At 40.1% G+C, this 69,720-nt stretch overlaps 4 non-coding genes across 4 annotated transcripts; 1 reads left to right on the top strand and 3 right to left on the bottom strand.

The window, feature by feature from the left end:
- The first annotated feature begins 790 nt into the window (after positions 1-790).
- On the top strand, positions 791-896 carry LOC120266221. Its single transcript, XR_005538063.1, has one exon. It is a non-coding gene; the product is annotated as a small nucleolar RNA R71 (small nucleolar RNA).
- Positions 897-7,939: 7,043 nt separating this feature from the next.
- On the bottom strand, positions 7,940-8,045 carry LOC120266212. The gene has a single exon (XR_005538054.1). It is a non-coding gene; the product is annotated as a small nucleolar RNA R71 (small nucleolar RNA).
- A 19,544-nt stretch (positions 8,046-27,589) lies between these two features.
- LOC120266023 lies at positions 27,590-27,696 on the bottom strand. Its single transcript, XR_005537867.1, has one exon. It is a non-coding gene; the product is annotated as a small nucleolar RNA R71 (small nucleolar RNA).
- A 10,032-nt stretch (positions 27,697-37,728) lies between these two features.
- Positions 37,729-37,835, bottom strand: LOC120266133. Its single transcript, XR_005537976.1, has one exon. It is a non-coding gene; the product is annotated as a small nucleolar RNA R71 (small nucleolar RNA).
- Positions 37,836-69,720: the final 31,885 nt, after the last annotated feature.

The raw sequence follows: 69,720 nt of genomic DNA, 5'->3' as shown, positions 1-69,720 counted from the left end.
TCTGCCTTTTTCATGCTTCAATCTGGTTGGATAAGGGATTGGAGGTTTATGCTTGGATGATTTTGTTGGTCCTTGTTGTTGGAACTTGTCATTTCTTCCCTGATTTTTGTCTTCACTGTTTTCTTCAACTATCTTGGGGTCTTCCCCGGAGGCTACCCCACTTTTCTTGACACTTGGGTCAACCTCGACCCTTGTCTCCACTTTCCTCCCGCTTCTAAGAGCAATGGCCTTTAAGTGCTCCCTTGGATTGTCTTCCGTGTTGCTTGGAAGACAACCTAGAGGACGTTTAGAGTGTGCCTTCGCGAGTTCCCCCACTCGATGCTCAAGAGATTTCACAGAAGCTTGGAGGTTTCTCAAAACAGAACCTATCTCACTAAACTGTTCGGCGTGTTGAGTGAGTTGAGCATTCACCTTGCCATATTGTGCATCCATGCTACTAGTTAGACTATTGAACCTGTCATTGGTACTGAGCATGAACTTGGCAAGGACCTCTTCTGTAGAAAACTTCCTCTCAAAGGTTGGTTGTTGAAATTGAGATCCTTGAGATGGTGTACCTCTTTGTTGTTGTTGGCCTTAGTTCCATGAAAAATTTGTGTGGTTCTTCCACCATGGATTGTATGTTGAGCTATACGGGTTCCCTTGATTTCGTTGCCCTCCAATGGACTCAAGTAATTTCTCGGCCTCATCGGGATACTTGTTGCTAAGGGAACCACCCGCTGCGGCATCAATGAGTTGGCGAGTAGCATAATTCAGCCCATTGTAAATGATTTGTACTTGCATCCATGAGGCAAAACCATGGTGGGGCACCTTCTAAGGAGATCCTTGAATCTCTCATAGGCTTCAAACAATGTTTCGGACTACCCTTGTTTAAAGGCTGAAATTTCTTGCCTCAACTTCGCCGCTTTGCTTGGCGGAAAGTATCTCCCAAAGGAACTTCTCAACCATATCCTTCCATGTTTTAATAGACCCTGGAGACAATGATGTAAGCCAACGATAAGCTCCGTCTCTCAAACTGAATGGAAATAGTCTCAAACGGATCGCATCGTCGGACACCCCATTAATCTTGAATGTAGAGCAAATTTGGAGGAACCGAGAAAGGTGGTTATGTGCATCTTCATTTGCTAGACCATTGAATTGAACCGAGTTCTAGACCATGCCGATTGTACTAGCTTTAATTTCAAAGTTGTTGGATGCCACGGTCGGTGCTTGAACACTAAACTCATCTCCCGTGAATTGGGGTTTTTCATATTCTGATAGAGTGCATCGCTCTTCGGCCATGATTGAAGACTCTCTATCCTCAATTTCAATGTTCTGCATACCCGATCCTTCACCAACCTCTCTCAATCTCTGATGCAAAGTTCTTTCAATTTCACTATCTGGTGTAACAATGTCGATGGATTTAACGTGTCATGCACAATACCTTGCAAAACCGAGAAAGATGATAGAAAGTTAAGATTAAAGGAAAAGAAAAATAACAATAAAAAAATTGAGTAAAGAATGAAATGGCTAGAGTAATAATCTAAAAGTTTCATAGAATTCCTTAAAGTCCCCGGCAACGGCGCCAAAAACTTGATTGCTTCCCCGCAAGTGTACGGGATCGCCAAGTAATACCTCGTGTGAAGACACGAGAATCGTATTCCACGGGGCTAAGGATCTCCTATTACTCCTTCTTGAGCTATTATCTAGCCTAAGATCTCAAGCGATGGATTTTACTCTCCTAAATGTAATTAAAGCTAAAACGATATTTGCCAACAAATTAGAGAGAACAAGGTATGACCAAGAAAGAGAATCAATGAAATGCAAAAGCCTATGGATGTGGATCCCCTTGAGGGGTTGTCATGCAACATGGATGATGATCTAAAGATGCAAGGGTAAAATGGACCATGAGATTCCAAGATTAGAACAACCCCAATTTCTCGGCGATTACGAACATAGATAGGAATTTCTCCCAAATCCATATCCCTACGATTGCCTTAAGTACGAGGAAATCTCACTTAGGAGTAAACCTAATCTTCTTCGAATTAAACCTACATAGAGGGCTACCAAACACCCGATTTCTCAGCGTGATGATACAAGTATCCTCTTCTAATCTATTCATGATCTAATACATGCGAGCAAGTCACATCTACATGCATCACTCATAAAAGAGCTACGGATTTCTCCTTAGTGTAGCACTTAGCATGAAAACAATGGATTAAATCTCAAAATTACCCAAACATGGAATTAACAAGTTATCATCCAACATACATGATAAAACCCCCCAAGGTTCACCAACACCCAGTTGCCTTGGGGGTCTAGTGTATCATCATCCCACAACAAGCAATACAAACAAGCAAAACATGAAACAAAAGCATAAATGACACTCCCTAGATGAAATGGTGGAGGAGGAGGTGAATATGCCGAATGACGCTTTCCCCGCCAAAGGAATGCCCAATGATGCTTCCTCTAGCCGCGGGTCTCCTTCCTTCAAATAGTGGTGGATCTCCCCTTGAATGAAGTTGCCTTCTTGCCTTGAGAGTCTTAGACCTTGGGCTTGGATGATCTTCTAGCTTTCTTGCCCTTCTTCTCCTCCCCAAGGTCGCCACAAGCCTCTCAAGTATCTCCCAAAATATGCCCAGCAAAAAGTCTAGCCAAAAGTCCTTTTTCAGCCCTAAAAGTTAGTATATATACCCCCTGGGTCATAAGGGGGTCATATAGCACTCAAAAACCCTAGATTCGCGTTCCATACGGGGTGCATACGGCCTCCATACGGCCCCGCATACTGGGTAGTATGGAAATCTGGGCAGACATTCTGAATCATTCCGCTGCTACAGTGCATACGGCCCCCATACTGGGTAGTTTGGGGGTAGTATGAAATTCCAGTTTTCTTCTCTTTTCGCCCAAATGATATCTTCTTGTTCTCCATGGCTTCCTTATGCCCTACAAAGCAAATAGTAGATGATTAAGCATAAAACGGGCATCAAACCTCACAAAATACATGCAAAGTGAATACGACATATATATGAAAACATCTACATTTAGACACTCATCATCCCTTGTTGCCTCGCATGGCATTGAGGGAAATTTGGTGAGCTTTCCTAGTTTTAATGGTGGTCGGACGAGACATGTATTGCTCGTCACACCTTTTGTCGGGTAATACCTCACGACGAACACAAGATGAACCGGGGAAGTTTCGTTTTCACCCTCCTCTATTATTTGCATTGCTTCTTCTTGCATATTTTTCATGATTAGTGTACATTGAGGGCAGTGTACAACACTAAGTATGGGGATGGTTGTATTTCATGTATTAGTACCATTTGTTACATGCTAGTATTACCTATGATGGCTTTGTTCATTGTTGAAAGATTATTTTAGCTTGGATTAATGATTGATGTGAGTTACTCGTTACTATGCTTTATTTAATCTTGTTTTACCCCTAGTATTGTCATGTGCACTGAATTTTTTGTTGATGCCCTGGGAATAGCTAATGTGACTACTCTAACTCTCTTGTATGCTTAACACACTACTTTGAGTACTTCGCCTTAGAACACTAAGTTCTATCCTTCAATGGACTCTTAAGAACTTCTAAGTCTTGTTGAGCTAATCCTAGTTTTGGGTCATGCAGAGTACTCTGAAGATGTGATCTAGGGTGATAAAAAAAATGAAAATGAATGAAATGAATGAAAAAAAAGAAAAGAAAAAAAATGAGTCTATGTCAGTATTCCTTTGCTACTGAAGCATAAATGCGTCTATGTAGACTGTAATCGAGTAGTTGGGTGGCTCTTGTGCCTAACAAGCATGTGCACCATCCAGAAAGATTTCAAAATGATGTTGGTGCAGTCTATGTTTGTCGGACTAGAAAAAAAAGGAAAATGAATGATGAAATGAAAATAAAAACCCTAGTGATCTTTTTGAGTACCTACCAAAGGTTTTGAGATGAAAGTGGATTTAGTTTCGAGCTATAGAATTAGAAGGATCTTACTCGGCTGTTGAAGTAGCACTTATTGAATTGCTTGTTGTGGGATGATGACACACTAGACCCCCAAGGCCACTGGGTGTTGGTGAACCTTGCGGGGTTTTATCTGTATTTTAGATGATGACTTGTTAATTCCATGCTTGGGTAATTTTGAGATTTAATCCATTGTTTTCATGCTAAGTGCTACACTAAGGAGAAATCCGTAGCTCTTTTATGAGTGATGCATGTAGATGTGACTTGCTCGCATATATTAGATCATGATTGGATTAGAAGGGGATACTTGTATCATCAAGCTGAGTAATCGGTTGTTTGGTAGCCCTCCGTGTAGGTTTAAGCTGAAGAAGAGTAGGCTTAATCCTAAGTGAGATTACCTCATACTTAATGCAATCCTAAGAATGTGGATTTGGAAGAAATTCCTATCTATGTTCGTATAGGATTAGGCTTCAATCACCGAGAAATTGGGATTGTTCTAATCTTGGAATCATCATGGTCCATTTTACCCTTGCATCTTTTATTGATCATCCATGTTTCATGATAACCCCTCAAGGGGATCCGCATCCATAGGCCTTTGCATTACATTGAGTTTCTTGCTTGCTTATTGCTTGTTCTCTCTAATTTGTTGATAATCTTGTTTTAGTTTTAATTTCATCTAGTAGAGTAAATTCCCTCACTTGAGATCTTGGGCTAGATAATAGCTCGAGAAGGAGTAATAGGAGATCTTTAGCCCCGTGGAATATAATCTTCGTGTCTTCACACGAGGTATTACTTGGCGATCCCGTACACTTGCAGGGAAGCAATCATGAAGATTACATGATGTATTTAATTCCATGTTTTGAAACTTGTGAGTATGGATTTAAAGTGAATGTTAAAATTAGTATTTCATTGACTGTACAAAAATCAGCTTGTGTTTAATTCGAACTAATAACCACTAATGTGTACTTACTGTTTTGTTTCTTTTGTCAAAGAATTAGCTTGTAATATAATTCCATGGTTATTGTTTAGTTTCTTATCTATCAGAGTAAGTGTTTTTTTTTTTTTTAATTTTCCCAAGTTTGTAAATGTTTAACTATTTGTCCTCATGTTGATAATCAATTACTGCAGGAAACCCAATAAAATGCTTGTCTTGCATATAGATTGCATTCATATAAATTGTATGTCATGTAATAAACCTAATTTATGCATAACTTCCATTTTCACAATGAACATTGTTGAGTACTTCACAATACAGATGTATTATGGTTTAGATGATGTTGAGAATTGGTATCACATGAAAATTGGAGGATATGTAGACTTTTGTGATGATGACTTTTGATTAGTGTCCACAAGCGCACGGGTCGTTAAGTAATACCCTCGCGCAAGCACGAGGGGGTCGTATTCCCTAGGGTCCCAAGAGCTACTACTACTCCCCCTAGACGGCACTGTCCAGTCTAACAAATATTGGTTTAAAACAAAATAAAAAAACTATAGCGAGTGATAACTATAAACAAACTGGACTAAGGCACACCACATGAATAGAATAAAGAAGCAATTAACAATGAAAGTACGAAGCTTGGGCAAGGGTCCTCTTAGGACCACTAAAGCTAGAATTATGCTTGAATTACACAGGCAATGGTGGTTTTGGGCCAAGAGATATCCCAAAATAGATTACCCTAATGGTCACGGCGATAACCCCTAATCTGGTACGAGTATTGGCTCAGAATCTCTTCCAGCCAAATCCTCCTACGATTACAATACACACGGGAAAATCTCTAATTAGGGTCAATACTCAATTTAGGTCCAACCCTAATGGATGGAGGGGTATGAAATACCCAATGGTCACAACGTATTCATCCATGTGATAAGTGTCAAAATGTAGGTGTTTTCATATATATATATCGTATTCACTTTGCATGTATTTTGTGAGGTTTGATGCCCGTTTTGCGCTTAATCATCTACTATTTGCTTTGTAGGGCATAAGGAAGCCATGGAGAACAAGAAGATATCATTTAGGCGAAAAGACAAAAAAAACAAAAATTTCATACCACCCCCCATACTACCCAGTATGGGGGCCGTATGCACTGTAGCACGCGGAATGATTTGGAGTTGTCTACCCAGATTTCCATACTACCCAGTATACGGGGCCGTATGAACAAACGCGAATCTAGGGTTTTTGAGTGCTATACGACCCCCATACGACCCTTATATGGCCCGTATGTTGTGGGGGTATAAATACTGACCTTTAGGGCAGAACAAAGGGCTTTTTGCTGGGCTTATTTTGGGAGACCATTTGAGAGGCTTTAGGGGGACCTTGGGAAGGAAAAGATGGGCAAGGAAGCTAGGAGATCATTCATGGCCAAGGTCCAAGACACTTAAGACAACAAGACAAACATCATTCAAGGGGAGATCTACCACGATTTGAAGAAAGGAGATCCGGGGCTAAAGGAAGCGTCATTCTGCATTCCTTTGGCGGGAGAAGCGTCATTTGGCATATATTCTACCTCTTCCTCCACCATTTCATCTAGGGAGTGTCACTTATGCTTTTCTTTTGTGTTTCACTTTATTGAATTGCTTGTTGTGGGATGATGACACACTAGACCCCCAAGGCCACTGGGTGTTGGTGAACCTTGCGGGGTTTTATCTGTATTTTAGATGATGACTTGTTAATTCCATGCTTGGGTAATTTTGAGATTTAATCCATTGTTTTCATGCTAAGTGCTACACTAAGGAGAAATCCGTAGCTTTTTTATGAGTGATGCATGTAGATGTGACTTGCTCGCATATATTAGATCCTGATTGGATTAGAAGGGGATACTTGTATCATCAAGCTGAGTAATCGGTTGTTTGGTAGCCCTCCATGTAGGGTTAAGCTGAAGAAGAGTAGGCTTAATCCTAAGTGAGATTAGCTCATACTTAATGCAATCCTAAGAATGTGGATTTGGAAGAAATTCCTATCTATGTTCGTATAGGATTAGGCTTCAATCACCGAGAAATTGGGGTTGTTCTAATCTTGGAATCTCATGGTCCATTTTACCCTTGCATCTTTTATTGATCATCCATGTTTCATGATAACCCCTCAAGGGGATCCGCATCCATAGGCCTTTGCATTAATTTGAGTTTCTTGCTTGCTTATTGCTTGTTCTCTCTAATTTGTTGATAATCTTGTTTTAGTTTTAATTGCACCTGGTAGAGTAAATTCCCTCACTTGAGATCTTGGGCTAGATAATAGCTCGAGAAGGAGTAATAGGAGATCCTTAGCCACATGGATTACGATCCTCATGTCTGCACACGAGGTATTACTTGGCGATCCCGTACAATTGCGGCGAAGAAATCAAGTTTTTGGGGTTGTTGCCGGGGAGCTTTTAGGAATTCTAGGAAACCTTTAGATTATTACTCTAGCCATTCAATTCTTTTCTCATTTGTAATTTTTATTTTTCTTTTCCTTTGATCTTAACTTTCTATCATCTTTCTTGGTTTTGCAAGGTACTGTGCATGACACGTTCTAATCCGTCGACCTTGATTACGCTGGATAGTGAGATTGAAAGAATTTTACATCGGAGATTGAGAGAAGTTGGTGAAGGGTTGGGTACACAGAACATTGAAATTGAGGATAGAGAGTCTTCAATCATGGCCGAAGAGCGGCGCACTCCATCCGAGTATGAAAGACCCCAATTCACGGGTGATGAGTTTAGTGTTCAAGCATAATCTTTGGCATCCAACAACTTTGAAATTAAAGCAAGTACAATCGGCATGGTCTAGAACTTTGTTCAATTCAATGGTCTTGCAAATGGAGATGCACATGACCACCTTTCCCGGTTCCTCCAAATTTGCTCTACATTCAAGATTAATAGGGTGTCGGACAATGCTATCCATTTGAGACTATTTCCATTCAGTTTGAGAGACGGAGCTTATCATTGTCTTACATCATTGTCTCCGGGGTCTATAAAAACATGGAAGGATATGGTTGAGAAATTCCTTGAGAGCTATTTTCCGCCAAGCAAAGCGGCAAAGTTGAGGCAAGAAATTTTAGCCTTTAAACAAACGGAGTCCGAAACATTGTTTGAAGCCTATGAGAGATTCAAGGATCTCCTTAGAAGTGCCCCCATCATGGTTTTGCCTCATGGATGCGAGTACAAATCATTTACAATGGGCTGAATTATGCTACTCGCCAACTCATTGATGCCACAGCTGGTGGTTCCCTTAGCAACAAGTATCCCGATGAGGCCGAGCAATTACTTAAGTCTATGGCAAGCAATGAATCACATTGGGACTTAAGAGGATCTACACAAAAGACTGTCGGGCTCTATGAAGTTAGTAGCAATAATGCCTTGGCCATAAAGGTTGATGTGTTGATGCGAAAGCTTGATCTTCTTATGGGCTGTAGTTCGAGGTCGAAATCAGTGATGAATTGTAGTACTTGTGGTCGTGGGTATGATGCAGCCCAATGTCCAATTGCTAGCTCATCCGTTGCATCCATTGAAAATGTTGACTACATTGGAGGGCAACGAAATCAAGGGAACCCATATAGCTCAACTTACAAACCGGGGTGGAAGAACCACCCTAATTTTGCATGGAATCAAGGCCAACAACAAAGAGGTGCACCACCTCATGGATCTCAATTTCAACAACCAGTCTTTGAGAAGAAGTTTTCTAATGAAGAGGTCCTTGCCAAGATCATGGCCAGTATAAATGACATGTTCAATAGCCTAACTAGTAGCATGGATGCACAATTTGGTAAGGTGAATGCTCAGCTCACTCAGCACACCGAACAGTTTAGTGAGATAGGTTTCTGTTTTGAGAAACCTCCAAGCTTCTATAAAATCTCTTGAGCATCGAGTAGGGGAACTTACGAAGGCACATTCTGAACGCCCTCTAGGTTGTCTTCTGAGCAACACGTAAGACAATCTGAGGGAGCACTTAAAGGTCATTGCTCTTAGAAGCAAAAGGCAGGTGGAGACAAGGGTTGAAGTGGGCCCAAGTGTCAAGAAAAGTGGGGTAGCCTCCGGGGAAGACCCCAAGCTAGTTGAAGAAAATAGTGAAGCAAAAAATAGGGTAGAAATGACAAGCCCCAACAACAAGGACCGTTAAAATCATCCGAGTACAAGCCTCCAATCCCTTATCCAACCAGATTGAAGCATGACAAGGAGGATGTTCACTTCAGAAAATTCATCAACATCTTCAAATAACTCCACTTGAACATCCCGATAGTTGAAGCATTGACTCAAATCCCGAAATATGCCAAGTTTTTAAAAGAGCTCCTCACGAACAAGAGAAAGTTGGAGGAAGAAGACACGGTTGCACTTACGGGGAATTATTCGGCTACTTTAGAAAAGAAACTCCCACAAAAGTTAAAAGATCTGGGAAGCTTCATTATCCCGTTTATGCTTGAAGATGGAGTCCAAGAAAATGCTCTAGTGGATTCGGGGGCTAGCATAAACGTCATGCCCTACACCATGTATTTGAAACTTGGCTTGGATGAGTTACATCCCACGAGGATGACCTTATAATTGGCGGATCGATCAACAAGAAAACCTCGCGGGATTGTTGAAGATGTGATTGTCCGAGTGGACAAATTTGTTTTTCTTGTGGATTTTGTCATCATGGACATAGATGAGGATGTGGAGATACCACTGATTCTTGGCCGACCATTCCTCAGCACCTCAAGTGCCTTAATTGATTTGAAAGGAGGGAAACTAACCTTATGAGTTGGAGAAGAGGAAGTGGTGTACACTATACAGGCTGCTATGAAACATTCTTTAGATCATGATGACACACTTTACTTTATTGATGAAACTGATAGGTTGATTTCTGATTGTGTGCAGGAGGTGCTCTCTATAAACCCTTTGGATGAGTACTTGGGAGAGTTGGAGAATGAAGAACAAGAAAAAACTCACTACCATCCTCAAATTCACAACTTGAAGGAACCAAAAGATAGGCTATTCTGTACTAATGCTAAGTAAAAAAGAAAAAAAAGAATCATTTGTGAAGAAAATGTGGAGGAAGATTCATGGGAGAAAAAAAGAAAGGTACGAAGCTTCATCACCCCTCTCTACTCATGAACAATTCGAGGTCTTCTCAATGTTAACACTGAATTTGCTAGGAAGAAACAACACTACAAGGGAAACCAGGGGTGGCCTCAAACTCTTTGATCCCCCATGAGGTAAGGAATGAGGCACGTCAGGCTCGTGACGTTAAACAAGCACTTCTTGGGAGGCAACCTAAGCATTCGGGGGTGTTTTCTATCATTTTTCGTAGTTTTAGATCATAGTTCATTTCACTTTTCATATTTCTTAAACTTGCATGTGTTTGAATAAGTTCATGCTCACACACTTGCCATATTGTTCTCATCGTCTTAATTGTGGTGTCTTTGTGTAACTTCTTGAGAAACTCATGTTTAGGTGTTAACTCATGTGCTAGATCGTCGTTTGATTCATTTTATTCGCTTTTGGAGAAGTCTTTGACCTTGCCATACCATTTTTACATCATTTAAAGCAGGTTTTCGAAGTTTCGGGTGAGTTTTTAAGGTGCTATGACCATACGAGGGCGTATGAGGGTCGTCTGAGATGAACACAGAGCAAACCAGAGGCTCTGTGCCATCTCAGACAGGTCCTGGACGGCCCCCCATACAGGGCCGTCTGAGACAGCCTGATCTCTCGGCCGAGAGAGGCCAAACGGCCCAGACAGCCCCCATACAGGGTCGTATGGGTGCCGTCTAGGGTGAACCGGCCTCTCTCTCCCCCCTCTTATACCTCTCTCTTTTCTCTCTCTCTTCCATTCTCTCTTCTCTCTCATTTTCCACCAAATTTCTCTCTTCTTTCTCCATCATTTCTTGGCCAAATCTTCTCATTTTTTCTCCTAAAACTTCCCGTAATCCATTGGAGACGTCAATCTAGTGATTTTCTCCGAGTTTAAAGCTTGTTTTCTCAAGATTTTGTCGATATGCTTTTTCAATGCCCTAGTTTTATCTTTTTCATTTCTTGGGCATTCTTGGAGATTTTGGGTGGGATTTCTTTAGCATTTTGCTTGGTTTGGATGTTGTGAATGTCATGGATGAATTTTCATTCAAATTTATGTAAAAAGTTTTGATTCTATGAATATAGGGGAAACTCTTGCCACGTGAATAGTGACTATACGGCCCCCCCCAATACGGCCGTATGACCTCAAAAATTCAATTTTTCATTTGTATCATCTATCTTTTGCATTTTATTTTGGTTTATCTTGTATCCCTATGAGCATGAACAAGGCTTGTCGTCATTGTAGGGATGCCTAACACTAAGAGACTCGCCTCCAAACGCCCAAGAACCACCGGACCCTCATCTACACCCGATGAACCCGTCTTCAAGTTGTCCCATCATCGAGAGAGATATGATAGGTTGAAGACAAAACCATTTGGAACATTGTGCTACCTTGATTGGGGCTTGTGGAGAACCTCGGGATAGCAAATCAAGTAAAGGAATGGTTATCACATAATTGTTGGGACAAGCTTTTTGCCATAAACGAGCCAACATTTCGCCAATTAACCTTGGACGTTTTGAGTACATTCAAGGCACAACAAGATGGACACTCCGTCTGGGATAGGAAGTGTATCACCATCCGCTTTCAAGCTTTTGGGAAAAAGTGTACTATGCACCACTTGGACTTTGCTAAGTACTTGGGGATCTATGATGATGAGTTTATCAATTCCATGCCCGGTACACGTCTTATGCTTGATTTCCCAAGTGAGGTGGATAGGAGCAACTATTGGGCAACCTTGGCAGGTGATGATCAGACCCGCAAGGCCTCGCGCATGATTGACCCTGCACACAAATTCATTCATGCTTTGATTGCTCGTTCTATATGGGGTCGGACCGATAGCAAGGGGGTTGTCACTCAAGCCAATATTTACACGATGTATGGCATTCTTGAGACACGCCCTACTTACCTTGGCCACCTTGTCGCCGATGCATTTCTTCACCATGGCTTGTATACATGATTTGAGCTATATTTATTGGGCCCTATGTGACTAGATTGATCCGTGGCATGGGTTTATTTGAGCAGACACGAGATATGACCATTGTAGGAGGTAAAACACCCCTCGGGCAGGCCCACATACGGGCGATAGGCATGGTGGTGAGCGTGCGTGCGAGTGGCAAATCAACACATCACCAGGCCACTGGTTAGTCCAGTCAGCGATAGATATAGAACACAGAGTCAGAGCCTGAGGGTCCCCATCCCCGGCACTACATCATTACCTGACTTCGACATGAGATTGAGGGGGATTGAGGGATAAGTTCAGGCTGTGCGACAGGAGCAGCGTGAGATTCGTGGCCAGCTTCACCAGATCATTAAGGGACAGCGCCAACTCAAGGCAGATTTTCACAGTTTCATCACCTCGTACTATTGCTCATCCTCGCACCCTATGACCGCTTCTTCTGCCTCCATGCCACCACCACCGGCACTAGATTGTGATGAGTAGTGGCTTGTTTGAGCATGGGACACCTATCATTTACTTTAGTTTGTTTTGTTTTGTATTTTTGTGTTTTGAATGAGTTTGCATGGTTCTTACCCTACCGACTTGTGATTGTCGAACTCTATGTTATTTTTCATCTCTGTGTTTTGTTGACTACTCTCTAGTTTCTCCCGTGTGTTTGTATTCTTAAATTTTTGTGGAATGCTGATATCCCCTTGTTGCCTCGCAGGGCATTGAGGGAATTTGGTGAGCTTTCATAGTTTTAATGGAGGTCGGACGAGACATGTATTGCTCACCACACCTTTTGTCGAGTTATACCTCATGACAAACACAAGATGAACCGGGAAAGTTTCATTTTCACCCTCCTCTATTATTTGCATTGCTTCTTCTTGCATGTTTTTCATGATTAGTGTACATTGAGGGCAATGTACAACACTAAGTGTGGGGATTGGTGTATTTCATGTATTAGACCATTTGTTACATGCTAGTGTTACCTATGATGGCTTTGTTCATTGTTGAAAGATTTATTTTAGCTTGGATTAATGATTGATGTGCGTTACTTGTTGCTATGCTTTATTTAATCTTGTTTTACCCCTAGTATTGTCATGTGCACTGAATTTTTTGTTGATGCCCTGGGAATAGCTAATGTGACTACTCTAACTCTCTTGTATGCTTAAACACACTACTTTGAGTACTTGGCCTTATAACACTAAGTTCTATCCTTCAATGGACTCTTAAGAACTTCTAAGTCTTGTTGAGCTAATCCTAGTTTTGTGTCATGTAGAGTGCTCTGAAGATGTGATCTAGGGTGAAAAAAAATGAAATGAATGAAAAAGAAAAAAAAAGAAAAAAAAAAAAAAATGAGTCTATGTCAGTATTCCTCTGCTATTGAAGCATGAATGCATCTATGTAGACTGTAATCGAGTAGTTGAGTGGCTCTTGTGCCTAACCAGCATGTGCACCCTCCAGAAATATTTCAAAATGATGTTGGTGCAGTCTATGTTAGTCAAACTCGAAAAAAAGAAATGAATGATGAAATGAAAATAAAAAAAAACTCTAGTGATCTTTTTCAGTACCTACCAAAGGTTTTGAGATGAAAGTGGATTTAGTTTCGAGCTATAGAATTAGAAGGATCTTACTTGGCTATTGAAGTAACACTTAATAGTTTAAGACTTTGTATTCTTTGTAAGTGGAGTGATTAGCATCTGGAGCTGTACTGATTGAGGTCCTTAGGCTAGACCAGATCATGGCAAATGAGATATAAGATTCACTTACACAACACAGAAGGGGTGAGACGGGATATTTTTATTATGCTTATTGACTATAACTCAACATCTATGTATCATTGTCCATTGCTTTTGGAGTCTTATATTTGCTTGATGCCAGAGGTAATGCATTTAGCCACTTTTCAGTCTCTTTGTTTTTCATGAATTAATTGCTTGGGGACAAGCAACGCTTAAGTGTGGGGATATTTGATAAGTGTCTAAATGTAGGTGTTTTTGTATATATATCGTATTCACTTTGCATGTATTTTGTGAAGTTTGATGCCCGTTTTGTGCTTAATCGTCTACTATTTGCTTTGTAGGGCATAAGGAAGCCATGGAGAACAAGAAGATATCATTTAGGCGAAAAGATAAGAAAACAGGAATTTCATACCATTCCCATACTACCCAGTATGGGGGCCGTATGCACTGTAGCAGCGGAATGATTTGGAGTTGTCTGCCCAGATTTCCATACTACCCAGTATACGGGGTTGTATGCACCCTGTATGAAACGTGAATCTAGGATTTTTGAGTGCTATCCGACCCCCATACGACCCTTATACGCCCCGTATATCATGGGGTGTATAAATACTGACTTTTAGGGCAGAACAAAGGGTGTTTTGTTGGGCTTATTTTGGGAGACCATTTGAGAGGCTTTAGGGGGACCTTGGGAAGGAGAAGATGGGCAAGGAAGCTAGGAGATCATTCATGGCCAAGGTCCAAGACACTTAAGACAAGAAGGCAACATCATTCAAGGGGAGATCTACCACGATTTGAAGAAAGGAGATCCGGGGCTAGAGGAAGCGTCATTCTGCATTCCTTTGGTGGGAGAAGCGTCATTTGGCATATATTCTACCTCCTCCTCCACCATTTCATCTAGGGAGTGTCACTTATGCTTTTCTTTTGTGTTTCACTTTAATGAATTGCTTGTTGTGGGATGATGACACACTAGACCCCCCAAGGCCACTGGGTGTTGGTGAACCTTTGGGGATTTTATCATGTATTTTAGATGATGACTTGTTAATTCCATGCTTGGGTAATTTTGAGATTTAATCCATTGTTTTCATGCTAAGTGCTACACTAAGGAGAAATCCGTAGCTCTTTTATGAGTGATGCATGTAGATGTGACTGGCTCTCATGTATTAGATCATGAATGGATTAGAAGGGGATACTTGTATCATCACACCGAGAAATCGGGTGTTTGGTAGCCCTCCATGTAGGTTTAAGTCGAAGAAGAGTAGGCTTACTCCTAAGTGAGATTTCCTCGTACTTAATGCAATCGTAGGAATGTGGATTTGGAAGAAATTCCTATCTATAGTCATATGGGATTAGGGTTTAATCGCCGAGAAATTGGGGTTGTTCTAATCTTGGAATCTCATGGTCCATTTTACCCTTGCATCTTTTATTCATCATCCATGTTTCATGATGACCCCTCAAGGGTATCCGCATCCATAGGCCTTTGCATTAAATTGAGTTTCTTGCTTGCTTATTACTTGTTCTCTCTAATTTGTTGATAATCTTGTTTTAGTTTTAATTGCACTTGGTAGAGTAAATTCCCTCACTTGAGATTTTAGGCTAGATAACTCGAGAAGGAGTAATAGGAGATCCTTAGCCCCGTGAAATACGATCCTCGTGTCTTCACACGAGGTATTACTTGGCGATCCCGTACACTTGCGGGGAAGCAATCACCACGTATCCCTTCTAAGCCATGAGTGTCTAGTACAAGGGTGATGGTCACGCTACAAAGTACAACCTAGAAGTTGAAATACAGAGTTCTCATACAAATCAACACATCAAAGATCACAAGACTTAGACCACAAACCATACAAATACTATAAATGTAAATCAACCATCCATACAACCAAGTTCATCCCAAGGTTCACCTGGTGACTGGTGGCCTTGGAAGTCTAGTTCATCATCAACAAAGGAGAAAGTATAGGAAACAAGAAAAACAAGACAAAGCTCATAACACTTCCCCTAAGATGAAGACTAGAAGGTGGTGATGAGAACTTGTTGGATCCATGTCGGGAAGCTCCTATCCCCTCTTCTCCTCTTGATCTTGCTCCATAGATTCGTCTCTCCAGCCCCTTGAAACCCTAGAAAATGATGGTAGAAAATGGTGGCCAAAGATCCTTCAAAAGATGCCCTAACCCCCTTTAAAAAAAACTCTCAGGACGTCATGTGGCCATCCACGTGGGCAGCATACGAGCTGTGAAGATTCTAGAAAATGCCGAGAATCGCGTAAGTTGCTACAGTGACTGCTATAGCACTGCATGTGAGAGTCTTCACGGCCATATGGTTGCCCATATGAAATCCCAGACTTAGCGCTTTCTTCAATTCTTCATGCTACATTGTTTCTACATACTAAGGCTCTAAAACGGTGTTTTTCATGCAAATTTCTTCTCAAATCCTATTATCGAGCTCTCCTAGGCTTCAATTGCACCTGTAACATGAAAGGAACCAATTTAGGCTGAAAACAGGCATCAATTCATACAAAAAAATACGCAAATCATACACACAAGTACATAACATTTATCAACTTTAAATCAAGATTAGAACTTATATAGATGGCTAAGGAGATGAAAATACATGTGGAAGGCTGCAGTTTTTGGTGGAGGATAACAAGGAATATAAGGGTAAGTATGCTAGAAATGAAAAATGATTTACATGTGACTATAATGGAAAGAAGTGTGGGCACCAGTAGGAGTATAAATGTCTATGTGAAGGTGACTAATTTTGATGGTCCTTGCTGTGGGGTTGGCAGTGAAGGTTATGTACATGAGATTGTTAATGAAGCTATAGAGGAAGATATACAACAAGCACTAGAATAGGAAGATGTTGCCATAGGAGATGAAGAAGATGAAGTAGATGAAGTAGAGGAGGGTATATTAGAAGCATTAGAACAGCCATGACAAAATGTAGGAGTCCATGTAGATGAAAGAGAAGAACATGTTGGCATAGGAGATGAAGGAGATGAAGGTGATGAAGTAGATGAAGGGGAAGAGCCTGAAGTTGCCATAGGGGATGAGGAAAAGAATAGTGAACATTGCAGTGATGATTTAAGTGGCATCCATGACTCTGAGTATAGCTTCCATAGTGAAGAGGAAGAGGCTAAAGTTGTTATGAATGAAAATGAAATACCTAGGACAAACGAGGTGAGGTGGAAGAAATTAGTAGAAAGATAGATGATGAGGATGATGTCCACTCTGAATATGCTGAATCAGATGAGTTACAATCATGTTCATCCATAGATAATGATGAAATTGATCATTCAGACCTAGATACAGTGAATTCAAAGAAGACATAGACAAGTAGCGGGGTCTTCTTTTTAATATCTAATTGCTTACTGATCAACTTTTTTGTTTCATTATTTTTTTATTTGCTTATGTATTTCTATAGGAAATTAGAATGCTTGATGGGGATGAGCACACACAAATGTGTAGCTTATATAACTACAGATTAGAGTTGCTTAGAGCACATCCTAGCTCAACAGTGAAGTTCAGATGCAACGAGGGTGTGTTCGAGGCCATGTATGTGTGCTTATCCCCACTTAGGGAAGGATTCCTAGCAGGATGTAGGCAGGTTCTATCTGTTGATGGCTGCTTTCTAAGGGCACATTATGGGGGCAATTGCTTACAGTAGTTGCCATAGATGTAAATGACTGCATCTATCCAACGGCATGGGCAATGGTCAACAAGGTCATTTACCAGAATTGGCTGTGGTTTTTGGAGCTATTGGCTGAATACCTAGAAATATCTAACTCTCACCATTGGGCTTTCATGAGTGATCCACAGAAAGTAAGTAAAAACACCAGTATTTCATTTATTGCAATGTATGTATGCATGTATTTACCTTCTATTCTAAACCTTAATTCATTCCTATCTAGCTTCATGTCTCTATTATATTCAACATACATAAAGTTTAGTATATATGAATTTAGTTAGTGAATGACATGTGTGTTATGTTGCTAATGATTTTTCCCCAATTGATCTGAAGGTAAATACAAAATGCAAATGCAAATGAAGAATTGCTCATAAATGGTAAATCTAAATAATAAAAAAAAACTATCCTTATAAGGCCTACAAAATGCAAATGAAGAATTGTTCCCATATAGTGAACATAGGTTCTATGTGAGGCATTTTCATACTAATTTCAGTAAAAAAAAAACTTTAGAGGCAAAGCACTTAAAGATCAGTTGTGGTCTTGTGCTTGGTCCAGTTACATGCTTGCCATTAACCTAGCTATGGACACTCTCAAAAATATGTCAGCAAATGCACATAGGTTTATGAAAAACATTGATCATGTTCATTGGAGTAGGTCACACTTTAAGTCAAAATTTAAGTGTGACATGTTACTTAACAATCTATGTAAGTACTTTAATAGCACAATTCTTGTGGCCAGAACCAAGGGCATAGTTAGCATGAATGAAATGATAAGAACACAACTCATAACTCAAATCCAAAAGAGAAGAGATGCAATGAAAAAATGCACAACTGAACACTTCCCTAAGATTCTCAAAAAGTTGGAAAAATCTAAACAACTTAGCTCGTCATGTAAGACGCAAGGTGATAAATCTTGCACTTGTAGGAGATGGCAACTAACAGGTGTCCCATGTCCTCATGTAATATCATCTCTATATTATAATAAAAAGAAACCCGAGGATTACTTAGATGACTGTTATAGGGTTAGTACATTCCTAGCAACTTATGAACACATCCTACACCCAAACCAAAGCTCCAACTGTTAGCCCAAGAGTCCACAAGGTCCCATGATACTACCTGAGCCAGCAAACAGAAACAGGGGCAGGAAACCAATTCTCAGGAGAAATGATCCAACTGAACTGGACACTAGCTTCAGAAAGGGAAAAGTTAATAGAAAACAAATAACAATCAAATACAGCATCTATAGAGTTTTACGCCATAAAGGAGATTCCATGGAGTTCATGTGAGTAATGGTTTTTATTATACTAACAATTTTGATTGAATCTTACTTTTTGTTAATTTACCTAACTATGTATTGTTTATGTGGCCAGAACAAGAGTCACGTTTCAATGAATTAATTATGATTTTTTTTTATAATTTGGTAGCGAGTTAGCATCGAACAGGACCCCATGGAGAACATTGATCCTCAAGTCCTATATGACAACTTCATTGAGGTATGCACATGATTTAATCCATAACTAGTATTACAACTTGTCATGGTCTAATTCATTGTTAATGACAAGGCTTATCAAATGAGAAACAACAGTGCAACTATGGTTTCAAATTGTAGGCCAAGTGCTTTTGAGGAACCACTTTCATAGGTAATTTTGTAAGATTGCAATGTGATTATGTTAACATGATGTATGTGGTGGCAAGTAATTTACATTTACCTTCTATATTTAAAGGTAATTGACATATCTGATAAGTGCTTGTGTGATATGAATGCGAAGCATTCTTTCCTTATGTTGAGCATTACTTTTCTCGGGTTTTTACACTAATATTTGTGTTTTTATGTGACTATCGTGCAGGTAGGGTTAGGCCGAGTATGAAGGAAAGAAACCAATGTGGATCATAATGCACCGATTTTGGAGAAAATCTTGCTAAGGTTCAAACGCGAAAACATAGGTCATGTGTGAGATGCTAGAGTGTGTGCCAACCTCCTCTTATTTGAGTTAGCACAACCATTTGGATGGGAACAAGGGCAGTCACACTCAAGCACTCCGACTAATGCACATAAAACAAGATTTCCATCAACTTATCCGTCATTGAAGAAGCAAAGTGATCCACAGCATAAATGTGTGCCCGTTTACGTTACCTCGATGAAAAGTGGATTCGGGAGTATTTTTGGCAGAGACTGTAGCAGGGTACTGTAGAAAATCACTATAGCAAAAAATTGCAGCAATCACTGTTCACAGGAGGCCGAAAATGACAGTTTCAGAGAAGCCGCATGGGCATGTGGAAATTACCCACGCCCGTGTGGAAATTCCACATGGGCGTGTGAAAAATCCATAGGACCATGTGGATGCCCGATTCCAGCCCTATTTAAAGCTGATTTCAGCCCCGATTTCAGCATTCTTTTCTCCATCTTTTCCCCAACTTGATAGAGGGTTTCGGCTAGGGTTTTGAGAGGTATTGGCTAGGGTTTTGGCTCCGACATCATCATTCCTTTGGAAGAAGGTTGGTAGGAGAGCTTCCATCGAGGCGTATCCTATACCGAACAAGGGAATCCTTGGACGACGAGTAGAGGACTTCCCACAAGACCATCGACACGACTATCGAGGGGGTTTCTCTATGGATTCATTGCTTTTACATTCTATTTCTTTGATTGTACTTAGCTCCATGGAGAGCTAAACCCCTAGTGGGTACTTGGGTATTTGTGAGCCCTAGGATGTATTTGTTTCATTGAATCTCTTTATTATGCTTTCAATTAATTGATGTTTGTTGTGAGTTTTAATCTTGAAATGCTTGATTGTATGAACATTTTCCCCTATAGTGACACTAGGGTTGAGTGCTCTTGCTGGTAACCTTGTGAGTGAGTGACACACCACGAGCGTTAGACAAAGCTAGGTTGGAGAGGGTTGAGAGGGTGAGTCGAGAGGTATAGGAGCGTCCCCTTTCTCCTCCGACGTGATAGATTATATCTCCGTTCCTCGAGTTCTTTGCGGCCATAATAGAGTGAATGGTCTAAAGGATGACCCTCCGCTGGGGCTTATTTGCGCGTGCAACGGAGTGAAGCGTTGAGGCGATCTTAGTATCTAGGGCTTAATCATGGTTAGGGACCTTCCACCTGGACCAAAGGGTTAGGTCTATAATTCGAAAGAGATTTATCACTTGGAATCCCTAGAGCTCATTGCAACTCTATTCGAGTGTGAGGTTTAGAGGTTATCTAATCTCTCCTCCGGGACATGTATAGAGTTAGGCATAGTGGACCTTAGATTTCGGACTATGTATTTAAGGATTTCCACGACTCACCATTACATTGATTAGGAAGCATAATAGAGGGTTCTTGCACTTGAACGATTGTCCTAGGTGGAGCATTATCCGAGTACCCCATCTTTATCGATTGCCTTACCTCCTCCTTTACTCGTGCTCTCTTACTTGTTGCTTTTACTTTTGAGAATTGAATTATTGTCACACTTATCACTACTGATCTTTCACATAGCTAAGAAGTGGATTAAGTTTTTTTATTCCCTACTCCCTGTGGATTCGATACCTGCTCATCCGGGATTATTACTTCGACAAACCCGTGCACTTGCGGGATATACGCAAGGGGACCTTGTCAATACCTGTCAACGTCCATGTGAGAGTACCACCTATAACATCAATGCCAAAGGTATTTTACTAAAATTATTTTCATTGAGTTGTTGATGAAGCTATTTTTTTTTGTTGTGCCATGGCATATTGAAGTCTCTTTATGTGCTTGTTCACAATTTACCAAGCCCTTCTTCTCAAAGACATAATCCTCAAGCAGATGGAAATTTATTAGCTCCAGAAAATTCAAAAGTATGTGACAATCTCTTCGTAAAATAATGCAGCTCTGAAAATTTAAAATTTCTACCTTTCTTTTTAACACAACCCAGGGTTACACACCTATTTACAACCTCTCAAACCCACCAACCTTAGACCAGAATCCAACCAAAGATGGAACTAGGGCAACTTCATTAGTATCACAGATATGTATTAATTCAATTAAAAAAATTTATAACCCTAACTACGTAATGTTGTTTAGTAGATAACTAACTACCTAATGCTTCTTTGAATATTGTAGATCAATAGCAAAAGTTATCAACTTAGCTCGACACCTTCAACTCCAACTGCAACAAGAGGAGCTGCAAGGCAATATTTATCCAAATCTCAAGCAAGTAAGTAGTTCCCAGCAAGACCTCCTGTGATTCGAGGAGTAGTGCTGCAGAAAAATTCTAAAGATAGCAGCGAAGTGGGTGGTGGGGAGAAGAGAAGGAAGGTGTGGCTACCACCAGGTCCTAGAGGAAGTAGTGGATCTATAAAACCATAAAAAAACATCACCAAAGGAAGTGATGCTTCAAATTTTGTGTTTTTTCCAAACTTTTTTAATGCTGCATGGGACCAGTGGAACCTTGTCCAATTTGTTTTGTTTAAAGTTTATCTGGTTTTAAATGTGAAATACTGGACCATGTAATGAAAGTAACCTCTAGGTCTGCAGCAAACAAATTTATGTGTGGCCAATCTGTGATATGCACACTAATGTATTACTTTTGTACTTATGTGAAAATGAAAACTATTAAATATTAAGATGCTTTCTTGATTTGTTCATTCACTATTCCATTATTTAGTATGTTGTGGAAATCAATTGCAGATTTTCATTCAATAACTGAGCAGCTCATTATAACGACTTATTCAATAGAAAATAGAATCTTAATAAAAAAAAATTAACCATACGTCTCATAGCTTTAATCTTCACTGTGATATAGAACAAAAAAAAATAACACTTCAATAAGAAAAGGTCCATTATCATTCAAGTTTTCTCTTATGGATTCAAACTGCTACCCAAAAAAAAAAATCGGCCAAAAGCAAAAGAAAAATAAAAAAATGTTGCATCCGAGTGCGAAGCATGCTCTCTAATATCTTCAGTGAAGGTTGCCCTTACCCTTGGCCCCATAACCATTAGCCAAAAAAATCCTACGCCACCAGATGATCTTCTTTCCTCCAGCTACTTTGGTCGAATGATGTTGTCGATGATGCTGGGCAGTCATTCTCCTCTCTCTCACACGCTCGATCAGGTGGAACTCCGAGGTTGCAGTGCCCTTGTCGTTTCCTTCTTCCACCCTTCCGTGCTCACTTCCCCGCCAGTGAAGGAAGATTTCACCAATGAAGCAGGGGTTTTCGGTAAAGAATCCCTAATCTCATATGCTAAGAATCAGGAAGGTGTGGGGTCTCTCAACGGAAAGGGAAAGGTGCGGTTGAGGTTGTTTATTAGATGGTTACATGGCTAATTTAAGTCTGATATGTTTCTATGGTGACGTGTCGAAGCCAACCTGGACTAAATAATTCAAATTAAATGAACGATGTGTAATTTCGGTGGCCCGCTCAGTAATTTTTTATCCGATTCTTATGGGTGACCTCCTAGTGAAAGAAAATCCGTATAGAGTGATTGAAAAAAAAACAAATTGAAATTCAGTGAGTAAAGTGAAAAATGGTCATAACACAGTGACATCCTAAAATTTTTACTTGGCTTTAATCATTAGCCTTTTGATGCCCAACCATGGGGCTAAAAGAGATCTCATGAACTTATGGAATATAAAACTATATTTTTTTATTTATTTATACATCAACAAACTATAGCCTTCAACCATTATTGTTAGATAAAGTCAACTCTCAACCTCTTATTTATAGGAAAATAAGTTATCAATCTCTTTATTGCAGAGGTGATGATTTTCAAAATTTAATCTATAGTATTTAAATTGAAAATCAACCAAATATATGAATGTTAGATATTATATATGACTTTTCTTTTCTTTCCTTTTTTTCCTAAGCTTCTAAATAGCATCTTTTTATTAACCATTAAACATGGATGATGACATTACATTGACAATTGTTCAAAAGAGCCCACAACACAATACAAAGTTAAAATTGGAATCCTTCATGATCAGCTAACTTCATCAACCACTTAGTAAGGTCCATGCCTTGATGATAAAGAAAAAGAGCATGAACCATTCTACCTTCAGTAGCCAACTTGTCAGAAATACAATTCTAATCTCTAATAAATAATTAAGATCAGTTCAGATCTATCAGTTTATAGGATCTATCAGTTCAGATCTATCTTGGTTCACTCTCCAGCTATTATCACATTTGCAGTGTTTACACTCTTCGGGATTCAACACAATATGTTCAATGGAGTCAATCTTGAAGTTCCATTGATAGGCATACTAAATCCCAATAAGCATACACTACGAGCATAAATTAGCTAATTTCAGTTGATTTAGTTACCATATGGTTATCACCCAAATAAACTTGGTGTACTCTTTACCATTCTCTTTTTTTTAGCGTTTAATAAGATATTCCTAATTATAATAATCCATCACTTTTTTATTAAAATTAATAAACCATGACTACAATAAAATAATCTAACCTAAAGAACAAATAAAGTTCAGGATATGTTTTAGAGAGAGAACATAACGAAAGAAGAATGAAACAAATATGACTTATTTTTATTGTGACAAAAGCTACAAGGGCGGAAATATGACCATACTAAGCAAAATGAGAGGGCACAAATAAAATGAAAAATAGAACATGACCAAATTAACACCAAGAAATTATAAGTACCAATATAAAATAAAAAAGCAGAAACCAATAATAGATAATTGAATTTGCACAGAAGTGAAGAAGGTGGAAAGTGGGCTTAAAACGGTATGTTGAGGGCGGTCAACCCTTCATGTGGCATTATTGTTTAAAGTTACTATCTATATTTATCATAAATGAGCTGAAATTAATTTTTTTCTTAAATGAATGGACACAAGGGCAGCAAAATTAGTATACATAATTTTTATAACTGATACTGAAATCAGAAGAGTAATAAAAAAAGGGTGAATTTTCACATTCTCAATATCATTCCATAGGTAACAATGGCTTTGATTCTCTAGGCTATGAGATTCTGTTGATTGCTAATGATAGCTGACGGCAACTGAGGATCCATCTATAATGAAATAAATTTTCTACTTGTTGCCAACAAATAACCACCAACAACTCCGAATCCTTCTTAGAAAGTTCCTCCATGAAAAACAAACCAATTGATTATTTCTCCTACGGAACTTTGTCTTGAACATGTTAACTCTTTACCCAGTGAAGATTTGCATATTCATAGCATAAACTATGTGACAAGCATATTATAAATTCCAGCTAATACAAGTCCAAACCTTTGAAGGAAAAAACTCAAAATTCTTGTGCAAAACAATACATTAATCAACTGGGCATCACTCTCTTGAGAATAAACTTTGGTCCCTACATAGAAGAATTAGCTAATATCAAAACCTCCTCCACTTGCTAAATCCATAACCGAATCACATGAACTATTTGAATTAATACATTACCACTAGGTGTAGTGTAGTACCTGATAAAATGACTGAAAGAAGGTTTGGAGAATGAGATCAATTCAAGGAAGCTGAATAAATGAGAACTAGAACTAGCAAGAGTACACCTCGAGAGTTAGGTACATTGAAAGACATGAGATCACTAGGAAAGATGCATCTTTTCCTCTGTTTTCCTATGCCAAGAGATGATAACAAAAACAAGTAGGAAGCAAAATGGGCATACACGGATAAAACAAAGGCACACATCAAGCTTGAAAGGACAAATTGAACTATATTTTAATAATTAAGAATACCTTGCAATTTTGATTGTGATCTTGAGGCAATAATAATAAAGAACATATTCACACTTGCTCACTGAACCAATTAACTTTCGGTAGTGAAACTCTTTTCATTAATTTTGATTCTAAATTTCAAGGACCTTTTTGGTAGTGTTCGGGTGCATGATCTTATAACCATGCGTCTTGATAAGTACTTGTGTACTAGTAATACGAAATATTCTTTTCTTACATTGAGCATTACTTTTCTCATATTTTATCGCTTATACATGTATATTTATGCTCTTTTGTGCATGTAGGGTTGTGGAGACAATTATTGAGGAAAGAAACCAAAGTAGATCATGGATGTACCTTATTGATGAAATCTTGGAGTGAACAAACATGAATACACAAGTTGTGCTTGAAGACATGTGAGTGTGTGCCAACCTCCATTGTGCTCGAGTGAACATGCAAACTGGAGGGGCACAAAGGCAGTCACACTCATGTGTTCTGCCTTGTGCATTACTAGCAAGACCTTTATCAATGTGACATTTATTGAAGACGCAACGCGATCTACCGCATGGATGTGTGCCCGTTCATGTGGCCTCGATGAAAAGTGTGGATTCGGGAGTATTTTGGCGGAATACTTTAGTAGTTTGTTGTATCAAATTACTACAGCAAAATTACTATAGCATTTACTGTTCATAAACCATAGCAAATCGATTTTCTGGAGTTTCATACGGGTGTGTGGATGCCTGATTCCAGCCCTATTTAAGTCACGATTTCAGTCAGTTTGGAGGTGCATGCGGCTAGGTTTTGGAGAGGCTTTGGCAAGGTTTTTGGAGTGGTTATACGGCCTTCAACACTGTGTTCTTTCAAAAGATAGTTATTTTGAGAGCATTTGTTGGCATCGATTTGGCGAGGTGTGCCCTATGCTTGACAAGCGAACCCTTGGAGAAAACGAGGCTACTCCATAAGAACATCGATAGGGACTACAAGGGGGTTTTACTTATGAATTGCATGTTTTTACATTCAATTTCATTATTGATTGTATCTTACTCCATGGAGAGCTAAACCCCTAGTGGGTGCTCGGACTTATAAACCCTGGGATGATTTTGTTTCATTGACCTTTTATTATGTTTTCTCTAATTGATGTTCTAATTGAGTTCTAATCTTGGTAATCCTTGTGGATGGGTGACGCACCATGATGGTTAGACAAAGTTAGATTGGAGAGGATTGAAAGGATGAGTCGAGAGGTAGCGGAACGTCCTCTTTTCTTTCCGGTGTGATTTATCCTACCTCCGTGTTCCAAGAGTTCTTTGCGATCACAATAGAGTGAAGTGCTAAGAGAGGAACTCCGCTATATCTTAGCTACGCAAGCGACTGAGTGAAGCGTTGCAGTAATCCTTAGTGTTGGGGCTTAATCGAGACTAGGGGTCTTTCGCCTGGACCAAAGGGTTAGATCTAGATTAGGGAATAGGGTTTATCACTTGTAGTCCCTAGAGCTTTAAGAAGCCTTTCACAGTGTGAGGTGTTGAGATTGAGCGATTTCTCCACCAGGGCATAGTGTAGGGCTAGTCAAAGTTGACCTTAGGTTTGGGACTGTGTGTTTAAGGATTTTCATGATTTATTAGACATCAGTTGGAAGATATCATGACTGGTCTTGCACTTGTAGCAATAGTTCTAGGGTGAACAATATCCGGGTGCCCCACTTTCTATCGATTGCCTTTCTTCTCATTTTAGCAATAGTCTCTCTTTCTTGTTTTCTTTATTTCTTTTCTTTTCACATTGATATTATTCGCACCACTATTGATTCATCTTCACCATAGTTATATAGCAATTTTTGTGTTTCTGATCACTATTGCCTGTGGATACGACTACCCACTCACCAGAGTACTTTTATTACTTTAATAATCCATGCACTTGCCGCACACATGCAAACGGCTGTGTCACATTTTTGACACCGTTGCTGGGGAATAGGCATTTTGTAAACACTTTGTACTTTGCTATTTTAAGCTATTAATCACTTGTTCTATTTCACACTTTCTTATTCTTCCATTGTTTTGATTTATTTTCTTTTCTTTGGTTACAGCTCCAGGTTATGATTCGAGAAAACCCCTCGATATTGGTTGAAGAAAATCCAGACATTGAAAGAAGAATTCATAGAAGGAGAAAAGAACCTGTGCAAGAGCAGTCTAATCTAGTTGAGATTGAAAGTGAAGAGTCTGATAACTTGGCAGAATATAATGAGCAGTAGAGGACACTGTCAGATTATGTCAGACCTACATTTCTTGGCACACAATCTAGCATTTCTTGGCACACAATCTAGTATTGTGCTGCCCACCAATCACGGCTCATAATTTTGAGCTCAAGCCAGGCTTCATCCAGATGTTAAAGAAGTCAGTACAATTTTATGGTTTGGCCGATGAGGATCTAAACAATCACATAGAGAACTTCTTGGAGGTGTGCAACATGCTCTAGATTAATGATGTTATGGATGATGCTATCAAGATGAGGACCTGCCCATTTTCCTTAAAAGAGAGAACGAAGCAATGGCTACATTCATTACCTAGAGCATCGATCACTACATGGGAGGAGATGCTAGAAGCTTTTCTTGCCCGATATTTCCCTTCCGGAAAATCTGCGAAGCTTAGGAATGAAATATCCTCTTTTGTGCAAACTGAATTGGAGTCTCTATTTGAGACATGGGATAGGTTCAAGGAGCTCCTACCAAAATGTTCTCAACATGGGTTCCCTGAGTGGATGATTATTCAGACTTTCTATAGTGGGTTGAACCCAAGCACGAAGCAGTTACTTGATGCTGCAGCAGGAGATACCTTAGGAAGCAAGGCCCTTGAAGAAGCCCGACATCTCATTGAAGAAATGGCTATGAACAGTTATAAGTGGAATACAAAGGACAGAAAGAAGGTAGTCAGACTTTATGAGATTGGTGCAATTACTTCATTGGCGGCCTAGGTTGAGTCATTAAGAAAGAAGTTAGACAGTCTAACTTCTCCTAGAGTGGCAGCCGTGACAAGTTGCACTAGGTGTGGGGGAGGACATGCTCTATCTGATTGCCTGATTTCTATTGGTGATACATCTTTAGTGGAACAGGTTGACTTTGTGGGTAATGGAATAAGAAGTCAAGGAAATCCGTATAGCAATACCTATAATCCCAGGTGGAGGAGCCACCCAAACCTTTTATACAGCAATCAAGGGCAACAGAAGACTATGGCACCACCCGGTTTCCGACACCAATTATAAGCCCCGAACATAGAAATTGAAGAATCAAGGTTGGATAATCGGATAATCGACCTAGAGAAGGCCTTGACCAAGTTCATTCAATCGTCGGATACAAGATTTCAATCGGTTGAGGCCACACTTCGCAACCACACAACATCATTGCACAAATTGGAGAACCAAGTGGGCCAAATTGCGAAGTCACTCTCAGAAAGACCTCAAGGGACTTTGAGAAGTGGTCATGAAGTTGAGGGTAGGCTAATGAGTGAGAAGACCAATGTTGAAGCACCTGAAGTCGTGGAGGTTGAGGAAAAAGCCAACAAAGAGAAACAGGTGGCACCCTCACCTTATAATCCAAGAATTACTTACCCTTCAAGGTTGAAGAATGACCAAAATGATGAGCAATACAAGAAGTTTTTGGGTTTATTCAAGCAGTTACACATCAACATTCCATTTGTATGGTTGTTGTCTCAAATGCCTCATTATGCAAAGTTTCTTAAGTTCCTCTTGACCAACAAGAGGAAGTTGGAAGAGAGTGTATCTGTGCTTCTAGATGCTTCATGTTCGGCGGTGTTACAAAAGAATATGGATTCAGGAGCTAGCATCAACGTTATGCCTTATACTTTCTTCCAGAAGCTAGGCTTGGGAAAGCCAAGACCCACTCAGATGACACTTCAATTGAGGTTCATCTCGTCGGTAAGACCTATCTCTCTTTCTCTTTTCCAAATCTTGATTTATTTCGATAAAACTGGTGATTACTGCTTTGTTTTCATGCGTAATTGTTTGGTGCATGCATTAGAGCGGTTTTTAAGTGAAATTTGTATGTATTTTTATGGTTTTAGCATAGTGGCAATGCAACTTTCACGCTCCGTGGGTCTACATGGGCGTGTAAAATTTCCACACGGCCATGTGGATTTCTGTAGTATTGAATCCTTAAACTTATTTGATCAATTGTTTTTCAATTCTTGCAGATATGGCTCCCCGGATAAAGAAAGCTACCGGCAAGCATCCCAAGGAGGATTCCCCAAAGCCGGAACATATGGAGTTTGCCATGCCCGAGCACCAGGCTCTGTTTGAGCGATTTTCTAAGCTTATGTTCGGCCAAACGCGATTCTCGGACTTGAGTGCGCTCAGGGAGGTTCAGTTTGCAGATGATATGGTAGATGAGGTTGATGAGCTATTGTGTGTGGGTAGCTGAAGGTGCATATTGTCGATTAGAGATCTTGTTATTCTCATGTTAACGCTTATGGTATTGGTATCATTTCAGTTCGACCGATGGTACATCAGCTTCAACACTATAGGCGCTATCTTATTCCGTGCGTTTGGTTAGTAACTCAGCATGAGCTTCACATAGTTTTCAGTTCACCTGGGTTAATATGAAGAGGCCTACATTGAAACTGAGGAGTATGAGTAGTTACTGACCGATTATCCTGCTAATATGATTCCTCAGCGCACATACAAAGCATTATGTTGCCAGTGATAGTATCAGCCAGGGGTGTCTAAGGCCACGTGTCTTCCTTGACCTACATATCATTATCTTCAAGCTGTTTTGAGCAGGTCAGTGAACGGCCGTGGTGATAGCACTGATATACTTAGTCGGCAAGAGTTGTTGTACCTTTATTCTATGTTCAGAGTGTACCACTCCACTTGGGACATATATTGGCAGAATATCTGAGACATCAAGGATAGTATACGAGAGTGAGGGTGATCTTCTCAAGCCTATACATCACCAAACTCATCACCGAGATGGGTCTACTTGATGTGATCATGGGGGCTGAGAAGACGATTGTCCCAACACCCCTCGGTTTGGAGTCTATACGACTGATGGGTATAATCAAGAGGTACAAAGACAGGGTATGTGTGATGAACATGCCTCCACCAGAGCTAGTTGGGGCAGCGGGAGATGTAGCCAAGGGTTCATAGCCTGCGCTCGAGTCCCAGCCTGAGCAGATGGAGACCGAGGCACAACCTACAGCACAGGAGCCACCTCCAGGCGACATGTTCTCTGCATCTCGAGCCTATGATCGCTTTAAGAGGTTGAGAGTCCTGTAGGGGTGCTACGGGCCGAGATTATTGAGGTTCGCACGACACAAGCCCCGAACCACACAGAGGTTATGGTGCGTCTTCACATTCTACAGTAGATTCTAGGGCGAGACACGACCTTCCCATTCGTGATGAGACCTAGGACCCCTCAGGCAAATGACACCGACGCTTGATGCGTCTTTACTTTTCTTTGTTCTTATTTTTCATATTTCATTTTAACATTATATTTTTGGACTTGTATCACTTAGAAAGGATCTTCCTTATGAGTTTATCTTTTATTTTCAGTTGCTTTGAGTTGTATTTCATTTTATATCTTTATATACTCGACTTAATTTTTTTTTGTTAAGCTTCACTGAACCCCCTTGTGTATACGTGCAGATGATTTTTTGATCCTGGAATTTGATGAATAGTTATAGACACGATCAATGTGACATTCACATGACTGTGTATGCTCCACAACCCATTGGAACTCAACTCTCAATGAATATAGCTCCATCAAATGTACCATTAGGAGTTCAGGGGAGTATTTTTTTCAATTGCCTACTTCCACATATGTTTTTGATTGCTTTATCATTTATTGAGATTGTATGCGTACATTGAGGGCAATGTACATCTTAAGTATAGGGGGGAGTTTGCATTACACATGTTTTATGCTTATGCTTTTATTATACATGTTCATGTAGTCATTGGCGGTCAACCTTAGTTGCAATGGTTGTATTCTTAAGTTTAGGAGAATTTTTAACATTGAATGTTCTCATGCTCTAGTTTCTATTTGAATTTTTACGAATTTTTGCCCGATTGACACTTGTTGCACTACTTGCTCATTAAACCTTGTGGAAACTCAAGTTTCGATGTTTTAGTGACTAGTTTAATTGTTTCTTGTTTTAATTTCTTCAAAAAAAATGGTGGAATGAAAAGAAAAAAAGAAAAAAATAATTATGTTGTTTTTGTTTGTGTATTGGGGGTGGAAAGAGCTACCACCTATGAATTATGAAGCTACTCTCATAAGTTGGATACTAGTTATGCCCTAATGAGAGAAAGAACTATCTCATGGGATGAGTGAAATGCTACCACCTCAAAAGTGTGAAACCCACCTTTACGGCCGCTTTCGAAATGGCTACCTTAGAGGATGTGTGAAGCTACTACCATCTCTTTTTCTTTCTTTTGGTTCATACATAAGTCCCTCTAACTTAGAGCTTTGAGGAGTATACATTGGGTTGACTTGAGTGAGTCTACACACACTTACACAATATCAGGATTGTTCTCCTTTTTTATTCAAGTTTTTCGGTAGAACATTGATTTTTCTTATTCAGTGTTAACATTTTCCCTTACTTGCAGAATGCTTCCCTTGCATGCTTTTGGTGAACCTAAGGCCAAGAACTTTCAATTATTCCTTATTCTATGCTTTAATGTGTTATTTTTTGCTTGAGGAAAAGCAAAAGCTTAAGTGTGGGGCAACTTGGTAAGTGCTTGTGTACTAGTAATACGAAGTATTCTTTTCTTACATAAACATTACTTTTCTCATAGTTTATCTCTTATACATGGGTATTTGTGTTCTTTTATGCATGTAGGGTTGTGGAGACAATTATGGAGGACAGAAACCAAAGTAGATCGTGGATGTACCTTGTTGATGAAATCTTGGAGTGAACAAATGTCAAGACACAAGTTGTGCTCTAGTGAACATGCAAATTAGAGGGGCACAAAGGCAGCGACACTCATGTGTTCCGACTTGTTCATTACTCGTAAGACCTTCATCAATATGACGTTTATTAAAGACGCAACGCGATCTACCGCATGGACGTGTGCTCGTTCATGTAGCCACGATAAAAAGTGTGGATTCGGGAGTATTTTAGCATAGTGCTTTAGCAATTTACTGCAGGAAAATTACTATAGTAGTTACTGTTCACAGACCGCAGAAAATTGGTTTCCTGGAGATTCACACGACCGTGTGGAAAATCCACACGCCTGTGTCGCTGCCCGATTCCACCTCTATTTAAGTCACGATTTTAGCCAATTTGGAGGATCTTTTGCCCATCTTTTTCATATCTTTGGAGGCGCACGCCGCTTAGGTTTGAAGAAGCTTTGGAAAGGTTTTTGGAGTAGTTCTACGGCTTTCAATATCATGTTCCTTCGGAAGATAGTTATTAGGGGAGCTTTCGTCCGCATTGATTCATCGAGGTGTGCCCTAGGCTTGACGAGAGAACCCTTGGAGAAGACGAGGCTAATCCACAAGACCATCGATACGGACTACAAGGGTGTTTTACTTATGGATTGCATGTTTTTACATTTGATTTCATTATGTTTTCTCTAATTGATGTTCTAATTGAGTTCTAATCTTGAATGCTTGTTGAAGTGATTTTCCCTTAGAGTGGGACTAGTTTTGAGAATCCATCTTTGTATCCTTGTCGATGTGTGACACACCATGAGGGTTAGACAAACCTAGATTAGAGAGGGTTAAGAGGGTGAGTGGAGAGATAGCAGAACGTGCCCTTTTCCTTCCGGTGTGATTTATCCTACCTCCGCATTCCAAGAGTTCTTTGTGGTCATAATAGAGTGAAGTGCTAAGAGAGGAACTCTGTTGGGGCTTAGTTGCACAAGCGTTAGATGGAAGTATTGCAATAATCCTTAGTGCTGGGACTTAATTGTGACTAGGGGTTTTTCACCTGAACCAAAGGGTTAGATCTAGATTAGGGAATAGGGTTTATTACTTGTAGTCACTAGAGATTTGAGCAGCCTTTCATAATGTGAGGTGTTGAGATTGAGCGATTTCTCTGTTTGGGGCATAGTATAGGGTTAGTCACGATTGACCTTAGGTTTGGGACCGTGTGTTTAAGGATTTCCACGACTCATTAGACATCAGTTGGGAGACATCATGATTGGTCTTGCACTTTAAGCAATAGTCCTAGGGTGAGCAATGTCGCGGTGCCCCACTTTCTATCGTTTGTCTTTCCTCTCATTTATTGCGTCTCTCTTTCTTGTTTTCTTTATTTCTTTTTCTTTCCACATTGATATTGTTTGCACCACTATTGATTCATCTTCACCATACTTAAATAGAAATTCTTGTATTGTTTATCACTATTTCCCTGTGGATAGGACTACCCACTCACCAGGCTACTTTTATTACTTCGACAATCCGTACACTTGCGGTACACATGCAAAGGGGTGTGTCAAGTCTCTTCTCCAATAAAACACTTGCTCATTCTTCAAAATAGATTGTTAATAACCGTTGAGAATATAATATATTTGGGAAATAATTTTAATAAAAAATACATGTACTATTAGTTTAATTTCTTTTACGTGATTCAAATCATCATGACACAAACATAGATAACATATTGAAAGCAAAAAAGAAATCTTGTTATTTTCTTATCTAAGAAAACAATGACGCAGAATAAATATAAACCTTAAATCATAGGTAAAAGTGCTTGACCAAGACAATGGCTATTGAATAAAAGATATGCTCTGTTAATTTTTTGAAATTAGTGTTTACAATTTCAGAAAATTATTCAATAATGAAAAAAAGATTACATACAAAATTTACTTTTTAGGTCTTATTCTTTGCAATCGAGTAGAGATTCTAATCACAATGTTGTGTCTTAAGTGCTAAATGTCGAGTCTTAATATTTTTGGTTTTTAAATTAGTTGAGGAAGGAAAAAAATTTGTTTCTATAGATCACAACTGAGAGAAAGTGATGCAGAAATGGAAAAGTGATAATAATTCTATTTTCAACAAACAAAAGAAATAAAAGAGAAATGACAACAGAAAGAGAATAGGGGCAAGTGGCACCTTAAAAATATGCTTGTTGAAATAAGAATGTATAAAGCAAGTAATGCCACAGATGAAAATGCCACCAAGAGGAAAGAATTTGTCGCAATGGCAATGCATTTGTTCATAACTTAGCACGTGAGTAGCACAACTTTAAGCAAGAACATGTCTTACTATTTATGTTTTCATGATATTTATAAACAAGGTGCTAGTAGTGTCCTACTATGGCTAGAATCCATTGATTTTAAGCCTTTTAAGAGTAAAAAGCTGCTGTTGGTGGCCTTCTGGGAAGAACTTCATGATGGACAATCTTCAATGGATACATATTGAAGGGAAGTCAGGCCTTGCATCCCTTCTGGCAAAGACTCTAGCTCGGGACATTCAAATAACTATAATTGGGCTGGATTTGGGGTGGAAAGAGCTACCTCCTATGAAGTATGAAGCTACTCTCATGGGATGAGTGAAAGCTACTACCCTGGTAGAAAGAGCTACCACCTCGAAAGTGTGAAAGCTACCTTAGCGGCCTCTTCGGATAGGGCTACCTTAGAGGATGTGTAAAGCTACTACCGTCTCTTTGCTTTGTTTTGTAAATAAATAAATCCCTTATACTTAGAACTTTGAGGAGTATACGTTGAGTTGACTTGAGTGAGTTTACACACACTTACACGATTTAGGGTTTGTTGTCCTTTTTAATTCGAGTTTTTAGCTAGAGCATTGATTTTTCATATTCGGTGTTAAAATTTCCCTTACTTATAGAATACTTCTTTTGCATACTTTTGGTGAACCTAAGGCCAAGCACTTTCAATATTTCCTTCTTCTATGCTTCAATGTTTTATTTTTGCATGAGGACAAGCAAATGCTTAAGTGTGGGGAGTTTGATAAGTGCTTGTGTATTAGTAATATAACGTATTCTTTTCTTACAATGAGCATTACTTTCCTCAGATTTTATCGCTCATACATGTCTATTTATGTTACTTTTATGAATATAGGGTTATGGAGACAAGTATGGAAGAAAGAAGCCAAAGTAGATCATGAATGGATGTTGTTGATAAAATCTTGGAGTGAACAAACGTGAAGACACAAGTTGTGCTCAAAGACATGTGAGTGTGTGCCAACCTCTATTGTGCTTGAGTGAACATTAAAAGTGGAGGGCACAAAGGCAGTCACACTCATGTGTTCTGACTTGTGCAAAGCAAGCAAGATTGTCGTCAAATGTGATTTTGTTGAAGAAACAACACAATCCATCTCATGAATGTGTGCCCATTCATGTGACCTCGATGAAAAGTGTGGATTCATGGATAATTTTTTTGTTTGGGAAGTGCATGTAGCATTACTATAGGAAATCACTGTGAATGTGTGCCCATTCATGTGGCCTCGATGAAAAATGTGAAGACACAAGTTGGGCTCTAAGATAGGAGAATGTGTGCCAACCTCCATATAGTCAAGCAATTACAATGAGTTGGAGGGCACGAAGACGCTCACATTTGCGTATCCCGACTTATGCAATGATATCAAGATCTTTGCCAATAATGCTTTTTATTAAAGAAGCGACTCGATCTACGCCATAAACTTGTGCCCGTTTATGTTGCCTCAATGAAAAGTGTGAATCGGGAATGTTTTGGGCTGGTACTATAGCAAATCACTTTAGTAATTACTGTAGCAGCTACTGTTTACAGGCCGTAGAAAATCAGAATTCCAGAGAATCCACACGCCCTTGCGGAGTTTCCACAGGGGCCTGAGGAATTTCCACATGGGCGTGTGGCAAGTCTACAGGGCCGTGTGGATGCCCGATTCCTACCTATTTAAAGCCACGATTCAGCCCGATTTGAGGATCCTTCTTGCCATCTTTTCTCCAACTCATGAGAGGCTTGCTGCTAGAGTTTAGAGATTTATTGGCAAGGCTTTTGGAGTGGTTCTACGGCTTCAAGATTGTGTTTCTCTTAGAAGATAGCTATTGGGGGAGCTTTCGTTGGTACCAATCCGGCGAGGTGTGCCCTAGGCTTGACGAGGAGACCTTTGGAGAGGATGGGGCTACTCCACAAGACTATCGACATGACTACCGAGGTGGTTTTCCTATGGATTACTTGTTTTTACTTTTGATTTTACTATTGATTGTATCTTGCTCCATGGAGAGCTAAACCCCTAGTGAGTACTTGGATTTGTGAATCCCTAGGATGTATTCGTTTCATTAATCTTTTATTATGCTTTCCTTAATTGATGCTTTAATTGAGTTCCAATCTTGAATGCTTGTTTACTGATTTCTCCCACCTATAGTGACACTAGGCTTGATAGTTCACATTGGTATTCTTTGTGAATGAGTGACACACCATGAGAGTTAGACAAAGCTAGATTGGAGACAGTCGAGAGGGTGAGTTGAGAGGTAGCGGAGCATCCCCTTTCCCCTTTGGTGTGATTTATCCTACCTCCATTTCCCAGAGTTCTTTGCCGTCACAATAGAGTGAAGTACTAAGAGAGGAACTCCGCTGGGGCTTACTTCAGCGAGCAACAGAGTGAAGTGTTGTAGTAATCCTTAGTATCTGGGGCATAATTGTGACTAGGGGCCTTTCACTTAGACCAAAGGGTTAGTTTTATATATAGGAATAGGATTTATCACTTGGAATCACTAGAGAGTCTTTCAACTTTGCACAGTATGAGATGTTGAGACTGATCAATTTCTCTGCTGGGGCATAGTATAGAGTTAGTCGTGGTTGAACTTAGGTTTGGGACCGTGTAACTTAGGATGTCCACGACTCATTGAGCATTAGTTAGGAAGCATAATAGTTGGTTTTGCACTTGAAGTGATAATCTTAGGGGGAACAATATCTGAGTACCCCACTTCTTATCGATTGCTTTTTCCTTTCACTTATTTGTGCCTCTCTTTCATATTTCTTTTATTTTGTCTACATTACATCTTATTAACACAATCATTGTTTCATCTTTGCTTGGTTAAATAACAATCTTGGTGTTTTTATTCTTTACTCCCTGTGGATAAGATACCCACTCACCTAGGATTTATTATTTCGACAAACCCGTGCACTTGCAGGTCACACGCAAAGGGTGTGTCAAGTTTTTGGCATCATTGCCGGGTAGGCATTTAGAAAATACTTTGTACTTTGCTATCTTAGCTATTCATTCATTCATTCATTCTATTTCACATCTCCTTATTCTATCATCATTCAAATTTTTTCTCTTTCTTTTAGTGCAGCTCCAGGTTATGGCACAAGGGAACCCTTCGATATTCATTGAAGGTGATCCCGAACTTGAACGTACACTCAAAAGAGGGGGTAAAGAACCTGTTCAAGAACCGTCCAATCAAGCTGAAATAGAAGTTGAAGGGTCAGACAATATGGCAGAGCAGAATGGACAACAGAGAACACTTTCTGACTATGTTAGATCCTCAGTTTTGGGCACACAATCTAGTATGATGCGGCTCCTGATTACAGCTCCAAATTTCAAGCTAAAGCCGACATTCATCCAGATGATTCAGCAGTCAGCTCAGTTCAATGGTTTGGAAGATGAGGATCCAAACAATCACATTGAAAACTTCTTGGAAGTTTGTGACATGCTGAAGATCAACGGAGCTTCGGATTATGCTATCAGATTGAGGGCTTTCCCATTCTCTCTCAAAGGAAGAGCCAAGAAGTGGCTTCATTCATTGCTAAAAGCATCCATCACAACTTGGAATGAGATGGTCGAAGCTTTCCTTGCAAGATACTTCCCTCCTGGAAAGTCGGCAAAGCTTCATAATAAAATATCGTCATTTGTTCATATGGAGCTTGAATCCTTGTTTGAGACGTGGGAGCGATTCAAGGATCTCTTGCCGAAGTGTCCACAATATAGATTTCCTGAATGGATGATCATTCAAACTTTTTACAACTGGTTGAATCCAAGTACAAGACAACTTCTAGATGCCGCCGTAGGACGTACAATGGGGAGCAAGACCCCTGATGAAGCCCGACAGTTGGTAGAAGAAATGGGCATGAATAGCTACCAATAGAATGCAAGGAAAAGGAAGAAAATGGCCAGACTCCATGAGATTGATGCAATTACATCTTTGGCAGCCCAAGTAGAGGCATTGAGCAAGAAATTGATACATTGACTTCACCAAGGGTTGCCGCTATCAAGAGTTGTGATGGTTGTGGGGGTTCACATATGTCGTCGGATTGTCTTATTTCGATTGCTATTTTTGCCCCGACTGAACAAGTAGACTTTGTGGGTAATTCGGGAAGAATACAAGGTAATCCTTATAGCAACACCTACAACCATGGGTGGAGGAATCACCCCAATTTCTCATGGAGTAACCAAGGGCAGAAAAAGGCCATAGCACCACCGGGTTTTCAACAACAACAAGCCCCAAACATGGAGAATAGAGTTTCAGGCTTGGACACCCGGATAACCGATCTAGGGAAAGCTTTGACCAGGTTTGTTCAATCATCGGATACACGTTTTAAGTCGGTCAAAGCTACGCTTCGCAAACCTACCTCTTCATTGCATAATCTAGAGAATCAAGTGGGATAAATTGTGAAAACTCTATCAGAGAGACCTCAAGGAAGTCTACCTAGAAATACCAAAACTAACCCGAGAGAGTATGTGAAGGCGATCACTTTGAGAAGTGGTCGTGACGTTGAGGGTAGGCTTTTAAGTGAGAAGACCAATATTGAAGCACTCGAGGTCATGGAGGTTGAGGAAATAGCAAACAAGGAGAAGGAGGTGGCATCCCCATCTTAAAAACCAAGAATCCCTTATCCTTCGAGATTAAAGAATGACCAAAATGATGAGCAATACAAGAAGTTCTTGGGTCTATTCAAGCAGTTGCACATCAACATTCATTTTGTAGAGGCATTGTCTCAAATACCTCAGTATGCAAAGTTTTTGAAGAATCTTTTGACCAATAAGAGGAATTAGAGGAGAGTGCATCGGTGATCTTAGATGTCTCTTGTTTGTCGGTTTTGCAAAAGAATATGCCAAACAAGAAGAAAGACCCCGGAAGCTTCATCATCCCGTACAACATTGGTAATATGGGTGAAGAGATGGTATTGGCAGATTCAGGGGCCAATATCAACATTATGCCATATTCTTTCTTTCAGAAGCTAGGCTTGGGAGAGCCTAAGCCCACTAGAATGACATTCGAAGGGTATCACTGAAGATGTGCTTGTCAAAGTTGACAAGTATATATTTCCTGTGGACTTCATAGTATTGGATGTCGATGACGTTGCAGATGTTCCTTTGATACTTAGGAGGCCTTTCTTGCGCACTTCTAAGGCACTGATCGACATGGACGGTGGGAAGTTGACACTGAGGGTGGGCGACGACAAGTTGACCTACCGACTCGCCAAAGGCCATGCAACATTCTCTTGACTTTGATGATACTCTCTACTTTCTTGACACTACTGATCAATGAATATGTGCAGGAAATGTTGAATCCGAACCCGTATGAGGGGTTGCTAGTCCAAGTGGAGGAGGAAGAAGTAATGATACTTTATCCAGAGGAGAAAGTACCATCTACCCTGGGGATTCTGAAGAAGGTGCTACGGAAGATGAAGCGAGCAAGGAGATGCCATGAGAAATGCCCCAGGTCTGTTGAGGATGCACAAGAATGAAACAAGGGTGACCATCCCTCATGTGGTAACATGCTCGATAACTCTCCCTCTACCTTCAAGAGACATTGTTCATCGTGCTTCCAAATCTTGGGTAAGAGGGAACCCTTCATCGATGAGCCCCTGTGAGGTATGACAAGGTATGTCAAGTTAAGTGACATTAAACAAGCACTTCTTGGGACACAACCCGAGTCTTTATTGTTATTCTAGTTTTTAGTTAGTTTTTGCATGAATAAGGCTTTGAACGTTGGTGTCTAGAACTTTTCGATGCTTTTGCTGTGATTTTCTTGTTAATTATTTGATGTTTTCGTGTGCTTAAAATGTGTATGGCGAAGTTATTGGTTAGTTTGAGCAAGTTTTTTCATGTTTTTCCCTGGTACATTTCATATGATAGGAAAGGCTCTAAGTGTATTTACATGTTCAGGGATTTTTTGCAGAGCTTGCAATTCTTTCTAAGTCAGCCAAAGAAAACGCATGGCCGTGTGGAATTTTTCACACAGCTGTGGGTCTCTACTGAGAGCTCATCCCAAGAGGACAGAGGGCATGGACTCGCCCCTGTGGATAATCCTGTGACAAACACAAGGGCGTGGGTAATTTCCACACGCTCGTGTGGATCTCTGCCGAAGAGCTATCCTTCATCCCAAGAATACACAGGGGCGTGTGGGTGCCCCTGTGAGCTGGGCCTGTGAAGCTCCACGTCCGTGTGGAATTTCCGCACGGGCGTGAGGTATACTTAGAAAATTTTCTCGGGTTAGACAGAGAAGACACAGAAGCGTGCGTCTACCCCTGTAGATCGCGCACACGGGCGTGGGGAATTTTCACATGCCCGTGTGGATGCATTTAGAAAGCGTTAAGTTATCCTGAGAGCACACAGGGGCATGCGTTTGCCCTGTGGGTCTCTCCTGTGGAGTCACACAGGCGTGGGAAATTTTCACACGCCCATGTGGATTAGCAGAAAGCAAAGGACTACGTTCTTCTTTATAAATCTATCGAGGCTTCTCCATTTACACACTCCAAAGCCCTCAAAGAACACTCTTGCTTTCATTCCTGACCTCCAATTGTGGGTTTAGAGAAGTTTCATTCGAGTTCTCCAGCCGATTTAAAGATTTTTAAATTCATCTTGTTGGGAAACCCTCTCTTCGCTCTTATCTTCACCACTACTCAATTTTCTTTAATCTCCTTTGATTAAACGGGTGAATGTGCCTCGTTTTTGTAACAAAAATGGCTGACATTGGTTTAGAGCGAGTTTAAAAGTGATTTGGAGGTGTATTTGTGGATTTTGAGCACAAAGAGCGTGGGGCTTTCACGCCCCATGGATCCACACGGTCGTGTGGAATTTTCACACGAACGTGTGGATACCTGAAGTGTTGTCTTATGAATGAATTTGATCATTTTCTTTTCCATAATTGCAGGTATGGCACCCAAAACAAAGAAAGCCACTAGCAAGCGCCCCTGAGAGTACTCTCCCGAGCCCGAGCATATAGAATTTTATATTCCCGAGCACTAGACTCAGTTTGAGCGTTTGTCCAAGCTTAAGTTTGGTTAGACGCGGTTCCCGGATCTGGACGTTGTGAGAGAGATACAGATGACCGACAATATGGTAGATGAGCTTGAGGAGATGCTAGCCGTGGGTAGTAGGCTCAGACTGTTATTTATTCGTAACCCTGTTATTCGTTTGCCGACACTGGTAGCACTCGAATCATTTGAGTTTGACAGATCGTACGCCAGTTTTAACAGTGGTGACACCATGCAATTTAGAGTATTCATGCATCATTACCATATGAGCGTCACACAGTTTTCGACTTGATTGGGGCTCTACGATGCCGAATTTACTGCCACAGATGAGTACGAGCAGCTTCCTACAGATTATCCAGGTAGCTTGACTCCTCAGCCCGCTTATCGAGTATTATGTGGTCGTGGTCAGTATGAGCTGGGAGTGTCAAAGGCGACTTGCCTTTGACACCTAGGACAATCGTTTCAGGTGCAAAACCCCTCTAATATGCTTCCTAACTAATGTATTAATGAGTCGTGGAGATCCTTTAATACATGGTCCCAAATCTAAGGTTAACCATGCCTAACCCTATACATGTCGCGGAGGAGAAATTGAACTATCTCTCAACCTCGCACTTGTATAGAAATTGCAATGAGTTCTAGGGATTCCAAGTGATAAATCCTCTTTCTATATTTAGACTTACCCCTTTGGTCCAGGCGGAAAGTCCCTACTCACAATTAAGCCTTACCCTCTCAACCTTCTCAAATCTAGCTTTGTCTAACTCTCGACTCACCCTCTCAACCTTCTCCAATCTAGCTTTGTCTAACTCTTGTGGTGTGTCACTCACAAGGGTTACCAACAAGAACTATCAACCCTAGTGTCACTCTAAGGGAGTATTCATACAATCAATGCATTCAAGATTGGAACTCAATAAAAACATCAATTAGTGGAAGCATAATAAAAAGGTTCAAAGAAACAATTACATCCTAGGGTTCACAATCCAAGTACCCACTATTGGGTTTAGCTCTCCATGGAGCTAATTACAATCAATGAAATCGAATGTAAAAACAAAGAATCCATAGAAAACACCCTCGATGGTATTGTGGAGAGTCCTCTACTCGTCTAAGGGTCCCTTTGTCTAGCCTAGGATACACCTCGCCGGATCGGTGCCGACGAAAGCTCTCCCACTAACCTTCTTCCAAACTGAGTGTGATGTCAGAGCCATAGAACCTCTCCCAATCCCTAACCAATACCTCTCAACACCCTAGCCGCAACCCTCTCTCAAGTTGGGGAAAAGATGAAGAAAAGAATTGCTGAAATCGGGGTGAAATCGGGGCTGTGGAATTTCACAAGGCCCGTGTGGAATTAACGCACGGGCGTGTGGAATTTCCACACGCCCGTGTCGCTTCTCTGGATAACTTCTTCTTCGGCCGACCTTGAATAGTAGCTGTTACAGTATTTTGCTACAGTACCAGACCCGAAACACTCCCGAAACCATGCTTTCATCGAGGTAACGTAAACGGGCATACGTTTACATCGTAGATCGCTTTGCTTCTTCAATGAACGGCCACATTGGTGGAGATCTTGTTACACATGCACAAGCCGGAATACTTAGAATGTGACTGCCTCTGTGCCCCTTCAAATCATTGTGCTAGCTTGAATACAAGGAGGTTGGCACACATTCTAGCATCTTGAACCCGACTTATGTCTTCGCGTTTGAACCTTCTCAAGATTTCCTCCAAATGGTGCACTCACGATCTACATTGGCTTCTTTCTCTAAGATTTGGCTTCACAACCCTATATGCATGAAAGTAACATAAATACACACATATTAGCATTAAACCCGATAAAAGTAATGCTCATCATAAGGAAAGAACACTTCGTATTCTTATCACACAAGCACTTATCAAACTCCCCCACACTTAAGTTTGTGCTTGTCCTCAAGCAAAAATTAAAACATTATATGTATAGATGAAGGAAATATTGGAAGTGCTTAGCCTTAGGTTCACCAAAGGATGCAAAGAGAGCATTCTACAAGTAAGGGAGATTTCAACACTAAATACGAAAAATCAATGTTCTAGCTAAAAACTTGAATAAAAAAGGACAACAAACCCGAAATCGTGTAATTGTGTGAACTCACTCAAGTCAACCCAAGGTATACTCCTCAAAGTTCTAAGTATAAGGGACTTATTTATCTATAAAAGTAACAACAAAAATTCAAAAAAGGTAGTAGCTTCACACTTTCGAGGTTGTAGTTCTTTCTACCAGAGTGATAGCTTTCACACATCCCATGAGATAGCTCTTTCTCTCATTAGGTCATAACTAGTATCCGACTTATGAGAGTAGCTTCATGTATCATAGGTGGTAGCTCTTTCCAACGAACAAGCACAACTAAACAATAAAACTATTTTGTTCTTTCTTTTCATTTTTCCATTTTTTCACAAATAAAAAAAGAAATAACAATAATTAGACCCTTTAACATCGAACATGAGTTTCCAAAAGATTTTAAAAAGTTAGTAGTGCAACAAGTGTCAATTGGGCAAAAATTCCTACATATTAAAGCAAAAACTAGAGCATGAAGACATTCGATGGTAAAAATTCTCCTCCTAAACCCAAGAATACAATCATTTCAACTAAGGTGAACCGCCATTGGCTATGTGAGCATGTATAGCAATCAAGACTAATATAAAAGAGACGTGTGAACTATGAAACTCTCCCCCTCCCCCAACACTTAAGTTGTACATTGTCCCCAATGGGTCACTCATGATGTATATAAATCAAAAATAAATGTGGGAAAAACAATCGAAACAATACTCCCTGACTCCTAGTGTTGCATTTGATGGAGCCAATTTGTTGGGAGTGGTGTTCCAACGGGTTGTCAAGCACAGACGGCCAAGTGTAGAAGCACCTTGGCCGTGTCTATGACAAGTTCTCAATTCCCATGATGAGAAGACCATCTGCACGCATACACGAGGGGTTCAGTGAAGCTCAATAAAACAAAAAATAGCTTGAGTATATAAAGGATAGAGAAATGAATACAACTTGAGACAACAAAACGAAATATAAACTCAGAAGGAAAGTCCTTTCTGAGTATACAAGTCCAAAAGGAAATGTAAAAAGTAAAGAAATGAAAAACAAAATCAAGTGTTGGTGCCGTGCTTGGGCTCCTCTGCTGGATAGTCGAACGGCGCTGGTAAATCTGGTGAGGATGATGCTGGAGGTGCCTGAGAGGGGTAGGGTCGTATCTCAAATGGTAATCTCGTGTCTCGCTCCAGGAACTACTGTATGACGTCGATCCGTGCCATGAACTCTATGTGGTTCGTGATCTGTGTGGCACGAATCTCAGCCACATCCTGCTGTAATATCCCTACAGTACTCTTGAGCCTCTCAAAATGATCATGGCCTCGAGTCAGAGAGAAAACCCGCACTGGTGGGGGCTCATGCGCTGGAAGGGTCGCCTCTGTCTGTTCTCGCTCTGGTTGTGGCTCTAAAGCTGGCTGAGACCCCTTTGTTGCGGCTTCATCGGACACAAATGGCTCTGGTGGGGGCATGTTCAACACATAAACACCATCCCGATATTTCCTGATCATACCCATGAGCCTCATTGTCTCTAACCCGAGAGGTGTTGGTATTATCATTTTCTCAGCTCCTCTAATTGTATCTCATAGGCCCTTCCCAAGGATGAGTCTAGTGATTTATAGACATGAGAAAATGACACCAAGCCTGGGATAATGTCCCTAATGCCTCAGATACTCCGCTAAAATGTGTCCCAAATAAATCGGATCATCCCGCACCATAGAGTATAAATATAAAAGTTCCTGCATACTGAGGACTCCTGTGCTGTCGCCGTGTTCGTTCACTGATCTACTCAAGATGGCGTGAAGATATCTATAACTAGGTCTAGAAAGACACGTAGCCTTGGATACTCCTAGCTCATACCGACCCTGACCACATAGTATTTAGTAACCTTTCTGAGGAGTCAAACTTCCACAATAGTCAGTCGGCATGTCATCATACTCCTCCGTCTTGATGAACTCCTCATCATATAACCCAAGTCGAACGAAAAATTGTGTGAGGCTCATACGATGATACCCGATCTCTCGGCGTATAGGCACAAGTATCCCTTCTTAATCTCTCCTAGATCCAGTACACAGTACACATGAGTAGGTCACATCTACGCATACAACTCATGATAGAATTACGAATTTCTCCATACATATAATTCTAAGCATTAAAGCATGAAAGATTGAATCTCAAACAACCATCAAATTAAATGAAGAACAACATCCCAAGTTCATACACAAGATTAACCCTAGGGTTCATCCACATCCAAACACAACAATAAGTTAATCCCTCGTGATAAGGGATACTTATACAATATGCAGGAAGACAAAAACATAAAAGAAGCAATGAAAACCCCCTCTAGGTTATGATCTCCTTGAATGGATGAAGCTTTGAATGGTGATCTAATGGTGGCTTAGATCTTCACTCCAACTCCTTCTCCTTTTGCTCCTCTCCCTTTTGGTGATGATGTGCACTCGTTTCCAAGAAGGAACGTTGTCGGAAGATAGCCAGAAGGCCTCAAGAATGTATGGTGACGGCGGCCCAAGAGGCCAAGAAAAAGTTTCTCCCATTTGCCCAAGAAATGAACATTTATAACCCAAAAAATCGCCTCCATACGAGTGGTATACCGGCTCAATAGGACCTCATTGAGCTGGTATACAACACTTCAGTTACATTAGTTTACTACAGTGAATATGCTACAGAACCGTAATATGGTTTTCTTCTCTTTTTTGTCCAAATTGTATGTTCGTGTCCTCCATGACATTTTTGTGCCCTGAGAAGCAAATAATACACGATTAAGCACAAAATGGGCATCAATCCTTGTAAAAATACATGTTAATTGTATAAAATACATATACTAAAATACGTACATTTAGACACTTATCATCCGTATGTTTTCTCTGGATGACTTAGAAAACTCTGTAGGCTCTGCAGAAATTTCCTGAACATGTTTACACATTCAGAGCCTGATCTTTTATGCAAAATACGCCAGTGGAAAACATTAAAAACAAGCTCAAGCGACTTAAACTTCGCCAAATTCTCATGAAAACACACGATGACATTAAAATCCACAAAATAATACACCGCAAAAGCATATAAAGATCAATATGCCAACACTCAACAAGTTATTCACGCAAAAACTAAACTACTTAACTAAGAAAATAGTAAACACTTGGGTTGCCTACAAAGAAGTGCTTGTTTTACGTCACTAAGCTTGACGTACCTCTTCTTACCTCACGGGGACTCATGTAGGAAGAATACTTCCTTGTCGGCATTACTAACCTCTTCTCCATACTACGATTTTAGTCTGTGTCCATTTACCTTAAATGTACCCTTCTCTGGATGGGTAATCTCAACAGCCCCATGAGGTGAAACTTCGATCACCGTATAAGGGCCAAACCATCTAGACTTGAGCTTCCCCAGAAATAGCCGTATATGAGAATTGAATAGCAACACTTGATCACCCACTTTGAACTTCTTCGGATTTTTAATATGCTTGTCATGCCATTTCGGAATTCTTTCCTTATAAATCCTGGCATTCTCATATGCTTTCATCCTCCATTCATTTAACTCATTAAGATGTAGCATTCTTTGTTCCCCCGACTTGTGCTAGTCAAAATTCATGGCCTTGATTGCCCAATATGCTCTATGCTCTAACTCCACAGGCAGATGACAGGATTTTCCATAAACCAAATTATATGGAGTGGTCCCTATTGGCGTTTTGTATTCTGTTCGATGAGCCCAGAGTGTGTCATCTAACCTTTTTGACCAATCCTGCTTTCCTTGTTCTACATACTTGGTTAAAATCCTCTTGAGTTCCCTTGTTTGTGACTTCCACTTGTCCACTCATTTGTGGGTGATAGGGGGTGGCAAGACGATGTTGCACCCCATAGCGCTTCAACACTTTCGAGAGTTGTGAATTGCTAAAAATGAGTCCCTCTATCGCTTATGATGATTCGTGGGGTTCCAAAACTAGCAAACAACCTTTTCAGAAATTTTACTACCGTTCTAGCATCATTGGTTGGAAGGGCTTAAGCTTCCACCCATTTAGAAACATAATCAACTGCCACTAAGATGTATTGATTACCATTAGACTTCGGAAATGGTTCCATGAAGTCAATTCCCCACACATCAAACACCTCACAAAATTGCATCGGACTTTGAGGCATCTCATCTCTTCGCTATCAGTTTCCAGCCCTCTGACAACTATCACATCGAAGAACAAATTGATGGGTGTCCTGGAATAAAGTCGGCCAATAAAACCTGGCGGCGAGAACTTTCTCAGTGGTCCTGCTCGTAGCATAGTTCCCCCCAATGGGACCCGAATGACAATGTGTAATAATGCTCCAACCCTCCTCCCTAGATACACATCATCAAACCACATGGTCGACACAAATACCGAACAAGTAAGGGTCATCCCAAAAGTAGTTCTTTAAATCACTGAAAAACTTTTTCTTCTACTGAAAACTGAGGCCTTGCTTCAGTACCTTTCTCGACAAATAGTTTGCAAAATCCGTGAACCATGGAGTACCCTCTAACTCTGACTCCTGTATTGCATATAAATATTTTTCAGGGAAAGAAATCATTGATCTCCTTGCTTGCCGGTTCTTGCCTCTCACACTCTTCTAATCTTGAAAGATGATCCGCAACCACATTTTTAATTCCCCTCTCATCTTTTATTTCCATATCGAATTCTTGTAACAATAAAACCCACCGAATCAACCTCGATTTCGTGTCAGCTTTGTTCATGAGGTAACGGAGTGCTAAATGATCTGTGTATACTGTTACCCTCAATAGAATGAGGTACAGTCTGAACTTGTCAAATGGGAACACCACCGCTAATAATTCCTTTTCGGTAGTTGTATAATTCTCCTGAGCACTAATGAGAGTCTTGCTAGCATAATAAATCGGACCGAACTGATTGTTGTTCCTTTGTGCCAAAACTGCTCCCACAGCGTAATCACTTGCATCACACATGAGCTCAAAGGGTCCATTCCAATCTGGTATTGTCAGAATTGGTGCTTGTACTAATCTTTCCTTCAACAAATTGAATGCACATAGGCAATCATCCCCAAAGTCGAAAAGAGCATCTTTTTCTAAGAGTTTAGTCAATGGTTGCGTGATCTTCGAGAAGTCCTTGATAAACCTTTTGTAAAAGCCCTGCGTGCCCCAAGAAACTGCGTCCCTTTCACATTTGTAGGTGGAGGAAGCTTTTCGATCACCTCAATGTTTGCCTTATCCACCTTCAATCCTGCTTGGGAAATCTTATGTCCAAGGACAATGCCTTCTTGGACCATGAAGTGACACTTCTCCCAATTGAGGACGAGGTTCGTTTCTTCACATCTTACTAGCACTCTCCAAATTATTTAAACATTTGTCGAAAGAGTCTACGAATAAAAAAAATCATCCATGAATACCTCCATAATGTTTTCTAGTAGATCATCAAAAATGGCTGTCATGCAGCGTTGGAATGTGACTGGTGCATTACACAACCCAAAAAGCATTCTTCTGTAAGAAAAAGTACCGTAAGGACAAGTAAAGGTGGTCTTCTCCTAATCTTCTGGATCTATAGGGATTTGAAAGTATCCCGATATGCCATCAAGGAAACAATAAAATTGATGCCATGCTAAACGTTCCAACATCTGATCGATAAATGGCAAAGGGAAATGATCTTTTCGAGTGCGGTCATTTAATCTTCTATAATCAATGCAAACTTGCCACCCTGTAACTGTCCTGGTCGGAATCAACTCATTCTTTTCATTCATCACAACTGTCATCCCCCCTTTTTTAGGAACTACTTGAGTTGAACTCACCCATGCACTATCGGATATAGGGTAAATAATCCCTGCATCTAGGAGCTTCACTACTTCTGCTTTGACGGCTTCCTTCATGTTTGGATTTAGTCTTCGTTGTGGTTAGATTACAGATTTGTAGTCATCTTCCAATAAGATTTTATGGGTGCAAAAGGATGGACTTATGTTTTTTCAACATGCTAACAAGCTGATCCTTTTGCTCCACAGACAAGTTCGAAGGTACAATCACCGGAAGCTTTAGATTCTTCCATCAAGAAGGTATACTCCAATTGTGCTGGCAAGGTCTTAAGCTCTAGGATTGGTGGTTCGTCAATTGATGGACGCAACCTACTCTCCTTTAACCTGTCAATTTCCTCAAACTTGTTCGTTTCCTGCTCGAATTCATTATTCCCTTCTTCCACTTGTGAATGTATTTCTCTATGGTCTTCAACGACTGTCGATGCATTCAATCCACAAATCTTCCCTATCAATAATGATACACCCACAAAGAAAAGTTCCTGTCTTTGTTCATGATAAGATGAGTCAAACTGGTCGAAGGCTTTCTCCAAACTTTCTTCTAAGTGATTGCTCATCGATGCCAATGCAGATCTCTCAAACTGATCTAGCACACTATTTAGGTTTCAGTCTCACTCTTGAATTCTGGTAATGTACTCTTCAACTGATTCTTCCACAAAATGTTGAATAGTATCTTGCTCTTGCAAGAAGTAATATGGTGTGTCATGTATTGCAAACACTTGAACTTTCTGCTTCTCATTTTCAACCATTCCAGTGATAGTATCGAGTAACTCGGGTATGTCAATCATTTTTTCTGTAATCAAGGAAAAAGAAGACAGATCAGAACAATGATAGAAGAGAAGATGTGAAATAGAATGATTAAATGAATAGCTAAGAAAACAAAGTACATAGTATCTCTAAACGCCTACTCCCCGGCAACGGCGCCAAAAACTTGACAACGCCACTTGCGTGTGTCCCGCAAGTACATGGGTTTGTCAAAGTAATAAAATCCCATGTGAGTGGGTATCGTATCCACAGTGAGTAGGGAGTAAAAAATACTTAAATTGTTTCTTAACTAGCGAAGTATGAATAGTGATTTGTGTGACAAGATGTAATGCAAACAAAAGTAAGAGAGACAAGAGAGAGAGAGAGAGCAAGTAAAGGAGAGGTAAGGCAATCGATATAAATGGGGTACTCGATATAGATCCACCTAGGACAATCGTTTTAGGTGCAAAAACCTCTAATATGCTTCCTAACTAATGTATTAATGGGTCGTGGAGATCCTTTAATACATGGTCACAAATCTAAGGTGAACCATGCCTAACCCTATACATGTGCCGGAGGAGAAATTAAACAATCTCTCAACCTCGCACTCGTATAGAATTACAATGAGTTCTAGGGATTCCAAGTGATAAATCCTCTTCCTATATTTTTAGACTTACCCCTTTGGTCCAGGAGGAAAGTCCCTAGTCACAATTAAGCAATAGATGCTAAAATCACATCAACACTTCACTCCATTGCACTCGCAACTAAGCCCCAGCGGAAGGTCATCTCTTAGCCCATTCACTCTACTATGACCGCAAAGAGCTCGAGGAATTGGAGGTAGAATAAATCACACCATAGGGGAAAAGGGACGCTCCGCTATCTCTCCACTCACCCTCTCAACCCTCTCCAATCTAGCTTTGTCTAACTCTTGTGGTGTGTCACTCACTCACATGGGTTACCAACAAGAACTCTCAACCCTAGTGTCACTCTAAGGGAGTATTCATACAATCAATGCATTCAAGATTGGAACTCAATAAAAACATCAATTAATGGAAGCATAATAAAAAGGTTCAAAGAAACAATTACATCCTAGGGTTCACAATCCAAGTACCCAATAGGGGTTTAGCTCTCCATGGAGCTAATTACAATCAATGAAATCGAATGTAAAAACAATGAATCCATAGAAAACCGCCTCGATGATCGTGACAATGATCTTGAGGAGAGTCCTCTACTCGTCCAAGGGTCCCTTTGTCCAGCCTAGAATACACCTCGCCGGATCGGTGCTGACGAAAGCTCTCCCACTAACCTTCTTCCAAATGGAGCGCAATTTCAGAGCCATAGAACCTCTCCCAATCCCTAACCAATACCTCTCAAAACTCTAGCCGCAGCCTTCTCTAAAGTTGAGGAAAAGATGGAGAAAATAATTGCTGAAATCGGGGCTGAAATCGGCCTTAAATAGGGCTGGAATCGGGAATCCACACACCCATGTGAATATTTCACACGGCCAGTGTGGAATTAACGCACGAGCCTGTGGAATTTCCACACGTACGTGTGGCTTCTCTGGATAACTCCTTCTTTGACCGGCCTTGAACAATACCTCCTACAGTATTTTGCTACAGTACTGATAAGTGCTTGTGTGTTAAGAATGCGAAGTGTTTTTCTTTACAATGAGCATTACTTTTATCAGGTTTAAGCCCTAATACATGTGTATTTGTGTTCTATTGTGCAGGTAGGGTTGTGAAGCTATGTTTTAAGAAAAAAAGCTAAAAGTAAATCGTGAATGCACTATTTGATGAAATCTTGGAAGGAAAAAACGCGAAGACACAAGCTGGGCTCAAAGATACGTGAATGTGTGCCAACCTCCATGTATTCAAGCAATTATAATGATTTGGAGGGGCACAAGTACAGTCACATTTGCGTATCCCGACTTGTGCATTTATAGCAAGATCTTCAACAATGAACCCATTTATTGAAAAAAGCGATGCAATCTACGGGATAAACGTGTGCCCGTTTATGTTGCCTCGATGAAAAGTGGATTCGGGAGTATTTTTTGGCGGCTAGGGTTTGGAGAGGCTTTGGTCTTAGCTTTGGAGAGGTTTGACAGCCTTCAACACCGCGTTTCCTTTGGAAGAGAGCTATTGGGGGAGCTTTCGTCGGCACCGATCCGGCGAGGTGTGCCCTAGGTTTGACGAGGGGAACTTTGAAGAAGACGCGGCCGATCCACAAGACTTTCAATCATGGATTGCATCTCTATACTTTTGATTTCATTATCTATTGTATTTTCCTCCATGGAGAGCTAAACCTCCAGTGGGTACTTGGGTATTTGTGAACCCTAGGATGTATTCGTTTCATTGAATCTCTTTGTTATGCTTTCAAATAATTGATGTTTATTGTGAGTTCCAATCTTGTATGCTTGATTGTATGAATACTCCCCTAGAGTGACACTAGGGTTGAGAGTTCTTGTTGGTAACTCTTGTGAGTGAGTGACACACCATGAGTCTTAGACAAAGCTAGGTTGGAGAGGGTTGAGAGGGTGAGTCGAGAGGTACAGGAGTGTCCCCTTTCCCCTCCGATGTGTTAAATTCTACCTCCGTTCCTCGAGTTCTTTGCGGCCACAATGGAGTGAATGGTCTAAGAGATGACCTTCCGCTGGGGCTTAGTTGCGAGTGCAACGGAGTGAAGCGCAGAAGTGATCTTAGTATCTAGGGCTTAATTGTGGTTAGGGACCTTTCACCTGGACCAAAGGGTTAGGTCTACAATTAGGAAGAGATTTATCACTTGGAATCCCTAGAACTTATTGCAATTCTATGCGAGTGCGAGGTGTTGAGATTGTTCGATTTCTCCTCCGAGACATGTATAGAGTTAGGCCTGGTTGACCTTAGATTTAGGATCATATAATTAAGGATTTCCACGACTCATTGTTGCATTAATTAGGAAGAATAATAGAGGGTTCTTGCACTTGAAATGATTGTCCTAGGTGGAACAATATCCGGGAACCCCATTTATCGTCGATTGCCTTTCCTATCTTTTACTTGCACCTCCTTTATCTTTTCTTATTTTTATTTGCATTGAGTTTATTTCCACATCACTTTCAACATATTTTCATTCTAGTTAAATAGCAATCTTGGTGGTTCTAATCACTATTCCCTGAGGATTCGACTACCCTCTCATCGGGGTATTATTACTTCGACACACGTGCACTTGCGGTTTACACGCATATTCAAACTTGTCAAGTTGCTCCTACAGTGATCTGTTAGCTTGAATACAAGGAGGTTGGCACACATTCTAGTATCTTGAACCTGACTTATGTCTTCGCATTTGAACCTTCTCAAGATTTCCTCCAAATGGTACACTCACGATCTACATTGGCTTCTTTCTCTAAGATTTGGCTTCACAACCCTATATGCATGAAAGTAATATAAATACACACATATTAGTGTTAAAACCCGATAAAAGTAATGCTCATCATAAGGAAAGAACACTTTGTATTCTTATCACATAAGCACTTATCACTGTGCTCGACCTAGAGATAGCAGGGAGAGAAGTTGATGCAGACGAGGGGTCATAGAAGGCTTTCATGCCTCAGCCCGAGCAGATTGAGACTGATGCATCACCTGCAGCAATGGAGCCACCTCTAGCGTGGATCTTTTAACCACCTTGAGCCCATGATCGCTTTGAGAGGCTCGAGAGTGTAGTAGAAGTATTACAGAGTGACTTGGCTGAGGTGCGCACTATACAGGCTGCGAACCACATAGAGATGATGCCGTGTCTTAACATATTACAGTAGCTATTTGTGCACGACGTGACTTCACCATTTGCTATGAGACCGAGGACTCCTTAAGCTCTGCCAGCATCACCATCACTATCTCCACAAGCACCGTTCGATTTAGCACCAGCATCAGTCAGTAGAGCCGACACCAGATGACACCGACGCTTGATGCGTCTTTTCTTTTATTTCTTATATGTTTTTTATATTTTATTTTAGTATTACTATTTTGGACTTGTACACTCAGAAAGGATTCTCCTTCTGAGTTTATCTTTTATTTTGTCTCGAGTTATATTTCATTGCTTTACTTTTATATACTCGAGTTTATTTTGTTTTTGCTGAGCTTCACTGAATCCTCCTTGTGTATGCGTGCAGATGGCCTTGTCAGTATGGAAATTGGGAACTAGTCATGGACACGTCCAAGTTGTTTTACGCTTGGCCGTGTGTGCTTCACAACCAGTTGGAACTTCACTCCAAAGGATTTAGCTCCATAAAATGCAACAGTAGGAGTCAGGGGAGTATTGTTTCGATTACAACTTCCACATATATTCTTGATTGTTATACTTGTTAATGAGCTTGCACGTGTACATTGAGAGCAATGTACAACTTAAGTATGGGGGGGAGTTTGCTTTACACATGTCCTTTATACTTATACTTTTATTGTGCATACTTACGTAGCCAGTGGCGGTTCATCTTAGTTGTAATGATGGTATTCTTGAGTGTAGGAGAATTTTTAACAATGAATGTTTTCAGGCTCTAGTTTTTCCTTGAATTTCTAGGAATTTTTGTTCGATTGACACTTGTTGCACATCTCGCTCATTAAACTCTTTTGGAAACTCAAATTCGATGTTTAAGGGCCTAATTAGTTTTGTCTCTTGTTTTGTTATTAGAAAAAAAAAAAGAAAAAAAGATTTGTACTTGTTTGTGTGCATCGGGATGTGGAAAGAGCTACCGTCTATGAAGTATGAAGCTACTCTCATAAGTCGGATACTAGTTATGCCTTAATGAGAGAAAGAACTATCTCATGGGATAAGTGAAAGCTACTACCCCGGTAGAAAGAGCTACCACCTCGAAAGTGTGAAAGATACCTTAGCAGCCGCTTTGGAAAGGGCTACCTCAGAGGCCCATTCCTTTATTTTGTTTTGTTTTGAAGATAAATAAGTCCCTTATTACTTAGAAGTTTAAGGAGTATATTTTGGGTTGAATTGAGCGAGTTTACAGACAATTACACAATTTTGGGTTTGTTGTTTTTCTTTATTTAAGTTTTTAGCTAGAGCATTGATTTTTCATATTTAGTGTTGAAATTTCCCTTACTTATAGAATGCTGTTCTTGCATGCTTTGGTGAACCTAAGGCTAAGCACTTTCAATATTTCCTTCTTCTATGCTTCAATGTTTTATTTTTGCTTGAGGACAAGCAAAAGCTGAACTATGGGAGAGTTTGATAAGTGCTTGTGTATTAGTAATACAAAGTATTCTATTCTTGTGTTGAGCATTACCTTTAACAGGTTTAGCGCTAATGCATACGTATTTGTGTTACCTTGGTACATGTAGTCTTGTGGAGCCAAATATGTAAGAAAGAAGCCAATGTAGATCGTAAATGCAGTATTTGATGAAATCTTGGAAGGAACAAATGCGAAGACACAAGGTGGGATCAAAGATACAAGAATGTGTGCCAACCTCCATGTATTCAAGCAATTACAATGAGTTGGAGAGGCACGAATGCAGTTACATTTGCATATCCTGACTTGTGTAATGATATCAAGATCTTCAACAATAAGGCTTTTTATTGAAGAAGTGACACGATCTATAGCATAAACGTGTGCCCGTTTATGTTGCCTCGATGAAAAATGTGGATCGGGAGTGTTTTTGGTAATCTTTAATTGAGTAGAAAATCACTTTAGCAATTATTGTAGCAGTTACTGTTCGCATCTCATAGAAAATCAGAATTCCAGAGAATTCACACGCCCGTGTGGAATTTCCACAGTGGCATGTAGAAATTCCACAGGGGGGTGTGGAACATCCACGAGGCCGTGTGGATACCCGATTCTAGCCTATTTAAAGCTGCGATTCAGCCCGATTTGAACATCTACGAGGCTTGTGGCTAGGGTTTAGAGAGGTATTGGCAAAGCTTTTGGAGTAGTTTAATGGCTTCGACACCGCATTTCTCTTGGAAGATAGCTATTAGGGGAGCTTTTGTCAGCACCGATCTGGCGAGATGTGCCCTAGGCTTGACAAGGGGACCTTTGGAGAAGATGAGGCTACTCCACAAGACCATCGACAAGACTATCGAGGGGGTTTTCCTATGGATTACTTGTTTTTACTTTTAATTTTACTATTGATTATATCTTCCTCCATGAAGAGCTAAATCCCTAGTGGGTACTTGGATTTGTGAACCCTAGGATGTATTTGTTTCATTAATCTTTTATTATGCTTTCCTTAATTGATGTTTTAATTGAGTTCCAATCTTTGAATGATTATTGAATGATTTCTCCGTTAGAGTGACACTAGGGTTGAGAGTTCATATTGGTAATCTTTGTGAGTGAGTGACACACCACGAGAGTTAGACAAAGCTAGATTGGAGAGGGTCGAGAGGTAGAGGAACGTCCCCTTTCCCCTCCGGTGTGATTTATCCTACCTCCATTTCCTAGAGTTCTTTGTGGTTATAATAGAGTGAAGGACTAAGAGAGGAACTCATTGGGCGCTTAGTTGCGCGAGCAACAGAGTAAAATGTTGAAGTAATCCTTAATATCTAGGACTTAATTGTAACTAGGGCCTTTCGCAAAGACCAAAGGGTTAGGTCTATATATAGGAATAGGGTTTATCACTTGGAATCCTTAGAGCATCTTGCAACTTTGCACAGTGTGAGGTGTTGAGACTGATCGATTTCTCCGCCGGGGCATAGTGTAGAGTTAGTCAAGGTTGACTTTAGGTTTGGGACTGTGTATCTTAGGATATCCATGACTCATTGAACATTAGTTAGGAAGAATAATAGTTGGTTTTGCACTTGAAGTGATAATCCTAGGTGGAACAATATCCGAGTACCCCACTTCTTATCGATTGCCTTTCCTCTCACTTATTTGTGCCTCTCTTTCTTATTTCTTTTATTTTGTCTACATTACATCTTATCAACACAATCATTATTTCATCTTCGGTTGGTTAAGTAGCAATATTGGTGTTTTTATTCCCTACTCCCTGTGGATATGATACTCACTCACCTGGGATTTATTCAACAAACCAGTGTACTTGCGGGTCACACGCAAGGGGTGTGTCAATGGCTTTCAACACCGCTTTCCTTTAGAAGAGAGTTATTGGGGAGCTTTCGTTAGCATCAATTCGGCTAGATGTGCCCCGGGTTTGATGAGGGAACTTTTGAAGAAGACGTAGCCACTCCACAAGACCATCGACACGAATACTAGGGTGTTTTACTTATAGATTGCATGCTTTTACTTTCGATTTCATTATTGATTGTATCTTGCTCCATGGAGAGCTAAACCTCAAGTGGGTACCTGGACTTGTAAACCCTAGGATGATATTGTTTCTTTGAACTTTCTATTATGGTTTTTTAATTGATGTCTTTAATTGAGTTCCAATCTTGAATGCTTATTGAATAGGGTTTTCCCTTAGAGTGACACTAGGGTTGAGAGCCTACATTGGTAATCCTTGTGAGTGAGTGACACACCATGAGGATTAGACAAAGCATGATTGAGAGGGATCGACAGGATGAGTCGAGAGGTAGCGGAACATCCCCTTTCCCCTTTGGTGTGATTTACCCTACGTACGTGTTCCAAAAGTTCTTTACGGTCACAAAAGAGTGAAGTTCTAAGAGAGGAACTCCGCTAGGGCTTAGTTGCACAAGCAACAGAGTGAAGCGTTGAAGTAATCCTTAGTGCTGGGCTTAATTGCGACTAGGGCTCTTTTGCATAGACCAAAGGGTTAGATCTATGTAAGGAAATAGGTTTATCAGTTGGAGTCCCTAGAGCTTTAAGCAACGTTACACATTGTGAGGTGTTGAGACTAAGCAATTTCTCCACCGGGGCATACTGTAGGGTTAATCACGGTTGACCTTAGGTTTGAGACCGTGTATTCTAGGATTTTCATGACTCATTAAGCATTAGTTAGGAGACATAATAGTTGGTTTTGCACTTGAAGCAATTGTCCTAGTGGGCAATGTCCGGGTGCCCTACTTTCTATCAATTGCCTTTCCTCTCATTTTTATAGCGTCTCTCTTCCTTCTTCTTTCTTTATTTTTATTTTCATTGATTTTGTTCACACCACTATCAATTCATCTTCATTCTAATTAAATAGCAATCTTTGTGTTTCTGATCACTATTCCCTGTGGCTACGACTACCCACTCACCAGGGTATTATTACTTCGACAAACCCGTTCACTTGCAGTTCACACACAAAAGGACATTGTCAATAAACTATATCTAAAGCAGAAGCTATACAGGTTAAAGATGCAAGAAAGTGGAGATCTAGTGGCACATATCAACTTCTTGATTTAAAAAATTAGCGTTTTGCAGAGAATCAAGGTTAGGATTGAAAATGAAGATAAGGTAATGATACTGTTGTGTTTTTACTGCCTTCGTATGACCACTTGATGACGACACTCACATGGGGTAAGGATACGATCAAGGTAGATGAGATTACTACCACACTATTAGCCCACAACCAATACAAGCACAAACTTTCTGAGGGTTCTGTGATTGAAGGGCTCTATGTGAAAGGGAATCAGGAATGTGGAAGAAGTCAAGGAAAGGGAAGTTTATGGAAAAAGAAATTCTAGGTCAAAATCCAGAGGCAGAAAACCTGTGTAGTGCTACAAATGTTAGTAGTTTGGCCATATTTGAAAGGATTGTCCAATGAAGAAAAAACAGCTTGATGAGAAAACTGATGATTCATTAAAAGCTGCAAATATTATTCAGAACAATGATTCATATTGCAATGATGAAGATTGGCTACAAAACTGAGGAGGAATGGATTAAGGTGAGCAAAGTGCACTGATAGTGATGAAGGGAAAGAGGAGTGCTGAGAACATCTACAGATTGATTGGAAATACAGTTGTAGGTGGAGCAGTAATTGCAGAATCAGATCACAACAATACTTTTCTTTGGCACATGAGATTAGGACATCTCAGTGAAAGTGGGATGGTTGCTCTTCATAAAAGAGGTTTACTAAAGGGTGTTAGTTGCTGCAAGTTCGATTTTTGCAAGTATTGTTTACTGGGAAAACAATCCAGAGAGAAGTTTAAGGTTGGTAAACACAAAACCGAAAGTATCCTTGATTATGTGCATTCTGATGTGTGGGGGTTGACTAGAGACCTATCGTTAGGTGGATCTCAATATTTTGTAACCTTTAATAATGATTTTTTATGGAAAGTCTAGGTATATTTTCTAAAGCAGAAATTTGAAATTTTCGTAAAGTTCAAGGTCTGGAAAGCAGAGGTTGAAAATCAGGCTAGCAGAAAGGTCAAATATCTGAGATTAGATAATGGTACAGAATATACCGATTCACAGTTTTTGAAATTTTGTAAGGAGCATGACATTCAGAGGCATTTCATAGTTCACAAAAAACCTTAACAGAATGGTATTTTAGAAAAGATGAATAGGTCTATTGCTGATAGGGCACATTGCTTGAGGTTGAATGCAAGGGCTTCGTAAGAGTTTCAAGTCAGAAGTAGTTAATATGGCGTATTACCTCCTAAACAGATCACCGCATGCCTTATTGGATGGAAAAACTACAAAGGAAGTGTGGACAAGTAATGAAGTTGATTTTTCAGGATTGAAAACTTTAGATGTCTAGCCTATGTGCATATTGCTAGTGATGAGAGGTCCAAAGACTGATCTGAAGTCTAAGAGCTGCATTTTCTTGGGACATGTAATAGGGGGCAAGGATTATAAGTTCTGGGATCTAGTGGCAAAAAAGATTGATCAGTAGAGATGCAGTATTTAATGAGAAATTAATGTTACGTGAAAGTGGTAGAAATAATGTGCCAATTTCTGTGGAAAATAGAGAAAATACAGTGGAGGTGGTGGTGGTGGAACTGCAACAATCTGAAAAGGCCGAGAGTTCAAGTTCAAGAGAAGAAAGATTAGTTTTAGATGGTGAATTGGGAAGACCCAAACACACAATTAAGCCACCAATCAGGTATAGTTTTGAAGATCTAGTTGCTTTTGCACTTATATTAGTGATGCAAATCCTACTTCTTTCCAAGAAACTATGAGTGATCAAAATAAAGATAAGTGGCTTGGCTCTATGGTTGAAGAGATAGAGTCTCTCCATAAAAACAAAGCATGGAGCTGGTTGAACTTCCTGTAGGGAAGCGGGCTATTGGGTGTAAGTGGGTCTACAAAAGAAAGCAGTTAGTATCTAGAAAAAGAAAGGGAAAAGTTCAAGGCTAAACTTGTGTCACAGTAGAAGGGCCTAGACTATGATGAGATCTTTTCTCCTATGGTCAGACACACTTCTATCCAAGTGGTGTTGGGTTTGGTAGCCAGATGAGATCTACACTTAGAGCATATGGATATAAAGATAGCTTTTTTTCATGGTGATTTGGAGGAACATATTTATGTGTAGCAACCACAAGGTTTTGTTCAACCTGGGCAAGAGTAGTGAGTTTGCAACCTAAAAAGATAGCTTTGTGGTTTGAAGTAATCTGCATGGCAATGGTACAAACAATTCAATCTGCATGGCATGGCAATGATCCGAAGTAATGGCTACAAGCACTTTGAGTATGTTTGTTGTGTTTATAATCAAAGCATTGATGATGGTTCTATTATTTTTTTGTTACTGTATGTGGATGATATATTAGTTACTATGAAGAATATGAGTGATGTGATATAATTAAAAGCCTTATTGGGGAAAGAGTTTGATATGAAAGATTTGAGAGCCACAAAGAATATTCTTGGTATGGAGATATGCAAGGATAGAAGCTCAAGGAAACTGTGGTTATCTCAACAAAATTCTATTGAGAAGGTATTGGACAAATTTGGCATGAGTAGAGCAAAACCAGTTTGCCTACCCACTTAAGACTTTCTCAAGATCAATGCCGAAAAAAATCAGAAAGCGAGGGTATGTCTTTAATTCCTTATGCTTGTGCAGTTTGTTGCATGCTATGGTTTGTACAGTGAGGTTGAAGGTATGATATGGTTTGTACAAGGCCAAATTTGGCGCATGCTATTAGTCAAGTTAACAAGTTCATGTAAAAGCCTGGTAAGCAACATTAGGAAGCGGTCTGGTGGATTTTCAGGTATCTCAAAGGCACTACAGATTATGGCCTTGTGTTTGGCATTGAAGAGGCTGATCCTTTAGTTGAGAGGTATGTGGATTTAGATTACGCAAGAGATTTGGACGACATGAGGTCTACTACAAGATATATCCTCACTCTTGCAGGAAAGCCTATTTGTTGGAAGTCTAGTGTTCAATCTATTGTCGCATTGTCCATGACTGAGGCAGAATATATTGCAATTGTAAAGCCTGCTAAAGAAGCTTTATTGCTTACAAGGCTGGTCAGTGAATTGGGTATTGAGCAAGGTGGATTTAGATTGCATTTCAACAGTAAAAGTGCAATCTACTTGGCAAATAATCTAGTCTATCATGCTAGAACTAAAGAAATTGAGGTGAGATTTCAGAATATCAGGGATTTGTTGGCATCTGGTCAAATATTATTAGAGAACACCTAAGAGAATGCAGCTGATTGATTGATTACCCGCAAGTGTATAGGATCGCCAAGTAATACCTTGTGAGTGACACAAGGGTTGTATTCCACGGGGCCAAGGAAGTATTATTACTCAAATTTCATCTATTATCTAGCCTAAAATCCTTAGTAAGAAGAACAAATAAAACAAAATAAACTAACCTAAGCTAATCCTATGGCCGGGTAACTAACACACGGATGCAAACAAATAAGGGAGTATCAAGGAATGAGAAGGGAGTGTTTGGACAAGGAATCCACCTAGGGTTGTCAGTAAGTCCCAAACGAGAATAGTTTAAAGATTCATTAACGATAGTTGAGGCCTAGAGACCTCGTGAGTAGATTAGCCCCAATCTCTCGGTGACTAACCCCTGATCCCATACGAATGTCAAACGGAATCTCTTCCTGATCAACACACCTATGATCGTATTAAGTTCTAGGAGTTCTCTAATTGGAGTAGACCTACTATCCTTCGGCTTAAACCTAGCAATTGAGGGCTACCAACACCCGATCTCTCAACGTATAGGCACAAGTATCCCCTTTCAATCTCTCCTAGATCTAGTACACGTGAGTAGGTCACATCTACGCATACAACTCATCATAGAATTACAGATTTCTCCATACATGTAATTCTACGCATCAAAGCACGAAAGATTGAATCTTAAATAACCATCAAATTAAATGAAGAGCAACATCCCAAGTTCATACACAAGATTAACCCTAGGGTTCATCCAAATCCAAACTCAACAATAAGTTAATCCCTCATGATAAGGGACACTTATACAATATACAAGGAAGACATAAAACATAAAAGAAGTATTGAAAACCCCCCTCTAGGTCATGATCTCCTCGAATAGATAAAGCTTTGAATGGTGATGGAATGGTGGCTTAGATCTTCACTCCAACTCCTTCTCCTTTGTTCCTCTCCCTCTTGGTGATGATGTGCACTCGTTTCCCACAAGGAACGTCACTGGAAGATGGCTAGAAAGCCTCAAGAATGTGTGTTGGCGGCGGCCCAAGAGGCCAAGAAGAAGTCCCCCTCAGTTGCCCAAGAAATATGCATTTATACCCCCCATAATGGCCTCCGTACAGGTGGTATACCGGCTCAATGAGGACCTCATTGAGGTGGTATACTGGCTCAATGAGGACCTCATTGAGGCTGTTTGGGGTAGGTAAAAGTGCACACAAGCTATCATAACTGTATCGATACTGGCTCAATGAGCACCTCATTGAGCCAGTATGCCTTCAAACAAACTATCCCCTTCTATGGCTACAGTAATCATCCCGGGTTCAATCCATGGCAGCATTGAGGCCGTATGCCATGGTTCAATTTCTGAGTTAAAAACTCTCCAAGTGCTAAGTGGCAGCTACAATGATCTTTCTACAGTACCACGACCTGGTTTTCTTCTCTTTTTCACCCAAATTGTATCTTCATGTCCTCCGTGGCGTTCACGTGCCCTGCAAAGCAAATAACACACAATTAAGCACAAAACATGTATCAATTCTTATAAAAATACATGCTAGAAGTATGGAATATATATACTGAAATACGTACATTTAGACACTTATCACTGATATATTCACAAAGATAGTGACTTAATTTATATCTCTATATGCTAAGGAGGCATGGCACCCAACCCATCTAGATGATGAGAAGTTCCCTGGTTTTTTCTATCTCCATGGGGTATATTCGCCAAGGTGGAGATTGTTGTATATGACTCATAATACACAAGGGTGAATGGGTAGATGGTACAAGGGTATTTTCATAAATTATACTGGGTAGGGTTTATATATATATTCATGTAATATGTAACCCTAATTAATTATAATATGAGAATAGGTAGCCGCTCCACTCCCGAGGACGTAGGCATACTTTGCCAAACCTCGTTAAATCTCGTGTCTTTGTGTGATTGATCCTAGGTTTTCCTACTGATCATTATTAAATTTTTCAACAATAATGCATTGCCAATGGTGTTATTAATAAGGTATTTGATGCCATCCATTCTATGAATAGTGAGATGTTCAAGATAGGTAATTGTTCCAGGGGCACAAGTTGTTCACATCCTTGGCACCATTTTAGTTCCATCCTAACCAGATTTTGAAGTTGCAGTCTATCTCTAATCCACATTGAAAACTGACTACCCATATAACCAAATAGACAGAACACTTTTAAATCAATGTGAGGTTTCAAAGCTTCCAACACTTATTCTGTAATTTCCGATGATGCTTCCCAAGACACGGACAATGAGATATTGTTTTGTTTGCTACTCATATTAGCTTCTTTTGCCTCATTCACATTCTTCACCTCATGTAGGTGATATAATCCAAGCTCACCATCAAGATTCCAAATTCTTTAATATTCCTATCTTGTTCCTCGCTTTCCCAGACAAAATGTATTTTGTTAATGTTCTCAAGCAAAGCAATCGGCTTAAACCAAATGGAAAGATTTTTAGTTCAGGACAATTTCGAAGATACAGATGTTTAAGACTATTCATGTATACAATGTTCATGGGATGTTTAGCAAGTAAAAAACAAAAATTCAGATTCAGTGTTTGCAAATTAACAAGCATATAGATTAATTCTGGTAGTTCCTTTATTTTTGTGAAAGAAAGATTGAGATATCTTAGATGATCCAAATATTCTATTGAAGCTGGTCAATATTTGCTTCATAACCCAACTCTAACACTCTGAGCAACTTCAACTATGACAATCTAGTCAAGCATGTTCTGAAAGGTAATGTAGTGTGAATACTAGCGGCGTGATTACCCATATCATATCTAATATAAGGATTTAATATGAATGACGTGTCCTTTTTAAAATTTTCATGATGTCATTTGTTTCCGACAATGTGAAGCATTCATCCCCAACAACAAATTGTGCAAGGTCATTGATGAGATTATACATCTTGCAAAGTCTTTGATCAGGCATATAATAAGAATGGGTAAAACACATTAGTGACACCAACAAATCTGTCAATAACATTTTCTAAAAGGGATCTCTATATCAATTCACTGAAAATTTCATGGCCTTCAACTTTTATATCTTTTCCAGTTTAAGATGGAATAAACCCATTAGCAATTCAAAATTGAACCAGCATAGCTACTTTAATAAAGCTATCCTTTGGGAATACAACACAAAAGGACATAACATTTCTTCACTTCAGAAGGAAAATCAACATAGCTTAGTGATGAACCCTCTGCAAGTGCACGGATCGTTTCTAGTAATAAAGTGGTACCCCACAAGGGGGTATGGTTGTCAAACCACAGTAACTGGACATCTAGTACTAATTGATCCCCTAATGTCTAATCAAACTGAAAGAGTGATAAAGGAGTTAATTACTAAACAAGACTAAAGAATGAAGGAGTGCAACAACCAAGTAGACTAGGTTTGAGTTTTGATAACAAAATAGCAGTGCCCCGGGATGATTCCTACGTTCTCAAGATATCAATTTGAGTCTAATGCCTACCAAGGTACATTCTAAGATCCTTGTGGATGCTTAAAAGCTTTGTTGCATCTACTGCTATCAAATATACAAAGTTCTACAAGCATAACTATGGGCTTCATACACGCCAAGTTTTCCAGCTACACTTGGTAATCATAACTACGTTAATCCACACATGCGAAGTTTTACACAAGCATCTATGCAAATCAAGCACTCCAAATTATACAACACATGAATTAACACAAGAAATCAAGTAGTCAAAGTACAAGAGATAACATAGTTCATAATCCCAATGTACCTGGAATGGTTAGCCCCTCATTAATTCATACAAATGAAAGAAGAAGATAAACGTAAGGAAGAGAGACATCTAGAATTCCACCTTTCATAAGATCTCTTCAAATGTACTTCGATAACTCCATGGAATGGGTAACTCCACTTCTCCAGCCTCTCCGACTCACCATTGATCTCCTTAGCTCATGTGGTGGAGGCTGATCATCATTTTCTTGAGAACTCCCTTATTAGAGAATAAGTCTCTCAAACAAAAGATATCTTCAAAACCTAAGTTTGGAAGATAAAAATGACTTTTTAGGCTTAACATGGTCTGAGCACAGTCGTGCTAGACCGTGCTTGATAAGTGCTTGTGTGATATGAATGCAAAGCATTCTTTCCTTATGTTGAGCATTACTTTTCTCGGGTTTTTACACTAATATGTGTGTTTTTATGTTACTTTCGTGCAGGTAGGGTTGTGAGGCCGAGTATGAACGAAAGAAACCAATGTGGATCATAATGTTATTCACAGCCGGCCGAAAATCACAATTCCAGGGAATCCAGACGAGCGTGTGGAAATTACCCATGCCCGTGTGGAAATTCCACATGGGCGTGTGAAAAATCCACAGGACCGTGTGGATGCCCGATTCCAGCCCTATTTAAAACCGATTTCAGCCCCGATCTCAGTATTCTTTTCTCCATCTTTTCCCCTACTTGAGAGAGGGTTTTGGCTAGGGTTTTGAGAGGTATTGGCTAGGGTTTTGGAGAGGTTCTACGGCTCTGACATCGTCATTCCTTTAGAAGAAGGTTGGTAGGGGAGCTTCCGTCGAGGCGTATCCTATACCGGGCAAGGGAATCCTTGGACGACGAGTAGAGGACTTTCCACAAGACCATCGACACGACTATCGAGGGGGTTCTCTATGGATACATTGCTTTTACATTCTATTTCTTTGATTGTACTTAGCTCCATGGAGAGCTAAACCCCTAGTGGGTACTTGGGTATTTGTGAACCCTAGGATGTATTTGTTTCATTGAATCTCTTTATTATGCTTTTGATTAATTGATGTTTGTTGTGAGTTCCAACCTTGAATGCTTGATTGTTTGAACATTTCCCCTAGAGTGACACTAGGGTTGAGAGTTCTTGTTGGTAACCTTGTGAGTGAGTGACACACCACGAGCGTTAGACAAAGCCAGGTTGGAGAGCGTTGAGAGGGTGAGTCGAGAGGTATAGGAGCGTACCCTTTCCCCTCCGGCGTGATAGATTCTACCTCCGTTCCTCGAGTTCTTTGCGGCCATAATAGAGTGAATGGTTCAAGGGATGGGCCTCTGCTGGGGCTTAGTTGCGCATACAACGGAGTGAAGCGTTGAGGTGATCTTAGTATCTAGGTCTTAATCGTGGTTAGGTACCTTCCACATGGACCAAAGTGTTAGGGCTATAATTAGGAAGAGATTTATCACTTGGAATCCCTAGAGCTCATTGCAACTCTATTCGAGTGCGAGGTTGAGAGGTTATCTAATCTCTCCTCCGGGACATGTATAGAGTTAGGCATAGTTGACCTTAGATTTGGGACTATGTATTTAAGGATTTGAACGACTCACCATTGCATTGATTTGGAAGCATAATAGAGGGTTCTTGCACTTGAACGATTGTCCTAGGCGGAGCATTACCCGAGTACCCCATCTTTATCGATTGCCTTACCTCCTTCTTTACTTGTGCTCTATTACTTGATGTTTTTACTTTTGATAATTGAATCATTGTTACACTTATCACTACTGATCTTTCACATAGCTAAGAAGCAGATTAAGTGTTTTTATTCCCTACTCCCTGTGGATTCGATACCCGCTCATCCGGGATTATTACTTCGACAAACCCGTGCACTTGCGGGATACACGCAAGGGGAACTTGTCAGTGCTAATCTTAGAGCTTCTGAGTGAAAAGAGCTAAGTGTATCCAGAGAAAATCAAAGGGAGCACACCCTTGAAAAGAGCACGTAGACCGTGCTTCCCATGAAGGTATAAGAAACTCCCATCCTGAGATAATCACAATGAGATAGCACCCCAAAGCTTCGCCATACATCAGCTGAATAACAGGGGAGTGCATCCAGAGAATCCCATGGGGAGATGGAATGCCTGTGCTCTCCCGTGCTTGCATTTGACACTCAAAGAAATCATCTTCTTTGGTTGATCTTGTTCCTGATTTCACTCCATATGTGTTATGAGCCCTAAAAGCCTACAACAAGGACAAACATACCCAAAATAGCATCATTCATAAACAAAAGGTACTAAAAGACAAGCTGAAGAGTGCATTGGAGGTATGCAAAATATGATATAAAATGCACTCATCAAATAGCACCACACTTGAATCATTGCTTGTCCTTAAGCAATTTCAGTCAGTTCAATAGTAAGAAAAGGATGAGTGCATGACCTCTGATCTCATTAAAATAAAAAACTCCAATGTCTAGAGGGATCAAAGGCAGTTAAGGAAAAGATCATGAATGCACAAACCAAAACCTCACTCTTGTTTCAAAAACCTAATGGGTGTGCACAACCCTAAGTCAAGTGCCCCATGTGCCACTGGGTAAACAAAGTAAACATAGATGCTAGTTCTTATTAAACTAACTTGGTAGTGGGTTCATACGCCTTGAAAGTAGCCTTTTATCCTAGTAGGTCATCAAATGAACACTAGTAATGCCCAAAATTTGACTACTCAAGAGCGGCTTTCACTCTTTCATGGTGATAGCTCTTTCTACCATCTTTTTACACCATAATTACAAGCAATCGGTAGGGCATTCCACAAGGAATCCGAGCTTCTAATTTTTTTTTTAAATAAGAAGACACAAATCTCTAAAAAAATTCAACCCCAAACAAGATGCTCCACAACTCGGGTAATATGAATTGATCTAGGTTTTCAAAACAAGAGTGAGTAAACAATTTGGCTCATAATAAGGACCTTAACACGCACAATCCCCCTTAAATTTAAGAGCTTCTATCAACACAATCATAGATGATTCTAAGTCATGCAATCATCCCTTAAAGTAAAACAAGAACCCTCCCCAATACTTAAATAGTGCATTGTTCTCAATGTACAAGTATATTCAATAAAGTCTAAAGATTGAGAACCAAAATAAAGAGGGGGGTCATATGACTTTTCTGAACACTGAGAGTGATGTTGCCACTCTCAACATGCATACCAATGGCCATTCAACCACACACAATTCTGAGATGAGACAAGAGGCACATAAGCAAAGCTCATAGTACAATCAATGATAACAAAAAACAAGAACTAGAAATGCAAACAGAAAAGTGCATAAAAGTAAACAAACTAAAATGTCAGTTTAGTAGGGGATACCCCTTACTAACTGAACTCATACAAGTCTAATGAAATAGGAAAAGGAATACAAAGTCCAGATACTGAAAAATAGAAATGAAATGCAACTATGCGATGATCAAAATGGAACGCTCTCAGAAGAAGAAGAAGCGGCGTCGGATGAAGATAAAGCAGAATCATCAACTCGAAGGTCAGCAGTGTGTGTGCCTCCTAATGTGCAGACCGGACTGGTGACATCGCTCATGAGACAGATGAATCCACAAATGCTCGGCAATCTTCATGACACTCCTCTAAAGCCACCTGAATGCTGAAACAGAACAAGTAACATGGTTAGTATGGCTAGAGGAAGCACGTGGTGATGGTTGGGATCTCTAATGAGTAACAATAGCAGGGGGGATACAGGGGTAGCAGCAGGAAGTGAGGACGATGGAACATCAGCAATAGTATCAGTAAGGCATCATACCCTATACTCAACCCCTCTAATAGTGTACACACGCTGCAGCATTGAACTCAAAGTCGCTAAGAGATAGGGACAAGGTCGCCAACAAACTGACAATCAATCTTCTCTAGAACACTCATCCCCTAGATTAGTCTAGTGATATTTGGAAATGACAAAGAAAGATCCGATCTGAGGGTCTATCCCCTGATGGGTAATGGAAACTATTACCTCATTCCCCAAATGCATCTAAAATCCGTCAAGAATAGATAGCAGAAAATCAAAATCTCAATGGCTAACGACGCCTGTACTATCTCCTCAGCCTGTGATTGTGTGGCTTAGGAGGAAATCCAAATATCTGAGAGCTGGAGAATGAAGAGTCGTAGCCTCAGACCACCGTGGGTCTTAGGTAGGGTATGTGCTAAGTCTCCTCCAATCATCCTCTGGAGACTCTCCAGTAGGCCGGTATATCAGCAGAGTATCATATATAGGAGTTTGAGTGAACTCTGCATCATATAGTCAAAGCCTAATGGAAAAATCAGTCAAGCTCATCTGGTGTAGTATGCCAAACACCTGGAATTGAATCATATATGTGCGATGAAAAGCCACAGTATCCCAAGATAACTCAAATGTCGCCAACACCTCGAGTGCCAACTGCTCGTAGGTGTTGTCGGTTGATAAGTGCTTATGTAGAAGGAATATGAATTATAATTTTCTTACATTGAGCATTACTTTTATTAGGTTTTATGGCTCATTAGTGTGTATTTGTGTTCTTTTGTGTTCTTTTGTGCATTTAGGGTTGTTAATGAAGTTCTTGGATCGAACAAAGGTGAAGACATAAGTTGTGCTCAAAGACATGTGGGTGTGTGCCAACCTCCATCGTGCTCAAGTGAATACACAAAGTGGAAGGGCACAAAGGTAGTCACACTCATATGTTCCGACTTGTGCAACATTGTCAAGAGCTTCGTCAATGTGGTTTCATTGAAGACACGACTTGATCTGCCGCATGAATGTGTGCCCAATCATGCATCCTCAATGAGAAGAGTGAGTTCGGGAGCATTCCGGTAAAA

The sequence above is a fragment of the Dioscorea cayenensis genome, chromosome 7 (assembly GCF_009730915.1).
Source record: "Dioscorea cayenensis subsp. rotundata cultivar TDr96_F1 chromosome 7, TDr96_F1_v2_PseudoChromosome.rev07_lg8_w22 25.fasta, whole genome shotgun sequence".
In the NCBI taxonomy this organism is placed as follows: Eukaryota; Viridiplantae; Streptophyta; class Magnoliopsida; order Dioscoreales; family Dioscoreaceae; genus Dioscorea; species Dioscorea cayenensis.
This window is presented reverse-complemented; position numbering and strand designations above follow the sequence as displayed.